At 40.9% G+C, this 72089-nt stretch overlaps 1 long non-coding RNA gene across 1 annotated transcript; it reads left to right on the top strand.

Annotated features, from left to right (window-relative positions):
• Nucleotides 1–29880: 29880 nt before the first annotated feature.
• On the top strand, nucleotides 29881–67768 carry LOC125482888. The gene is made up of 3 exons (XR_007261865.1): nucleotides 29881–30022; nucleotides 62852–63045; nucleotides 67718–67768. It is a non-coding gene; the product is annotated as an uncharacterized LOC125482888 (long non-coding RNA).
• The last annotated feature ends 4321 nt before the right edge of the window (nucleotides 67769–72089 follow it).

Genomic DNA, 72089 nt, shown 5'->3' with positions numbered 1-72089 from the left:
TTTGAGGCATAGCTAGCTGTTGAACTATAGAGTGGGAAGTTTCACGCAGAAGCTGAAGAAAGTGCAGGCTAAGGTCCATGGCCAAGCACACAGTTAGTATCACAAAGAAATCAATCAACCACTGTGAGTAATAAAGTTACATGAATCAGAAGTCTATAGAAAAGAATAAATATACATGAAAGGAAATTCACAACATTATGGAAAAGGCAGGAAAGAAGAATAATTCAGTTACTACACACCTGACTGGAAATACATCAATGATGGGAAAAGCCCTGTCTTTATTGGAGCCATTAGAAAATGTAGAATGTTTTGACTAGTCTGCATGTTGGGTAAACTGGCATTGATGGTTCCACAGATATCGTATTATAGCAGAAAGTGAAAAATAGCCAGGATTACATATGGCTGTATGAGATCGGTGCTGATGCCATTCTCGCCTCACAAGGTAGTGTAGAAGAAACAGCAGAATTTTACAATGTAATTAAAGCTTTTGACTCTTATTTCAATTTAAACCAATTTTCGACTGGACAAAGTTTAATCAATGTAACAAGGAGTGGGAAACCTTTGACTCATTTATAAATGGTTTTTACCTCCTGGCACATAATTTCCAATATGGAAACTTGAAAGATGAGCTCAATAGGATGCATTGTAGTCAGATTTCAGGCTGAAGAAGCACTGCTAGAGATTTTATAATCTAAGGATAATCTTACATTATAAAAAACAGTGCAGACTATCAGGCAGGATCAACTTTCCAAGCAAGACAGGCTTTTCATCACGAGGCCAGGGAATCTCTTTGGTGTCAGACTATCAACGGTCTGACTCCAATTCAATACAGTTTGTTAATCAGAAAGTTACTAATGAGCTGAAAACTCAGAAACGACAATAGGAAGACATCGCTGTTTCTGCCATTACTTACTTCCATGCATGGTTGGGAAAACTCACATCAACACTCCTGCCAAGACACAAAGATGCAGAATTTCACAAATGGCATAGGATAAGCCTTTTTCAGACAGTTTGCCAAAGCAGCAATAGGAGATTTCAACCTACAGGAAGTTGGGGGTAAAGATTCATTCTTTTTGGGTGAAATGATAAATCCTCAAGATGATTTTTAGTAAGTAGACATAAAAATAAAGATGCCAGGGAGAGGTTTTGATACTTTTTAGATGATATGCCAGGGTTGAGGCTAGGAATCTTTAGTCCCTTAAATGTTGGGATTCAGGAAATATTAGGGAAGGAAGAGATACGTGCTGCACTTTGCTACCATCTAAAAGAGTTTACACAGACCTTGTCTGTAATTTCTAATCATTACAATTTGTTATTAAGTATAGATACTTGTACAGCTTTAGATATTTCAGTCCTAACATTGCAAGACCGTTGGACAAACCATCTAATTTTCTTCACCATCAACATACTGGCATAATAGGCACAAACTAAGGGTTTTGTTGAACACAAGTGGCATGGCACTTCCCTGCACATATTGCTCCATATTCCTACACCTATTGCTTTTTAAACATCAGGCCACACAGCTTGCCTGTCCTTAGCCACATCTCATCCTGCAACTTTCTCTAAGTCACTGCAACTCTGTCCCTAATGCTGCTGTAGCCGAGCATCTTATCATTATTCAATAGAGGACCATCACATACAGGAAAGTCTTCAGTTGCCTAAGAAAAGAAACGCTTCTACTTACAGTCAGTGAAAGCAAACAGTAACAAATGACTCACATGCCAAGTGCCAACAGTTTTACAATAAATGAGTGACCATTGTACTCAGCTTTCATCGACTAGAATGAGGTGTCAGTTAAATCCTGGCCGCCTTGTAGTCCCTGATGCAGCTGTGCTTTATTATGTGCAAGGTAATGTTCCTCCTACTCCACTCTGGACTGCTCCCAATCTTACAGTTTGTCAGCATCCATCACAACCCACCTGTCTGCTCCAGTGATGCAGAGTGAAGCATATAAAGATTAAGGGGAACACTCTGTCTGAAGTATATTGCAAGGCACCACCAGAAGGGTCTAAGCAGAAAAACCTATTTTTCAGGTTTCCCATCTGCTCCATCATGGCCCTGGTTGAAGAATGGGAGGCAATGTATCTATTCTCTGCCTCAGTTAGGGGATTGCAAAGTGGAATGATCAGCCATGGTCACAGTAGATAACCTTTGTCTCTCTGTAATCATCATTTCAAGGCATCTGGATCCTCAAATGCTGCAGATACATAAGAGTTCTCAAGTTTATAGGCCAATATGGAAATACAGTGAGCCTTTAAAATGTAGCTAACAGGGAAAGCACTAAAAGACAAAGTAAGGCTGGCATGCAGTGAGCATTTATGTAGGCTCTAAGTGAGGAGGCACTAAGAGAGCAGGTGAGCAGCATGAGATCCATCTTGGTTCAGTCTTTGAGTGGAATGTTTGTCCCAGTGTACATAGCGACCTTACAGCAGCTTTCCAATGATAGTGCCCATCTGCCCAAAGTACAGCATGGCAGTGCGGAAGCACACTGTAAAGTTGATCAGAGATGCGTCATGATTGTGTAGGGAGGCTGGCACACACCAGATACCATGTCTGTGGATGTGTTGTGTGCCCATGGAATTTCCTCTAAGATGCCGGTAATGAGTATCTGGAAGAGCAAGCATTGAGCTGGACTGTCTGGGTACCCACTCGAACTTTTACATTGGGGATTCTTGACGTCTAGTTTCTATTGGGTGGGTAGCAGATTAGGAGATTGCATATTATAAAGCAAGATTAAGCAATAATGCAGGTGATACTGAACAATAATCCAAGTTAATAGGCCTCTTGCCATTCGCTAACAAGAATCTCATCTCAACATCTGGAACTAGGTTTGAAAATGTGGCTTGTCTCAGCTGACAGTCAGAAAAGCTTACCTCAACATCTCACACAATTCTCCCAAATTTCTCAGCACAGACAACATCTTCCAAGGCCTGGAGAGGTCCACCTACAGGTACAGAGAAGGACACCAACATAAAAATTGTTTATTTATTCGAATCTGAAAGTTCAGGATCTTCCTGTAGATTTGGATCCAGGTGAAACTAATCCTGAAGGGCCAACTATCTCTTTTGGGGAGAATCTGTCTTTTCTGGAAAAAGATAAAGAAGTAAAGTTGTCTACATTTTGTACAGAAACTGCCAAAGAGATACAACAACCGCAGTCACAATTAGATGAAGAAGTTGCTCTCAGATTACATGTTCAGATCACCTCTGGGAAGCAAGAAATAACCCTATGTTCAATCAATAAAGCAAACAAGTGAACTTTCAACATTTCTACAGCCTGTAAAGTGACCGCAGAATCTAAAATGTTAAGAATTAAGGAGTTAGGAAGAGATCTTCAATTATGCAAGGAAGGGGTTTCGGAGTTTCAAAACAAATTTGGGATCACTGTAGCTTCAGTGAGAGCTGATGGTGCCTCAGTTGTACAGGCAGAAACTAATTATGTTTTACCAAATCTTTTCAATTCTGCACAGACAACATAGAAGCTGTAGGTTGCAAGAAAACCCCATTATTAAGCCATAGAAGCGTGAAGCTGATATTTTTAGCACAAGGACTGGTCTTGGCAAGACCAGACACTGTCAAGCCAATCCAACAATGTGTTAGCTTTCCAAGGAGATGGCAAATGAGTAGATATCTTCTCAGAGAACCAGGAATAGTGAGTCCAGTACAAGGCCTTGTAAGTAGGGGTATTTTAAGTAAAAGTGTTTAATTTTCATGGTTAAAGGTTGGTGGTAAAAAGGGGGTACCACAGAAGATCATGGTAGTGAGTGATGTAGAGTAAAGGGAATTCTAATGTTACTCTAAATATAGCTACAGAACATCCACAAAAGGAGCTACAGTGACATAGAGACATGGCACTAGAGTCTGGCTCCCAAGTAAGATGTACTCTCTTACCATGCTCTTTTTATAGTCCTGTTCCTTACAGAAGGTTGCTCTTCCTTCATGAGTCTAGCTCTCCCATCACAACAATCAGCTGAATATTACATTCTTTTCGGCCAAGTGCCAGGTAAGTCAAAAAGCTTTGCCATGAAGCCTAATGAGTCTTCTTGCTGTATTTTACCAAATCTGCCTCATTAACTGTGTACGCCTATAGCATTCCTCTTGTCAGATTATGGTCCCATTTTACCATGCACCATTCTTGGAACAGTTCATCACCTGCTGAGATATCCTGGAGAGGACAGTCATCACTGACACGGGCACAATCTTTAAAAGGCCATTCAGCAACTCGACCAGTATTGTCAGGCTGTCCTTCATGGTCCCTGACATTTGTCCCAGACATGGCACTTGAGCAGAAATTGGTGCGTCCCTTCCACCCCTCTTTTGCAGGAAGAGACCTGGAGACCGAGTGGATGGGGTAGTGCACAGACAATATGTTCTCTTCCCTCAGGACGCCATGACACTGGACCATGCCAGCCTGCTTTGAGATTGCCGCCAGGGTCAGTGTAGTCTCAGCATCTACAAGAATGCACAGCACTGTTGGAACAAGATAAATGACATTCTTCATTCCACCAGTATTAATGACACCGTCTTCTCTCTGATACCTCATCCTTATTCTATCTCTGCTACTGGACCCACCTCCTACCAAGCCTCATGCTCTACTGTGTCAATACTGCTGCAACACCTTCCCCCACAGTCCCTGACACCACTAAGTCTACATGCCCTCTGCGCTGCCAGCTCAGTTACTCGGGACACATTCCTATCTGCACCAATAATAACAGTTGTGCCACCCACATTCATCTCCCTTAACAACTCCATCTCTCTTGTTCTAGGAGGAAAGCAGCCCACAATAGGTCAGAAAGAGTTCAGGCTGCCTGACATTCAAAACTTCACCTCTTGTGAAGAGAGGACCTCGACTCTCACCACATTGAGTCAGTGAGTGACTGTGTCCAAGCCTGTACTGTTGCTCTTGAGCAACTGTGCTGGAACTCCTAGAGCATTCTCCCTTGACTTGATGGATGTCAGCTAAGAACTATGACAAATTTCCAGACTTTGAGTCTGTACTAAACATCATGACAATACACCAGTACTACGAGACTGGTACTTGTGGCTGAGCAGGAAAGGCAAGGCAATGCAGGGCAGGGCAGGAATGTTGACAGCAACAAGGTAGGCTCAGAGTGAGTGAGCACTATGACAGCAAACCAGAACAGGCCAGTGATACTGCTTGGTCAAGTCCATGAGCTCAGTGCATGCTCCTAAGTGCATAGTATCCTTGCTGCAGCATGACAATATTAGTTACTTTTGCAGAAGCATTCTGTGAGTGGATCAGGTGTGTGTCGTGGGGCTTCTTGGAGGCAAACACATGTTGGATGATAATGCCCACGGATGTGGAGTTTACCTGGATGGTGCCCATGGAGGGGGGGATGCTCTGAGATATCGTGTCCAACAGAGAGCAAACAGCAAGGTACCACTCTGATTTTCACGTTGCCAACTCTCAACATCTGGCTTGTTTGGTGCATTTGTTAAGATGGAAAGCTGAATAAGGACAGTTGTGGCGTTAATAAGTTATGGTTCTCCCTCAATTGGCAACTCACCATTTCTAGTGAGAAATTCACCTAAATGTTCAGCAGATGCATAAAAGCTGCAGTGAGAGTCTCCACACAACAATATGGACTTTACTGGATTTCTCCCATGTCACACATTCAGTCACAAATCTCAGCACGGCCACAAACCTGTAAGATTCCACCTTAAGTCTCAGCAGAGAAATCCACAGACAGATATTAGCTGAGTGCACATGCAGTCTGAGCCACTCAGATCATTGAGCAGACCCTTGGGAAACTCAGGTTGGTGTTTCCTTGCCTTGTGCAGTCAGTAGTTGCTCCAAATTTATGGTGATGTGCTGCAGGCTCCAAAATCTGGCAATGATTAGAGAACAGAAGTGAAAACCAAACTTTGGATCAAACTCAGGAGCCACACCAGCAAGAGGAGGAAGGAGAAAAGGAGGGTGAACATGGTGCAGCATGAAAGGGGCTTCAGGTGAAAGGCCCAGTGCTGGATGCAAGTTACCAGCTAATTGAAGTGCCTTTTGATGTGACAAGTTCCACCATTGATAGTGGAGCACTGTTGCTGCATGCTTTTTCTTCTATACATCATTCAAAGGTCCAACCTCTGCACTCAATCTTTTTAATCCCTTCCCCCAAATAAAATCATAATATTAATGACAATTGATTCTATCGCTATTGATATGATTCATCTTCACCTCCAGCAAAACCAATCTATGGAAACAGTATGCCCAACAAACATTAAATTATTCACCACAATGTTTACTCTGAGTGTCTATTTCACACATGCTCTTCAAAACTCTCCAACTTTAATGAAATACTACCCCAAGGAGCACTAACAGCTGAGTTGGATGGTTACCTAAATTCAAACAGGGGTATTTTAATTGTATTCCTGCAATGCCTTCAAGATGCTGGTCTGTGATGGCTCTGTATCAGACAGCACCAGCTTGGCATTGGCTTCAACAATCCAGGTCTCCTAGCTGGCAGAACCACAGTCGAATAGCAGGGAAGAAGCAGTATTGCTGACAAAGTTTCATCGGTTAACACTGCTGCCTCACAGTACCAGGGACCTGGGTTCAATCTCAGCCTGAGGCGATGTCTGTGTGGAGTTTGCACATTCTCCCAGCGTCTGCGAGAATTTCCTCTGGGTGCTCTGGTTTCCTCCCACAGTCCAAAGATGTGATTATCTGCAGAAGGGTCCAGACCCGAAACGTTGGCTTTCCTGATCCTCTGATGCTGCCTGGCCTGCTGTGTTCCTCCAGCTCCACACCTTGTTATCTCAGACTCCAGCATCGGCAGTTCCTACTATCTCAAAGATGTGCAGGTTAGGTGGATTGACCATGCTAAATTACCCATTGCAAGTTGGGCCAAAAATCCCCATCAATTTTTGGACACACCCTGGACTTAAAAACCTCCTGAAGGGAGAAGTTATGGGTATCGGATTAAAGTCACTGGGACTTCAGGAACCATGGGCTGCAACTGAGCCAGGAAAAGGCTGGCTGGGACAGACTGGGGAACATACAAGCCCAGGGGCAGATGTCTGGGACACGGGTTAGCTAAGTAAAGCAAAGGAAAACCTCCCATGCTTGCCTCAGCTGAAATAATGCAAGCCAGTCTACAGGAAATAAACAACCTCAACAATTTCAGACCCTTTGGAGCCTACACAGGTATCAACCCATTCAATTCCAAATCAATGCTCAGGCACAAAGTTACTGAACATTCCACACCATTGTGTTATATGCAAACCTGTTTCACCTTGGAACCTTCATACCACTATGCAAACTGCACAGATACCCGTCCAAAGGGAATGCCAGACATTTCAAACCCATCAAAACCATTCTTTTCAATCGAAAAACGATTACCACTCACTCCAGAACTCAGGAAACCTTTTCATCCCCGAGAGGAGGAACAATAGCTCACAGATCTGGTGGGAGATAAGGGGAGGGGCCTGTAGTGGGGTATAACTGGAGACCCCGAGCCCAGCACAGGGGAGAGAGTGAAGTGGAAGGTGCAGCAAAAACGAAGGAAAAAGGAGAGAGAAGCAAGGAAAGAGAGCAACAATCCTGCACTATTTCTGAGGCACCGCAAAACCAGCACAGCGTGACCAACTACTGAAAATTAACTACAAACATCCACCCGACGCCCGGAGGTGACCGAAGGCATCCCGAGATACGACACACTCCCCGGGGCAGCACCAGCAACATTCTCCACCAGCTGCAACAACAACCCGCTCGCAAAACCACCAGGAGGAGGTGAAAAACCGGGGGAACTCACCAGGCCGGTCCCACGCGTCCAACCGCATCAACAGACACCTCCTGACTGACTATTATCGGTACCTGTGGCCCTTTGCAGAGTCCCAGCTACAACAAGCGACTACAGACACAGCCAGTCAAAATGGCGGTTTTCACACCAGCGGTGAGCCTAAGGTCATTGAGACCCTCTAACCCAGCTTGGCTAGTCATAAACAGGGAAGGGGGGATTTGGGGTCAACAGTGTAGGGCACCTCTGAGGGAGTGAAGTGGATTAGAACAGGTAACTCTCTCTCTCTTTTCCCTATTAGTATAGTAACAATCACCCATTGTATTTATTTTACCCACTGTATTAATTAACTGGGAGACAGTCTCAGTTCGAGACAGGGGTGGAGGCACAGGGGGGTTTCAATTTGATATTCACTTTCTTGCATTGTAAATATATTAATTTTGCTTGTTTGTTTAATAAAATCTGAGTTTTCTTGGCGTCTGAAACATCTGCCTCCAATGTTTTTCCACCACACCACATCACACACATAAGCCCAGTGTCAGAACCAGGGAGCTGGTAAACAGCGAACTAGGCAGCACTCCCTACACCATAGTGTTCAAGGATGTGCAGGTTAAATGTGTTAGCCATGGGCAAGGCAGGCTTGCAGGGATGGGGGAGGGAGGTGGGTCAGGGCGGGATGCTCTTCTGAGGATCAGTGTGGACTTGTTGGACCAAATGGCCTGTTTCCACACTGCAGAGATTCTATGGAGATAGGCCAGTACATTCCTGCCACCTACAACACTATCTCCAGCCTTCTGTTCAGCCAGGCCAAGGGTCTTGTTGAGGATAGATCTCTCACCATCAGATGTACTGTGCAAGCCCCTTTCTATTGAGGATCCTAGAGCTACATCAAGAGCAATTTATATTCATAAAGCACCTTTATCATAATCAAAAGTCCCAACGCACTTCACAGGAGTTCTTTATGAGATAAAATTTGATACCAAGCCACAGCAGGAGAAATTGTGAGAAAACCAAAAACTTGACCAAATGGTTATGTTTCAAGGATTGCTTTAAAGAGTGGGAATGTGAGTCAGATGGGCAGAAAGGTTTAGGGAGGGTATTTTAGAACGTGAGGCTGAAGCAACTGAAGTTATGGCTGCCATTAGTGGGCAATTATGGATTGCAGTTGTGCAAATTGAGGCTGGAATTAGAAAGTAGCAAATATGTCAGATAGTTTTGGGGCTGAAGGAGATTACAGAGATGAGGATGGTTGAGGCCATGGAGGGATTTGAAACAAGGATGAAAAGTTTAAAATGAATTTGTTGCTCAGCCAGGAGCCAATGTAGAGCAGCCAGCTGAGAGGTAACTGGGGAATAGGACTTGGTCCAAGTTAAGAGATGTGCATCAGAGTTATGAATGACCTTAAGTTTAGTGTTTAAGTTAAGGTAGAATGTGGGAAAACAACCAGAAGTACATTTGAATATTCATCTAGAGATAACACAGGCATGAATGATTGTATTAGCAGCTGCCTGATTTTCCATCACAGCACTTTGTTCCATGGAAAGTTCTTGATATTCTTTGGTATTACTCTGCAACACTTTGCATTCTGTGGAAATTGTAATGACAGCATTGGAAACTGTGACATCATAGTATTATGTGAGGCTCTGCAGGTGACTGGCTAGAATTGCTAAGCCTCTCCGTGCTGAGGATTTGTGCTACATTCTACAACAAACCATAGATCAATACCAACTGAAGGCAGTCCCTTTTGACCCCACAGTCACTGTAAGCTTTGAGGCAGGTTGTCCATTGCACCAAATATTTGGTTTGTTGTATAATTCAGTTTTGGTTTTGGAAACATGGGCCTGCAAAACCCTCGTCAGATTCCCCTACAATAGAACTCATACATAACGTTGTTCTCTGCAAGATGGTTCCTGTTGTGCCCATGCTACACTGTGTGGTTGCTACCCATTAGGACCTGTCTCACTGTGATAATCTTGTTTCTAATCTAGCCTTCAAGTTACATGCTTTACCTCTCCACTGGTGCCCGCAACAGTGTTGACAATTTATACAATGTCGCCTTCCTCATTTTCCATCTCATCATTCAGGAAGGATGGTGAATTTTGCTTCTGTGAACCTGTTGTGATAATGTTTGAATGGTGTATGGTGCATTGCATGTGGCTATGCTAGGAGGCTGTGCGTGACAAGATCCTGTGGAGATTGTGACATTCACTCATATTCATTGCTATTTTACCACTCAATGATAGCCACTCCACAGCCTCCACTCATCACCGTATGTGACAGGAAAGACCCCATGCCATGTGGTGAGGTGAACAAGTTCACCCTGAGGACATAGCTGCAGGCTCTGAGTGGTGGGCAGTGGGTCCCCCTGTTTGGATACCTATCCCACATTTAGGAAAACTGGAATATTCTGGCAAACCCATCTACTAGCACCCCTCCCATGGCCTTTAGCAATCTAGCCATCTGGACCATATGACTTATCCACTGTAAGCACTGCTAGCCTTTCCATTATCAGCTACCTGCCAATTTTTCATTATCTCTACCACCACTGCAGTTACCAATGTTTTGTCAGCATCCCCTTCCTTAGTAAACACCTATTATTTTAGATGCCAGTAAAAAATTCAGAGGTTCACTCCCAATTAACTGCCATTTTATTCTCATTCTACCTTTGTGAGTTTTATTTTCCTTTCCACTTCCATTCTGAACATTTGCATTTGGCCCAGTTCTCACATAAAGATTTCACCTGGCTTCCATTGTATTCTGCTTGTTCAGTTCTCTGCTGAAAAGTAAGTGCTAACCATTGCTCCATGATCTGCAATACATAAAGGGCAAAGTGGCAGATTCCTACTTTACCCTTATCGTATTTGGAAATGAACTTCCATGAATTGATAACAATCTGATTCATAACAAGTGTTGATTTTAGGAGGTTCATGATCACAGTTAGGTAATATCGGTAGTCAAAGAGTTTTAGCAATTTTTCTGATAGTTTATTAAGAAGCAACAGTTTAGATATGGTACATTAGTTAATTAGACAAAAAATGGAAATATATTACCTGTGACAGATGAGAATGCTTTACTGATCCTGGAGGCATTCTGTAGAATGGATGAGTAGAGGCAACACACTCCCATATCCCAGTGGTCCTATGCCCTTTTGTGGGAGTCTCTAGTAGTTTTAGTGGTCTTGGTACCAATGGTCTTTATTCTTTTTTTGAGCTGATGGCAGAGAATTCCTGGTCTTCCCCTATCAAGATGGTTTGGCTCATGTCCTGGATCTTCTTGACCCTTCCTCCACTTCTGTCTCTGTTAATATACTTTATTTTGGGGACTGGCCCTCAATCAATCATCTGTCTAACCCCTATTGGCCAATGGCCATAGGACAACTACTTATGAGTCAGATGACCATTGTTCCTTTGTCCACTTCCATTTGAAACTAAGTTACTTTTGATATTATTATTTTGATTCACTGCATTGATAATGAAGTAGGGTGGCACATGAATCAATACTTTTATGGTTCTTATGATCCCACCTCTGTTTTCATGCAGAGAGTTGCTGACACTAATGTGACACAGTTAGTTGAGATCTCATTCTACACAGGAAATACCAAATATGGAATGCTGAGTTAATACATGTTTAAGAAGGCTCACAATTCTGAACACAAGCCATTCAAGTCACCGGAGATAATTGGCTCCCCAAAGAGTCTGCATTGCTATGGTAACACACATATGTATGTGCATTTTTAGCCTGAAGCTATGCATAATGATGGTAGAGGTTGACCAGGAATCTCACCTGCTCTTACTGTCTACCTTTGGCATATATTGGAACGGTTTACAAGTTGATAATCAACCTATTTGGTTGGATTATGAATGTATCTTTATTGGCCATCAAACCCTGGAGTGGGACTTGAAAACAGATCTTCGGGCTCAGAGGTAGGGACTTTACCACTGCACTGCAAGACATCCATACAACGTGCATGCACCTTTTTTTTTGGTCCCATCACAATTACTGTTTTCTTTGTTGTCCAAGGAACCCTGGCATTCATTTTCCTGTTTTTCTCTGTTGTCGGAATGGAGCCTGTACCTGAAATATTTCCTCCTCAATATCCACCCATTGATCTGCTACAATTTTCCTGTCAATCTTTGGTGCCGTGTTAATTTCGCGGGATCCACTCACATAAAACTGTTTATGGACATTGCCACTGGCATTTATCATCCACCCTAAATTGGCTTTGATGTGGTAGTGGTGAGCTGTCATCCTCAACATCTGCAGTCCATGGAGGTTAGGTGTATCCATAGTGCTGTTAGGAGGGGAGTTACAGACCCAGTGACAATGGTATAATGGTGCTGTAGTTTGTAAGTGATGGCGCTTATAAACATTTGTTACCCTTGTCCATCTGAGTGACAGAGCTTGTGAGCTTGAAAGGTGCTACTGAAGTTGCTGCAGCCCCCTGCATTATTTGAGACTACATACTCCTGCAACTGTGCATTAGAGATGGAGGATGTAAATGTTGAAGATGGTGGACAGGCTGTTAGTCAAGTGGACTGCCTTACCCTAAATGGTGCTGAGCGTCTTGAATGTTATTGGAACTGCACTCATCCAGGCAAGTGACACATATTCCACCACACTCCTGAATTGTGCCTTGAAGATGGAAGACAGATATTGGGGAATTTAGGAAGTTAAGTCACTCACCACAGAATTCTCAGCCTCTGATCTTTACGTGTGGGCATAGTATTTGTGTGGTGGGTCCAGTTCAATGGCAACCTGCAGGATGTTGATAGTGGAGGATCCAACAATGGCGATGCCATTGAATATCACGTGGTGATGGTTGGCATCTCTCATGTTGGTGATGGTCATTGCCTTGCACTTGTGTGGCACAAACATTGATCAGCTATCACCCACATGGTGCTGAGCATTGTGCATTCATTAGTGAGCATCTCCACTTCTGATCTTGTTGTGAGGGAAGGGAGGTCATTGATGAAGCAGTTGAAGATGATTGACTCCCTAGGCTAACTTGAGTGACTCGAGCCGTGAAACCCTGGGACTGAGATGATTGACCTCCAACAACAACAAATGGATAGCCTTAGGAACACAGAACCATACCAGCTGGAGTAGACCATTAAGTCTCTCAAGTTTTCTCCACTTTTTTGGATCATGACTGAGCATTTATTCCCATGTTAACTTCATATCCATTGATATCATGAGTAACTACAAATCTATCAATTGCTGTCTTAAACTTACTCAATGTAGGCTCTGGAGTCGAGAATTCCAAAGATTTACCACCCTGTGATTGATGAGGTTCCTCCTCATCTCAGTCCTAAATGGCTTGGCTTTTATTCTGAGACTCTGTCCCTCTGTTCTAGACTCCAGAACAAAGGGAAATTTCCTTTCTCCTTCTACTCTGTTGATCCCTTTAAGAATTTTGTAAGTTTCTATGAGATTGCTTCTTATTCTTTTAACCTCCAGAGAACACAGGAACAGTGTAAGTGTGACCTGTACCTGTCCATACAAAGTGACCCATGCCTGCTTTACACCAAAAGCGGCCCATGTTTGAAAGATACGAAATGGCCAACAAGGGTCAAATCAAAATGGGACAGCCTGCTCACTGCTATTGACATTTGGAACTGGCTGGGGATTTTGCTGAGTCTGTTTTGGCCCCTTCTTGTGCTTACCTGCCCTGGGGCACCAACAATCTTCTTTTTTGTGTCCCAGTTTCCTGCAGTTCTCACATTTACTGGTCCTGTTGGGACAATTCTTGGCAACATGGCTTCTCAATGGACACAAAGCACGCTCCCTTTTTTTTGTGACCTACTGGCTCCCTGTTGGTGTGAGTTCCTCTTACTACCGCCTGCTAGTTTCTTAGCACTCCCTTGGTTACTTTCTGCTCGCATAGCCCAATTAAGTACTTTCTTAATTTGTGTTTTTTCTTAGTCCTCCAGTTCCCTATCCACTGATTATCTCACCCAATTGCAGTAAAATGTCATACGTGGACTCAAAACTTCTAAGAAAGTATCCATCTATCCATGTCAAGCAAAGGGGTTATTTAGTATTGAACCACCTCCTCTGTTAAGTTTGCCTTTTCTAATTCGCCTATCACCTTTCTCAGATTTTAGAACATACCATCAGAATTTTGATCAAAGAGAATTGCATTTCCAAGATTCCAAATTTCCTATTATTTGCACACTTTCACATCACAGTACTTTCACAATGAGCAAATCTTATCATCCAGAACTAAAGGTTCACTCATGTGTTAAAATAATATTTGGAAGTTCATTGCTGGCCAGTAATTGAAATTCTAAACATGGTAATTTCTGAAATTAAGATTTACCCAAGTCCAAACACAATACAGAGCCAATTCTAAAAGGGAAATTTTTACCAAACCTTACAAACCAACTTTTTAAATCAACATTTCGTTACAGATTTCTGGTTTGCATAACCACTGAGAGTTTTTTAAACGGATATCACATTAACCATACATGTCCCATACTTACACAGGTAAACCACACTTTTAAATCACCATACATTCCCAAAATGCAAACTAACTTCAAAGCATTCTCAGATCTCGAGCTCTAGGGAACAAAAACACACATAAATTGCACAAGGTGACATTTGGCACCCAACAAATTTAGGTGCATTCAAACCAGATCACAAAGAGTTAACACCTCTACAAGGTTCATTGAACTAGCATGGGGAGCCGCCTCCCTCTCTCTCTTTCTTACGTATGAACACTGTGGTTTATTTCAGCATGTTTCTGCACTTTATTTTGAACACAGTCTGCAGAATGGACTGGATTGGACCCTAGCCCATATTTCCACAATCCTTCCCTGCCATTTTCGCAGACTCTATCCAAACTGTGGCTGTTGCTTTTACTTTACAGTGTTATTATTTCCCAGACCCTTATTGTTTCCTACCTTGCACTTCTCTTGTTACAGAAATTTCTGGTTTTTGTGTTTTGCTTTTTTTAAAATTTTGCGTGTGCTAGTACCGGGATTTGCAACAACCCGGCCTCCCCCCGCCCCACATCTCTTATTTTGTGAGTGCCAGTGCTAGGATTTCCAACAATGTCATTGGTGTCTGTGTTGGTTACAACCTCTGGCTATTCACCCTCCCACAAAGGAATGTCCTGCAACCACACTGTGACATCTTTGGCACTGTCACCAGTGAGATAACGCATCATCCTGGACTTGTCTATGACCATAGAAATGCCTAACTGTTCCCCTACCTCATGTCAAATCAACTAACTCTCTGACCTCTCTCCTAGTCAAGTGTAGGCCCTGAGGCCCACTCTTTGTTTATATCGTCTGGCTCCCAGGCATTTCCTTGCAGATCCACTCCCTGTTCTCTCTTCTGAGTAAGTGTAGGCCCCTTAACCCCACACTTTATTTCTATCCAGTGTGTGTTCTTGTACATCCACAACCTGTTTGCTACCCTGTCATGTAGGCCATGAGCCCCGCTCTCTGTTCATATCCTCTCCTTGTCTCTGGTAGCTTTCCTTCCATGTTGTCCCCAGGTGAGGACCATCTCAACAAGAGAGGACCTAACCATTACCCCTTAATACTCAATGGCATTACAGTCACCAAATACCCTACTCTCAGAAACTGAACAGGACCATCCATACAAATAGAGTGGCTACAAGAACAGGTCAGAGGTTAGGAAATCTGTAACTCACTACCAGACTCCCCACAGCCTGACCGCCACCAACATTCAGTGCCAGCAGTGTGTACCATTTACAACATGCACAGTAGAATTTTACCAAGGCTCTTTCAACAGCACCCTCCAAACTCCCAACTTATGCCACCCTAATGAACAAGGGTAGTAGATACATAGAAATACCACCATCTGCAAGTTCCCCCCCAATCCATCCCCACCTGGACTGAAAGAAACATTGCCGTTCCTTCATTGTTGTGTGGTCAAAACCCTGGAATCCCTTCACCCAGCTCAGCCAGAGGTGATGCTCCCAAGCCACGTGTGTTGATGGAAATTTAAGCCCTCCACCCAGATTACATTCTGTGCCCTTGCAAACCTCTGAATTGTGCTCAATGTGGAAGAATATGAATTCGTCAGCAGAGGGAGGGCAGTGTGTGTAATCAGCAGATTTCTTTGCTCATGTTTAATCTGATGTCACGTAACTTCATTGAGTCCAGAGTCAGTTAGGGTTGGTCACTTCTGACTATACACTACTGTGTAAAGATGTACAATGGTGGGTCTGTTCTGCCAGTGGGATAGAACATATCCAGGAATGGTGATGGAACAGTCTAGGATATTGGTCACATGATGTGATTTAGTGAGTATGACCAATCTGTGGGACAGCTATCCCAATTTTGAGTCAAGTCTCCAAATGTTAGTGAGGAAGAGTCAAATAAGATTAAAGTTGCTGGTGAGGAGCAGTTTATAGAATTACCTGGACAGGATGTACTTTAACCATTTCTGGTTAATGCTGTCTGATCCATTCAATTTTAATCTTATTTAACTCTTCTATTCGAAACAAAAAAAGCATGTTAAGTCCTAGGAATCTACCAATATTGCTGTGGGTCTGGTGTAGGCCAGATTGGGTAAAGGTGATAGCTTTTTGTCCCCTTGAAGGATCTTAATGAGTTATATGTGTTTATAATGAGCAAGAGTTTCTTAATTATTTCAGTGAGTCTCACACATTATTCCAGACATATTAATTCATTGAATTTATATTTCACAAACCAGTCATGGCCCAACTCATAGTCCCTCTCCACTGTCCAACTCTCATTACTTTCTCCACATGGTGTGATTTCATCCCCTCCTCCTCCTCCGTGGGCCAGAGTGTCTGTAAAAACTTCCTACCCTCACACCCAGCCACAGGCTCACTTCCCCACCTCTAGATCTCAGGATGGTCCAGGACTCAGGCTGCTTTCAGTTTCTCCAATTACAGAATGGTTCACTTCATGTTTGCTGCTGACTGGCTGACCAGTAAGCTCCTTCCGAATTCTTCTACTTATCCTTACCTATATGTGGAACTCTGGCTCCAAAAAAAATTCAAGAAAAAGTGAATTTTCACTTTACAACATTGTTTTTCTTGACCTATGATTGTTCTTGTGTAAGGCAATATAATCAGTAATTCTGAGAAACCTATGAAGGAGCTGTAAATGTATCTCATTGTAAAGCAGACACCAGGCCATATGAAATGCTCTGGCAGACTGTATGTGGCCTGTATTCCATTGGTTGGACACCACCTACATCAAGCATTGTGTTTAACTTCAAAAAATGCAAGTCGACTTGGATTGGTCGAATTACATCTCCATACAGCATCCTTCAACATTTTGTTCAATTGAAAAGGAACAATGCCTACACTGATTTCTTCTTCCTGCAGAGGACCAGACCCTGTCTATTAATGCATGTAACTTCTAAAAGGTATCCATGAACTGCATTGTAAGCTTAACCAATAATCATAGGTTTTTTAAAATTGTTTCATGGGAAGTGAACATCGCTGGCTAAGCCAATGTTCGTCATTAATTTCCCTTAACAAGGTGGTGGTAAGCTTGAACCACTGCAGTTCTTGGTGTACAGGGTCACTGACAGTCCTGTTAGGGACGGACGTCTAGGATTTTGTCCCAGAGACAATGATATCATGGCAATATAGACCCAATTCAGGATGGCGTGTGGCTTGGACAGGAACTCATAGGTGGTAACATTTCCATGTATCTGAGATAGTAGGAACTGCAGATGCTGGAGAATCTGAGACAACAAGGTGCAGAGCTGGATGAGCACAGCAGGCCAAGCCTTCCTGCTCCTATGATGCTGCTTGGCCTGCTGTTTCCATGTATCTGCTGCTTTTGTCCTTTTATGTTTTAAAGGTTGCAGGTTTAAATGTTCCTGTCACAGGAGACTTGAGTGACTGCAGTGCACCTTATGGATGTTTCACATTGCTGCTACTGGTTGTAAAAGGAGTGACAATGATGGATAGAGTACCAATCCAACAGGCTGCTTTGTCCCAGATAGTATCAAGGTTCTTTGGTGTTTTTCAGGGAAGTGGAGAGTATTCCATCACAGTCCTGACATTTTGGTTCTTTGTAGATGATGGACAGACATTGGAGAGGCAGAAGGTGAGTTACTGCTGGAGAATTCCCAGCTTCTGACCTGCTATCGTGGTCAGAATATTTCTATCAATGGACAGCATCAGTTTCTGGTCAAAGGTTACCTTCAGGGTGTTGATAGTGGGGAAATTCAGCAATTTGATACTTTTGAAAATCAAGGGGCAATAGTTAAATTTTCTCATTTGCAATGGTCATCACTTGTCAATTGTTTGGCACGAAGACAGCCCAGACCTGGATATTGTCCAGGTTTTGTTGCACATGAATGAGTTGTTTCAGTTTCTGCTGATTCAGAAATGGTGCTTAGCTTTGTGCAATCATGAACAAATGTCCCTACTTCTGACTTTATGATGGAAGCAAGGTCATTGGTGAAGGAGTTGAAAATAGTTGGGCCTTGGATTCTACACTGAGGAACTAGAGCTTTTGTCATGCAGTTCTGGGTCCCAGCTGCTCCAGACATGCACCATAATGTGTCTGAACAAGTTGGTTAAAAATGTCAACACTGAGAAACTCCTGCAGGAATGCCCTTGAGCTGAGATGATTGAACTCCAGTCACCACAAACATCTTCCTTTGTGCCAGGTATAACTCCAACCAGCAGTAAGTTTCCCTCAAGTCCCACTGACTCCAGTTTTATTAGGGCTCCTTGATAACACACTCAATCAAATTTTGCCTTGATGTCAAGGGCAATCACTCTCACCTCACCTCTGGAATTCAGCTGTTTTGTCCATGTTTGGACCAAAACTGTAATGAGGCCAGGAACTGAGTGGTCCTGGCAAAATCCAAACTGAGCTACCAGTAAGCAGATTATCCCTGAATAAATGCCACTTGATCACACTGATGACTCCTCTCATCACTTTGTTGATGATTGCAAATAGACTGATAGGGCTTGAATTAAAAAAGTTGGCTTTATTCTGTATTTTGTGTACAGAATATCCTGATCAATTTTTTTCCACATCGCCAGATAGATGAGAGTGTTATAACTGTACTGGAAATGCTTAGCAAAGCACATGGCAAGTTTTGGATCACGTCTTCAGTATTATTGCCAAAATGTTGTCAGCGCCCATATCCTCTGCAGTATCCAGTAATTTCAGTGGTTTCTCAAATGTAGGAAATTTAGATCAAAACTGCAGGATAATGGTTACCCCAAAAAGATCATTGCTGGCTGTATATCACACAAATTTGTGAACAGGCATCAAATCACCACTTTTGGTCCTGTAATGTGCTCAGTTTACCTTAAATTATACTAAAAGGCAATCATTTGAACATTTGGTGAAGCTAAACATTTCACGCTGTTACTACGAAGTAGCAATAAAATAGTATTTTCCACTAACAGGATGCCACTGGCAAGCCAAAGTGATGTTTTACCTGTCACAAATGAGTAATGTGGTAAATGAAATTCATTGCCAGTGTGTTACCAGGTATAAAGGTCTTAAGTCCCAATGACTAATGGATTGTATCAAACAGAACATCATTTTGGCTGTTCATAAGTGACACAGCACTGACTGTATGGAACCAGACTATGCTTGTAAAATGCAAAACATAGTGTAAAATGCTTGCTATGTTTCTACAATGGAGCAGTGCTTACAATACCAAAAATTAAGGTGAGGTAGTGACATCAAGTCACCATAGTCTTACCAGACCATGGGGCTGTTCTCTCAGTGGAAAAAGACAGACAATGGTGATTTAATCTGAAGGCTATCCTGGCTCAGAGAGAGGAGAGGTTGAGATCTTCATAGTAACCTCTAGCAGTGATGGGAATTGAACTCATACTGTTTAACAAACCAACTGTTCAGTCAACTGAGCTAAACCCACCCCTGGTGGCAGCATAGTGATATTGTCACTGTGCTACAAGTCCAGAGCCCTCAGGCTTTTGCTGTGGGGAACATAAGTTCAACTCCACCTTGTCAGATGGCATGACAGATGGTGAAATTTGAATTCAAGCAAAAAATCTGGGATGAAAATTTGCTAGTCTAATGGCAACCATTGTTGATTGTTAGAAAAAAAAGATCTCATTCATTAATGTCGTTGAGGGAAGGAAATCTGTCAGGCCTGCACGTTACTTCAAAATCACAGTGATGTAATTGACTCTGAAATGGCCTAGCAATTCAATCAGTTATATATAAAAAAAACAACAGAATGTCTAAAGCAAGGAATAAATGTGGATCAACCACTCATCACCGATGTCAACACTGGTAATGATAACAGCAAATTGAGGTTTTGTTGACACTGTATAGTCCTCCTGGTGAGCTTCAGAGAGCCTGTGCCAAAATTTGGAATGCAGTAGCACAGGCTAGTGGGACAAAAACCTGGAATAGACTGAATCATAGAAGAAAGCCAATGTCCCAGACATCACTTTCACCATTCCAGCGCGTGTCCTGTCTTGCCGTCAGGGCGGACCCAGATTAGGTGACAGCACAGTGATACACAGGAAGGAGTTACCTCAGTATTGAGCACCATTTGGAAGAAACACTGAGCATAGCAAGCGTATGGGATGTACTTGGAGTGAGGGATTTCAATGTCCATCACCAAGAGAGGCTTGGTATCAGCACTACTGATGGAGCTGGCTGAATCCGAAAGGGAGTAGTGGCTAGATTGGGCCTGCAGTAAGTGAAAAATAATTGACAGGAGGGAAAGCCCTAAATGTCTTTGCCCTCACCAACCTATCTGTCACAGATGTATCAGTCCATGATAGGATTGGTAACTGTAACCACTTCACAGCCCTCGTGGAAACCATGTCCCATCTTCACATTGAAGATTCACTCAATTGTGTTGAGCAAAACTGCGACGATACTAAATGAGATAGATTTCAAACACATCTAGCAACTCAAGGCAGGTTATCCATGAAGCGCTGTCAGCCATCAATAGCAGATTTGTGCTCAGTTGCAATCTACAATCTCATGGTCCAGCATATCGCCCACTCTACTGAGATGGGAGCAGCACCAGGCATACATAAACGATGAGGTATAACACAGGACTATTTGCATGCAAAACATAAGAGGTGGCATGCAATAGATCGGGCAAAGAAATCGCACAACCCAATGGATCAGATCTAATATCTGCAGTCCTGCCACATCCTGCCATGAATCATGGTGGACTGGAGGCCCGATCCTCAATGATGAGGGAGCCCAGCACATCAGTGCAAGAGACATGGCTAGTACAATTGTATCCATCTTCTGTTCAAAGTGACAAGTGAATGATTATGCTCAGTCTCCTGTTGCATTGAAAAATGTTGAATTTGATATAAAACTTGAATAATGAGTAAATGGCTCAGGATCTATTAATGAGATTGTCAATAAGGTCAGTTGTATGGTGTGTGGAGCAAAACATATACTGCCCAGTCAAAGTACACTTGTGTTGGCCAGTGATAGAGCATCATTTACAGATTTCCCAACTTGCACATTGAAGAAAGAGAGTCTGTTAGACTGCTTCATTTCAAAGTTGCATTTAAACATGAGATGGAGCCCATTAAAGTGTGTAAGGAAATTCCAACATGCATTGCAGATTGAAATCTAACAGCAGCATCTTTTTTAAAAATTATTCTTTCATGAGATGTGTTGCTGCTTAGGCCAGGATTCATTGGCCAATCTTAATTGTCCATGGCCAGGTGATGGTGAGCTGCCTTTTTGAATCACTGGAGTCAACATGGCGAGTATTTGCACAACCACATTGCTGGTGATAAGGAGAATCCAGGATTGTAACTCAGAAACTTTGAAGGAATGGGACAATAGTTTCAGGTCAGAATGATCGTATGGCTCTCTGTGGCCTTGCAGCTGATATTATTACCACATAACTGCAGCCTGTCCTCCTAGGCGATAGATGTTGTGGCTTTGGAAGGTGCTGCCCAAAGAGTCTTGGTAAGTTATTATCCATGTACTAGAAATATGCAAGGTATAAGAGCTGAAGTGTCATTCCAGTGAAATCATGACACTCATAGAAACTGACCAAAACAGAACTGGATCTAGAGGAAAGTTTTAGTTTATTCATTCAGAGGATGAGAATGTCACTGCTAGGCCAGAACTTTTTCTCCATCCCTACTTACCCAGAAGGCAGGTAAGAATCAAACACATTGCAGTGGGTCTGGAGTCACATGTAGGCCAGACCAGATGAGAATGGAAGACTTTCTTTCCTAAAGGACATCAGCTCCCATGGCAGGTCCATCTATATGAGATTGCATAGTGTCTTTAAAACTGACCTCAACTGCACAGATTGCTGACGTTACATGTTCAACTGTACTCTGGCACAATCTGTAACCTCATGGCCCAGTATATCCCCAACTCAACTATTACAATCAAGCCAGGGGAACAATCCTGGTTCAATACAAAGTGCAAGAGGACATGCCAGGAGCAGCACCAGGCATATCTGAAGTTGAGGTGGCAACCAATTGAATTTACCAAACAGGACTACTTGCATGCCAAACAGCATAAGCAGCAAGTGATAGAGCCAAGTGATCCCACCACAAACAGATTAGATCTAACCTCTGCAGTCCTACCACATGGTGAATGGTGGTAGACAATTAAACAACTCACTGGAGGAGGAGGGTCCACAAATATCCCCATCTTCAATGATGGAAGAGTCCAGCACATCAGTGCAAAAGATAAGGCTGAAGCTTTCACAGCAATCTTCAGCCAGAAGTGCCGAGTGGATGGTCCATCTTGGCCTCCTCCAGTGGTCCCCAGCATTACCAATGCCAGTCTTCAGCCAATTCGATTCACTCCACATGATATCAAGAAATGGTTGGAGACACAGGATATTGCAAAGACTATGGGTCCTGACAACATTCCAACAATAGTACTGAAGACCTGCGCTCCAGAACTTGCCGCTTCCTTAGTCAAGCTGTTCCAATCCAGCTACAACACCAGTATCTACCCAACAATGTGGAAAATTGCCCAAGTATGTCCTGTACATAAAAAGCAGGACAAATCCAACCCGGCAATTTATTACTCATTAATCTACTGTCAATCAGCAATAATGTGGTAGAAGCTGTCAGTAACAGTGCTATCAAGCAGCACCTGCTCAGCAATAACCTGCTCAGTGACGCCCAGTTTGAGCTCTTGACCTCATTACAGCCTTGGTTCAAACATGGACAAAAGATTGAATTGCAGAGTTGAGGTGAGAGTGACAGCTTTTGACATCAAGGCTGCATTTGACTGAGTGTGGCATCAAGGAGCCCGAGCAAAACTGGAATCAACAGGTATCGGGGGCAATCTCTCTACTGTTTAGAGTCGCACCTGACACATCGGAAGATGGTGATGTTATTGGAGGTCAGTCATCTCAGCTCCAGGGCATCTCTGCAGGAGTTCCTCAGGGTAGTGTCCTAGGCCCAACCATCTTCAGCTGCTCCATCAATGATCTACCCTCAATCATAAGGTCAGAAGTGGGCATGTTATCCGATGATTGCACAATGTCCAGCACCATTGGTGACTCCTCAGACACTCAAGCAGTCCGTGTCCAAATATAGTGAGATCTGGACAATATCCAGGCTTGAGCTGACAAGTGGTAGTAACATTTATGCCACACAAATGCCAGGCTATGACCATCACCAATAAGAGACAATCTAAACACTCCCTTTTTGCATTCAATGGTGTTACCATCACTGAATCCCCCACTATCGACATCCTGGCAGTTATTATTGATCAGAAACTCAACTGAACTCACCAGATAAACATAGCGGCTACAAGAGCAGGCCAGAAGCTGGGAATACTGCGGCGAGTAACTCAGCTCCTGACTCCTCAAAACCTGTCCACCATCTACAAGGCACAAGTCAGGAATGTGATGGAATACTCCCCACTTGCCTGGATGAGTGCAGCCCCAACAACACTCAAGAAGCTTGACACCGTCCAGGACAAAGCAGCCGCTTGATTGGCACTACATCCACAAGCACCCACTCCCTCCACCACCGACGCTCAGTAGCAGCAGTGTGTACTATCTACAAGATGCACTGCAGAAATTCACCAAAGATCCTCAGACACCACCTTCCAAACCCACGGCCACTTCCATCTAGAGGGACAAGGGCAACAGATACATGGGAACACCACCACCTCCAAGTTCCCCTCCAAGCCACTCACCATCCTGACTTGGAAATATATTGCCGTCCCTTCACTGTCCCTGGGTCAAAATCCCGGAATTCCCTTCCTAATAGCATTGTGGGTCACCCTACAGCAGGAGGACTGCAGCAGTTCAAGAAGGCAGCTCACCACCACGTTCTCAAGGGCAACTAGGGATGGGCAAGAAATGCTGGCTCAGCCAGCAATGCCCACATCCCACAAAATAAAAAAAAGAATACATATTCAGAAAAAGCAGTGAATCTGGATCAAAATGAGACTGTGACATGGGAGAAATGTTTGTGGCATATTTGAGCAGCATATGAGTGAATGGTCAGTCAATGCTGAATAAATAGTTAGGGCAGCATGATGGCTCAGTGGATAGCACTGCTGCCTAACAGCACCAAGGACCCAGGTTTGATTCCACCCTCAAGTGACTGTCTGTGTGGAGTTTGCACATTCTCCCCGTGTCTGCATGGGTTTCCTCTGGGTACTCCGGTTTTCTCCCATAGCCCAAAAACGTGCAGGCTAGGTGGATTGGTCATGAAAAATTGCCCATAGTGTTGAGGGATGTGTAGATTAGGTGGGTTACAGGGGGATGGGTCTGGGTGGGATGCTCTGAGGGTCAGTGTGGACTTGTTGGGCTGAAGGGTCTCTTCCCACATTGTAGGGATGCTATGAATCACATAAACACAGCTATCAATATGTAGGTTCTGTAAAGTTTAGAAGATGAAGGACTCCCTCAACTGCTTGAAAAAAAATTGCTCAGAACTGGTAGCACCTCGCTCAGCCACTGGTCAAATTCAAGTTGTACAGAACCAAACATAGATTAGATAGGACATAAAAAAACATCACTTTTGTGTATCTTGGGCAGCCCATAATTATGAAGATGCACTGAAGCAATAGAATAAATCCTGTCATGCACATCACCAGGCTGGTCATATCTCTTACTCAAGCCTAACAAATATTTTAGTAACTTGTTTTTAAACAAGACTGTGCAGTTCTGCTTAGCAGTGTGTCAAATGGATATGAATTTGGACCTTGCATGAAATCCTCATTGAGATGGTAGTCTCCATACACAGCAACAAAATGCCAGCAAGTCCTCTCGAACACCACTAACTGGGGCTTTAATCACTTCAATTAGCTACCCACCTCCAAACAGGAGACAGTTGATTCTACTCTTTGCCCCATGAGAAAGTTTCCTAGGGATGAGAATGGATTGAAAACTGTGGCAACACAGCTCTCCCCTATTTTCCCGTTTCCTCTGACTCCATCCAAATTTGACATAGTATTTTCATGTTTTAAAGTTTATCTGTATACATCAACGAGATCCTCTTTGAAGAGGATGAAATCACAGAGGTAAAACTGAGAATGTGCACTTCAGCTGCAGTCCATACATCCCAAGTTCCTTCAATAAAGGGTATAGAAATCCAAATAAACCAGAAATATTTTTGTGCTTCCCATACAGAAGTTATATATTATTGCAAAAGGATAAAAGTCGGAGAAGGAAATTGCACTCATATGTTTCACAAAATGTTTCCCCTTAAAAGCGGATTCCATATTTGAAATTTCTATCTCTATTTCAAGTTATCGCTCCACCATGTTAAAATTGAGATCCATTTAGCAGAGAGTTGGATAATCATGTTTTATTTTTGTTGTAGCGGTAAACATAAGCACAGGAACTTGATTGCTAATGAAAATTGTTATTTTTGGAAGGCAGCCATTTAATTAAAGGAAATGTTTGCCTTATGTCAAAGGATGTATCAGTGTGCATCAGTATTTGCAAAATGGCAAAACAAGCTTGAGGTCATAGCTCCAGATTATCATCTGCCATCTGGCCATACAATGAACTGAGTAGGAAATAATGAAAGCTACTTAGGTCTGCATAAGTAATTGAGTAACTTACGCCTCCTATGCAAATAATAATAAAGAGTTGTTGAAGATCCTTGGTTACAAGCCAGCGTTGCTGTTTGGAGTGCTATAAATAGAGAATTATGTAAAAAGCCACAAAGAACAGATTTCATAACAGAGGTTCTGTCATAAATTCAAATGCCACAACCACAAATACTTGTAATATGAAGCTTTAGAATTTTATACACATGTTTATCATTTAACAGCAATTATCACTCAATGATATCCTGCTTATTTAATCAAATATCACTTCTCTGCAGCTAAATGATTGTCAAACTAGAGCAGTGAGAAATGTTTACCATCAAACACAGGCATATATTGTTTTATATTCTGTCTTTATGTAGACTGTTCATGTCAATATTGCTGCATGCAACATTTTTGACTGGGGTGAAAGCTTACATCCGGTGCTTTGTCCATGACTTTGTGCAGATGTTCATACCTAAGATAAGTTATAGCCATGTATAGTTTGGGAGATGGTTCATAGTGTACCATTATACTTGGAAAAGGATTCTAAGTTTATAACAGATCAATATGTGAGACCATTGCAATCAACTGAAGCACCCTACATAGCTGACAATGAATGACCATGATTTTTGTTGTTTAGGGTATCAAGGGATATGAGGCAAAGCAGCTAAATGGAATTGATGTCTAAATTAGCAATAATTTATCTGAGTCAAAGAGTAGACCTGAGGAAATGGAGAGCCAACCCTTGTTCCTGTGTGGCTAAGAGAAGTGGGAATTAATTTTAACTTTGGCTAAGTGTGCAAAATGGGCAATATCTCATATTGGGCCCATTCCACACCTGCATGACTTTCTTGCTACTTGAAATCAAATGCATAGTGTGCAGCCAATCCAATTTCAATAATGTTTACACCTTCGCTCCATGTTAATTGTATACCCCTTTACTGATTTTAAAATCACTTGTTTCATAATTTCTTTACGAGATTTGAATCTCACATCAGAGGCTCAGACGTGAGAGTAATTGTGAAGCTAACAGACATAATGGAATAATGACCCTTTTTCTGATGAAGGGTCTAGGCCCGAAACGTCAGCCTTTCTGCTCCTATGATGTTGCTTGGCCTGCTGTGTTCATCCAGCCCTGCACCTTGTTGTCTCTATAATGGAATAATCATTGTTTTGTGCATTTGGATAGTTTTGCTAGAGCAGTTTAAGGGAATCGCCAATCAGATCAGTGCAATCTGAGTCCATGCATTAATGCATTTTATTCTTCAAGGACATTGAATACTTCAAGAATGAATCTTATTTCCGTGTCCCACACACCCTGTATGCTTCCCTGGTATGTGAAAACCATTTTGAAAACTTGCAACTCCTCAATCAAAGGCAGCTTGAGTTGGGTAAACAGAAAAAGAAAATGACAGCAAGCATAAGAGAGAGAATGAGAAAAGGGGGTGAGAGAGCTAGAGAGAGAGCTAAGACCAGAATCAGAGCCACAGAAAGCCAGAGCTCAGCGTATGCCCTCAATCTTTCACAGGCTTTGTGACCCCTTTCTGCAGAGATAATGAGTGAATGATCAGTTTCTCCTGGTGGGTCAACTCTGCACTTTCTGTACTGCAGAGAATGTCTCCTCCTACAGGCTAACCATCACATTCTGAACCTTGCCAAGCCAAGCACAGTGCAAGATTCTGCCACTTGGCAATTGTGGTTGTGGAGACCACTCACCCACTCTTCTGTCAGTCGACCCCCATGTCCATCAAGTCCCTACTCTCCCAAAGTAGAGTACACACACCGACAGTTCAGATTCTCATTCACCTTCACAGCATGTAAAAGGTCATTTATTATTTTTTGAGATAACAAGGTGTAGAGCTGGATGAACACAGCAGGCCAAGCAGCATCAGAGGAGCAGGAAAGCTGACGTTTTGGATCTGGACCCTTTATTGTTTTTTTTCCAATGATGTGACCAAGTCCTCCAAACAGGCTTCTGTTTGTCAGATGAGGATTATACCTTTCACTATGCTGCCAGAGGAGAACCTCGATACCTTTTGGTGACAGGCTAGAGGACAGAATGAAGGAGCGAGTCATGAAACTGCTGGGCCTACCTGTTATTACTGATGTTTGGATGATATCACTGCCTTTCCTTGCAATGTGTGAACATTTGCACACAGTTACCATTGAGTTTGAGTGCTCCTGAGTCACCGGCTCTGTCAGGTTTATCCTCCTGTCTGTCTCAGGGATACAACGTATGTCTGTGGATTGCACTTTGTCCTTCACTACCCTGCGCTGCAGATAGCTGCTATCATTTTAACCCTGCCCTCCCACATTGGCAGCTGCTTCTGCTCTTGTGCCCACCCTACAGCTTCTTTCCAATTGCTTAGTGAGGACCTTCCATGTGGTGTTCAGCTGCCAATTGGCCAGCCAGCACATGATTGTTGTGGGACCATGGTATTGGACATATACAGACAAATAGCCAATTCTGCACACAACACCCACACCCCCACCATAAAGCTCAACCCATAAATCTACCCCAGCAATGGAAGATGGAAACTGCTGCTGGCACAAGGAAGATATGGACAGACATTACCCAGGAGAAAAGCAAAAGATGCTGCTGGACCAATTCAGAGAGCTGGTAGCTCTGAAGCCCCAGCAATGCCATTATGAGAGGGTGTCACGAGACTTTGAGCCTGATGAAACTTACAATTAAGATTAAAGGGAAAAATGCAGGACAGCTGAACCTCCTCCAGAGCTAGGGAATGGGGGTGTGGGAAAGGGATGATTGCCACTGCTATCTCCAGCCTCTCTCTTTGGAAGCAGGCCATTTGGCCCATCGAGTCCACACCAACCCTCCAAAGACCCACCCCTACACCATATTCCCCACCATGGGCAATTTAGCATGGCCAATCCACCCTACCTACACATCTTTGGACTGTAGGAGGAAACCCACGCAGACATGAGAAGAATGTGCAAACTCCACACAGACAGTCTGCACCTGAGGCTGGAATTGAACCCAGGTCCCTGGCACTGTGAGGCAGCCGTGCGAACCACTGAGCCACCATGTCGCCAGTTGGCTCCCTGAAGCTGGCAACCTCTAATGTGGTCATGTACCATTAGCAAAATGTCAGTGATCCCATTAAGTGTGCAAATTGGCAATTTACCTCCTTGTTTTGGGCTGCTGTTATGCATATGGTTCCACTTCTGGGAAAATAACCAGGATTGAGCCATTCTGGGGTGGATTCCCACTTTTTTCCTGAGGTCCCTTTCCCAGTCTGTCAGTTGCATGTCGATGAAAGACTGATGGGTTTACTAACCTCCTAAATGGTTCTATCATCCTTTGGTCAGTCAGTCCTTTGAGCTATTGGTAGGAGGTTACTCTGTGAGATTCTGACTTGGAGGTGTTGCATTGAGGGCACCTAAAGTTATCACTGCTGTAAGCATGATACCGACTTGACTGAGCATTTTTAGAATGCATGTTTTGAAGCAATTAAACCATTTAGGGAGGTAATGGGCTAAGTGGTATTATCACTAGTCTATTCATTCAGAGACTCCAAGTAAATTTCTGGGGACCTGGGTTTGAATTCTGCCATGGCAGATGGTGGAATTTGAATTCTGTTAATATCTGGAATTAAGTGTCTAATGATAACCATGAAACCAGTGTTGATAGTCAGGAAAAACACATCTGCTTCACTAATATCCTTTTGGGAGCTGTCCTTACCTGGTCTGGTCTACACATGACTCCAGACCCACAGCAATGTGGTCAACACTTAACTGCCCTCTGGGCAATTGGGGATGGGTAACAATAATTGGTGTGGATTAGTGATGGCCATATCCCATGAATGAATAAAAGTTAGAAGAACTTGTAATAAGGTAAGTCAAGCTTACTGACTCCAGTTAGCACACTTCAGATGATATAACATGCTGAGTGTCGCAATCAACCTTAGAAATGTTTAATAAACAGTTCTCAGTGCACTCCCCTTCAGAACAAGTTTGATTTCCCTGAATTTAAATAAAGTAAGTAGGCTGAGCTAGAAGAGCTATCCAATAGGATTTGTGGACTTGTGCAAGCAAGGTAAAAACAGGAAGAAGTCCAATGAATTCCTTGCAAGCTCTGAAGCAGTTGTGAAATTTTTGGCATGCAGTGCCGTGGGTGATATTTTACAACTTTACCTGCCTCATTTCACCACAAGAACAGCACAGACCTGTTTGACCACCCCATGTAAATTTATTGTTGCTGCACTTCTTTCAAAACTGCATGAGACTAAGTCATGGTTTTAGTTCCAAGAAATGAGTGTTTATGTCAAACTTCAGAACGGTAAGTTTTAATTATGTTATCTTTAAAATATTCAATGACTCTTGTTAAAAGTAATTTAGAATACTTTCAGTTTATTGGAAGAGTAAAATCTTTTTAAGAACTGTCAAACATATCCTGCAGCTACAGATTCCACCATAGCTACAAAGTGACAATTGCTTTAAGTGGTTGAAAACAAAAAGGAGATCAATTTTGATCCTTACTTCCTTGGTAATGTACAAACAATCCCCTCACTGCTTTAAATGACTCCAGTTTAGGTACTTTGAGAGATTCAAAGAATAGGGGCAATTCGGGAGGAAACAATAAATGTTCAGAGACAACTTAAGTAACAGATGGTGAAATAAAATCACAAAAAACAAAGTGCTTCTTTCCGAATAACCCAGTGTATGGATAATTATGATTCGCCATTTTAGAATACTTCACCAACTTGTTACTTCAAGAGTATCCTTACTGGCTCTAATTTCTGGCTATGTACTAATAATGAAATGAACAGGAAACTTTTCTCATATTTCTTCAATACTGAATCCATGTCTCTGTAGTATTCTCCACCTGATATGTGAGAAGCTGCAGAATATCACATCAAATCTCATTTTAGGTTCTAACTTGTTAATTAATAGATTACAAAGCAAATAAATGATAGTATTTCAATTAACATTAAATGAAGCCTGCTCGTCGAAATAAGGCAAACAATAATGGTTCATGACCTCCAAATTAAGCTCAAATGTTGTAACTAACCTCTGTGCTTACATAGTTGTTCTTTTCCCATAATTTAGTTAATTTTTGTCGATGGATTTGACATGAAGATGACCGTGTTTATCATCTGGAATGTTTCATAGAGTTCCAGTGGATATGTGAGTGGCTGATCTGTGGCCGGAAGGCTATGCTGCAAAATAGGAAAAGATAATGCAAATATTTTAGTTGTAGAGGAGTTGCTGGCTCAGGGCTTCCTCTCTTGTGTTTTCTCTCTGCCTCTAATGTGCATTTTGAAGGACCCTGCATTTTTTAAATTTGGTTGTGTCAGGTCAAAGTCATGCTGCGTGAGCTTCTCATAGTCCCAGAGTCAATATCAAAACTCCTAACTGAAGCTTTCTGAATGCCATGTAGTTTTTTTCTTTTGAGTACTGTCTGTGTAAATGAGTCAAGCTCTTTGTGGAAGATTCATTTTAATAAGTGAGTGTCTGGCATTCTGACCACATGACCAGCCCAACTCAGTTGAGGCTGCCTCAATATGGTGTGGATGCCAAGAATGCCAGGTTGGGTGAGCATCTCACTGGTTGGTATTTTGTGCTGTCATCTGATCTTTAGAAGTTTCTAAAGGAAGCTGAAGCATTTGTGCTTCATGGCATGATGCTGCTACACAGTCCAAATTTCACACTTTTGGGGCAGAGTGGGAAGAATTTATTGCTCTATAGACTTTCAGCGAGATAGCAGGCTTACACCTCTTCTCTCCCAGCTTGATTTTCAAAGTCTGTTGAAGGCCATACTCACTTTGGCAATTCTTAAAGGTGTCTCGTTGTTCATACAGGCAGCTCAAAAAAGTGTGCTGCTGTGATAATTGCCTTATCCACTGTTTACAGGTTCTAGTCATGGATTGAGACCTTAGGCTCAAGATAGCGCTTTCCTGGAGCAGTTGATACATTGCCCCAATTCTCTTCATGCTAACGGTAAGGCTGTGGTAGTTGTCTGTATTACAGAACAAGTCTATGCTTCATTGCACATCCAGCTCCGAGGTAGCAGCAGGTATTCTGTTTTATTCAGTCATGGGACATGGGTGCTACTGGCTGGCCAGTTTTTATTTCCTATTCTTAGTTGTCGTAGAGAAGATGGTGTTGAACAGTTTTCTTGAACTGCTAAGTGCACATGAAAGTTTGTAGCAATTGGTACAACTGAGTATCAGGGAGCAGTTAAGAGTCAACTGCACGTTGCTGTGGCTCTGGAGTCATACGTTGGCCAGATCAGGTAAGGATGGCTGATTTCCTTCTCTGAAAGACATTAGTGAGCCAGATGAGTTTTTCCAACAATCAACAATGGTTTCATGGTCAGCCGTAGATTCTTAATTCCAGATTTTTAAATATTGAATTAAAATTCTAACATCTACCAAGGCAGGATTCAAACCCGGATCCCTGGAACATTTACCTGAGTTTCTGGATTAATAATCTAGCAATCACACCACTAGGCCATCACCTCCCCAAGCACTGTCATCAACAAATAGGAAATTGCAACATGTACTTAAAAACCTTGGTCCAGTCTTCCTGTGTTGTCTTCTGTTGGAGAGAGACTGTGATGTTTGTCTTTTTAACTTTGCTTCATGTTTTTTTCTGACCTGTGGTCATACTGTGTATAACTGTCATGTTACTTTTTGTTTCTTCATTTCTCTATTCTGTAACTAAGAATTGTACCTAGTTACTCCGTACTTCAGATGGTGCTGTAAGTGGCATTTGAGTACATGTGACAATAAAGCTAATTCAATTCAGTTCAATTCAATTCTTTACCCGGAGTTACCTAAAACTGAGTAGCATCTCATCTCTGCAATATCTGATTTTGATGCCACAATCACTGTAATTGAAGGCATCAGACAGCATAGGGAGAAGAGCATGCTATTGAGGGTTGGTGCTGGCCTGAAGTCCTACTAATTTCTATTAGTGGCTGGAAATGGGTCAAGAAAATTCACTATCAGCTGGGACTCCATCATGGGACTATCATACCATTTTGATCAATCTCTGAAGACAGCTGAATTTCTCCATTACCTTTCAACGGCTCACATGGCTGACCATGTGAAATGCCTTGTTCAGTTCAATAAACATGGTGTAGAGATCCATGTTCTCTTCTTTGTGTTTCATCTGGAGTTGTCTAATGGCAAAATCCATATCAGTGGTTCCTCCGCCTGTTTTATTCTGAAACTGCATTGACTCTTTGGCAGCAGATCCTGAAAGACGAAATGAACTAAGTGGTTCAGAAGGATCCTACTAAAGATTTTACCAATGTGGAGAGTAATGGGATTCCTGAATGAATGTTGCTCGGTGAACCCCTTTCCACCTGAGAATGAGAAAGGGGCATCTTTACATTCTAACAGGATGGTTCCTTGTTCTCACATAGACTGAAAAAATTCAGAGAGTTTCCTGTCCAGACATTGACCTCCAGCCTTGTAGATCTTAGATGGGGTAGAATCAGCTTGTGGAGCTTTGTGCTAGACAAGACATTTGAAAGTTTTTACCATTTCTAACACCTTGGAAAGGCCACGAAGAGAGCAGTTCATGATAACCTGTGCAGTTGTTTCTTTATTTAATTGAATGAAGATTGATTGAGGATGTACTCAAAATGCTCTTTCACTGACTTGGGGTCTTTCTCTGAGCAGTGTTGACCTGTCAGCACTGAGGATTGGTACTGATCCAGTACACTGGGGTTCACAGATTTCAGAGCATTGTAGAATCCTTTCCGATCTCTGTGGTCTGCATGTAACAGAGGTTGACCCGCTTTCTGACACAGCTAAGCATCTTGCAGTTCTCAGAGTTTGTATTGGATAATCGTGCAGATAATTTGGTAAGCAAAATGAAATAAACTATTACAGCTAATTGGCAGGTTTCAATTCACTGGGGCAAGTTCTCATCTGTAGAAAAGGAGCTTATGCAAATCTTTTCTGAAAGGTCAAGTTAATTTTTCCAGTATAGTTTAATTTACATAATTATTCATTGAAACATAAATTATGTTGGATGCTTTTAAGTAAGACAAGGGTATTTGTTAGGGTAAATTGCAGCTAAGCCAAAATGAAAGAGTTTGAGAAAAATGGAAGGATCACAAAAGAGAGAGAAACAGAAATCCCTGGTAAAACATTTAAAAACATGTCGACCTTTCAGCACTTATACACTTCCTGACCCATAAGCAGTGTTCAAATGGCATTTCAAAGGCACCCCAATCCAAGTGTTTGCGTCTCATTTCAGCTGCCATTTTTCTCAACCTTGGGGAAATCTGAAATACATCAGTTAAACCTGAAACTATCATAAGCTTCATTACTTTATTTAAATAAATTATTTGTCCCTTGAGAACAAGTTAGTTCACCTCTCACAACCAACCAAGTAAAATGACAAGATGGCACATCGGGTGCAGTTTGGAATCTAGTTCCTGATTTTAAACATTCTAACTTCCCACCACTCTTCTGCTGGATCCGTGACTCGAGTATTCTTTTAGATCGGTGTCCTAGCCCTAAGTTCTGCACTTGGTATTCATGCAGGAAGCTCTTACAAAGTTAAAATTTTAATTTCCATATGTGTTTTTCTGAATTGCACTCTTTTCAAATTGATCTAATCTTGGTCAACTTCTGAAGAAAAGTCAAGTGGTGATGGATTGTATATAAAGCCTGTTCTTATTTTTGAGCATTCAGCATGTGCTAATTTTTCTGACCAGAATGTGTACTTTGTTATTTAAATGATGCAAACATTCCCGAATACATTTAATGGACTAATGAATGCTCTTGCAAATCTCTGTACATATGAAAAGAAAAATGTATTGCAAACAACAAAATATTTGAAAGCATTGTTTAAGTGTTTGAACGTTACACATGTTGCCCCTCTTTTTTTCTCCTTCGTGGTTTTCTCAACTCTCAATTTTAATGTAATTCTCACTTAAAGATAATAGTAAGCAAAAGTCACCATAGTTCCACACTCATTACAGAGTGAAAGACTACTAGAAATGAGTTTAATTTGAGGTCACCACAACTCAGGTGAAGGGAAAGGCTTCTCTTTTTGAGAAGGCGAAATATTCATGGTGATCTCAGCCAGTACGGAATTGAACCCGAGCTGTTGGAGTTACTCGGCATTGCAAACCAGCCATTGTGTCAACTGAGCTAACTGACCTCTGATAACAATAGGCAGTGGCACATACTAAGTGTTAAAATCTAGTGCATCCAACCAGTCTATGGGTCATTGTTTCTCTGTAACTAGCAAACATGAACTAAGTATCTATTCATGGAATGCATCACTTAACAATGAACAAAACCCATCTTTATTGCGCAAGGGTTGGAAATACAGAGGACATATACCAGGATGATACCAGAGGTGGAAGATTTCAGTTTCCTGGTTAGATTGCAGAAGCTGGCATTCCTTGCTTTAAAGCAGAGAAGGTGATGGATGGCCTAACAGAGGTTTTCAGTAACATGAGGAATTTCAGTTGAGCAAATAAGGAGAAATTGTTTTCTCTAGCCAGTGGGTCAGTAAGTAGAGGTAATAGATTTAAAGTAATTGGGACCAGAATTAGAAAGGAAATGGGGAGGATTTTATTCTTCACACAGAAGGTTGGCAAGATTCAGCCTTGAAAAATGGAATGAAGGAATTCCAAAGAAATTTGCAAAAGGCAATTGGTAATGTTCTTGTAAACGGCTGCTTTGTGTGGTCTGGTGAAAAGCTAGAGTGTGGGACTAAAGTGGTTAGCTTGTTAAAAGAGGTGGCAAAGACACAATGTGTTCTAAGTTTCTCTGAGGATAATTTTAACCTCACTGCTGAGAAGAAGACAGTGTGATTGGATTTTCCAATTATACTCTTGATTGAATTAGATGTTAAATAATTGGTGGAACCCATTTCTTTCAAAATTATCTTCTATGCTTAGCTGCCCGTTAGCGTGTTCTTGAGAAACTACCCCAGCAATGGTGTCAACATCTGAAAGTAGAAAACAAATAGTCTAATGGAGAGCTCTTGACATGAAACCATTTTATTCCCCTTCCTGATACCAACTGAAGTGTTGTGTGTTTCGAGAACACTTTCAAATATTTCAGAAGTTCGTTGTTTGCAATGTATTTTTCTTTTCATATGTACAGAAATTTGCAAGAGCATTCATTACTCCACTAAATGTATTCAGGAGTGTCTACATCATTGACTTACTGAGTATAGAGATGTATTAGGTGGATTAGATGATACAGCTCACATAAGAGCAGTGTGGCCGTAGTCTGTGGGTGAAAATGACTCACGTTTAATAGCCTCTGAAGAGTGGTTAGTAGTAGTAAGTGTGCAATACATATTCATGTTTTATACCCAACAGCCCCTCAAGTAAACATTTCACAGAATGCACAATTTATTGCTTGCAGAAGCTTTACGCTAGTATTTCTATCTCCTATAATACTGCCTTTGGCATCAACATAAAGTTTAGGAGAAGCAATGAACACAAAACACTGTTTAGAAACTGCTGTATTGTTTGGAATAGGGACGTGACAAGAAATGTATTTGCTAGGCAAATGTGATCAGCTGACAATCTTTATGGTTTAGGATTAGATTGTCCTCTGTGTTTGAGTCTTTGCCAAAGTAACAACTGTTCTGCGTAAGCCAGCTTTCTGGTTTGCAGAAACAAAGTACTGTGGCAAAAAAAACAAAAGAACTGCAGATGCTGGAAATCAAAAACAGAAATAGAAGTGGCTTGAAAAGCTCAGCAGGTCTGGCAGCATCCATGGAGAGAAATCAGAGTTAATGTTTCAGGTCCAGTGACCCTTCCTCAGATCTGTGGATGCTGGAAATCTGAAATAAAAAGAAAGTGTTGCAGCACTGGTAGCATATGTTCAGAGAGAAACAGTTAAAGTTTCAATTGATGACCCCTCAGCCTGAAATGTAAACTTTGTTTCTCCATCTACAGAAGTTGCTAGATCGCTGAATATTTCTAGTATTTTAGTTCAGTTTCCTGACCTGTGAGCTTTATGATTGTTTCTATGTTTAGTTTTAGTTATTTAATAATAACGGGCTTTATTTTTAACATTGTGAAATCAATGATACAATTTGTACATTATGTAATTGCAAAGTATGTTTCATAAAAGATTCTCAGAATTATTTATTGTAATATTAATACAATATTATGGTTATACAGACAGAAGACACGAAAGCAGAGACTGGCATATTAGCTTTTCAAGCCTGTTCCAATGTTCAGTAAGATCAGGATTAATCTTCTACTTCAGCTACATCTTCCTGCACTATCCCCATATTTCCGAATTCCCTTAGCATCCAAAAGTCCATTTATCCCTGTATTAAATACACTTATTGACTATGGATTCACCGCCTTCTGGGGATAGCGAATTACAATGGTTCATAAACTTCTGAATTAGGAGTTTCATCTCACTCTAAAATAGCTGCTCCCCTATTCTGGGATGGTGATTCCTACCCCCCACCTCCCCCCACCCCCGTAGTTGAGGACTCCCAGCTAGGGAAGTCCTTCCAGCATCTACTCTGTCAAGCCCTTTAAGAATTTTGCAGGATACCATATTCCCCACCACTTGGCTAAAAGTCAATGGGGAGCCAGCTCTCAATCCTGACATCTACCGTAAAGCAAGTTAAGGCAAAATTTCTCCCCCTGTCTCAGTAGGTAGTACAGCCTTCAGGACCTGCCAGGTAAACAGATGACTAGCAGCTCTGCAGTGCCACTGTGAGTGGTGACCACTGGTGGGATTACAATCAGCCCCATAGGATCCCAGAGTGAGTTCACAGTTGGGCAATTTCACTGGTGTCTGCCAACCTGTTGCAGCATGGAAGTGGGACGGGGATTGGGAGTAGGTGCGGTGGGGTGGGGTAGGGATTTGGGGTTTGGGGGTGTCACTAAATAGGAGTATTTCCAAAGGGCTCATAAAGCCTGCAAAAGTACTTCTTTCCTATGTGTGATACCAGCCTATGCAGCTAAAGGCTTCCTGCATGGCATGGGCCTCACCCTGCCACAGGAATATCCATGCTAGCAGAATGAGGCTTTTGGGTGCCCATCCATTAATTTACCCCTTAAGGACCCTGTTTACTAATGCCACACACAAATTCTCAATTCCTTTGTTTCAAATCAATCTCAAAAACAGCCCAAACTTTGTTACATATCACTTGAGTAGTGTGCTGGAAATCAGGTTGTGCTATTTCCAAAGTCATCTCAAAAGTTAACGATTTTATAAAAGTACACAATTCTCCAAATTACTTGTTTTCTTTTAGATCCAGGTTGACAGAAAGCATGGCCAGGTATCTCTACTTAACAAGAATAATCATCTGTTACAACTAAATTGATTATAGCTGCAGGTAAAAAAAAATAAACTGTCAACATATAACTCTAGTGGTTAGAACTCCACCTCAGCACAAATACAGATAGATACAGAAAAAGCAAGGGTGTCACAGGCAGAGGGGAAAGCTGAGAAGGCAGTCCAATAGTCCTGTCTATGGTATTCACTGAGATGGTCCTTTTTTACTTGTCAGGGCTTGCTGTTCCTCAACCTTCCTGCTCCAAGAAACTTAATTTGCTTGCAGGAAGAAAAGATTGTCTGGTTTACCTTCTAAAGTCTCTGAAATATTGATTAAAAGCCACAGCTCACAGCATCTGTTGAGGGAAATAAATTGGCTTTCTTCAGGTTTAAGGTGGTTTTTACTGCAGTAAATGGATAACCATGGAGGGATATGAATCAAATGCAGGCAAATGGGACTAGTTTAATTGTGAAAACTGGGTGACATGGACAGGTTGGGCCAAAGGGCCTGTTTCCATGCTGTAGACCTTTATGACTCTTTATGACCCAGTGGGCCCAAGAGTGGGCTGTCACCCCAATGGTTGCACTGCAAACAACCACCCCAGAAAATTTCTAATAGGCTGGGGACAGTTGGGTAAGAGGCAGGAAACACTCTCAATATATTGTGCCCCCTCTATATGCATCAATCCAATCACTTCTCATTCATCTAAATTCTAGGGAGTTATAGATATGGTTTGGGCAAGATTTACCAATCAGAAAATGCCCTCCTCCCAATAATTATTTTGCTGAATCTTTGCGCCCCTCTAAGGTAAGTATATTCTTCCTGTGAACAAGACCAGCACTTTGGGTATGGTCTCATTAAAGCTCTGCAGAATTAGTCAGACTTCTTTATTCATAGTCTTAATTCTAATGGATTGGAATATCACAGTTTTGTATTCATTCAGTGGAATGGATATTGTTGATTCTATTGATTGTCCATCCCTAGTTGCCTCTGAGAAGGTCATGTTGAGCAACCTTCTTGAACTGCTGCAATGCATTTGCTGCAGGTGAACCTCAATGCCATTAGGGAGGGAGTTCCAGAAGTTTGACCCAGCTACACTGAAATAATGGCAATACATTTCCAGTTCAAATGGTGAGTGACTTGGAGGAGAATTTACAGGTGATGATGTTTGCATGTACCTTCTGGTCTTGTACTTCTACATGAAAGTAGTCGTGGATTTGGAAGGAGTCTTGGTGAAATTCTGTAGTGCATCTTGTAGATGGTACACAGTGCTGCTACTGTGCATCAGTGGTGGAGGGAATGGATGTTGGTGGACATGGTGCCAATCAAGTAGACTGCTTTGTCCTGGATGGTGTCAAACTTCTTGTGTGTTGTTGAAGCTGCAGTCAACCCACCATGTGGGGTACATTCCATTGTGGTCCTGACTTGTGCCTTGTTGACAGTGGACAGCCTTTAGCAAATTAAGGTGAGTTATTTGCAGCAAGATTCCGAGCCTCTGATCTGTTCCTGTCACCATAGTATTTGCATGGCTAGTCCAGTTCTGTTTTAGGGCAGTGGTAACCCTAAGAATATTATAGCTTTCTTATCTGCTGTCCCTGCATGTTAACATATGTACAAGGCACTAAAATCTCACCGATGGCTTCATTTCGCAAACTCTTTCCATTTCAAAGATGGGCTACAATTAGTCAATACAATGGGAATCTTGGCTACTAGTTGGGGAACCAGCAGGGAATCCCTGTCAGTTCTAGTTTGAGAGGGTTTTGGTACCCTGGAGCAACATTATGATAATATCAAGGAGCAGGTCTTCATTGGGTACACATAGCACAATGTGGGTGGACTTATGAGAATGAAGAGTGAAACACATGCAGAGAAGAAAGTGGAATAGACCAGTGAGCATGTGGTGGTCATGGTGTGGTCTTTCAATAATGCCTCGGTAAGATTAGAGCCAGGTAAATCTCTGAAAACCATGTATAATTGTATTTAGTCCTAGCATATAATAAATAAGTGACCTTGTTTTCTCTTGGACCAGTCTGTCTTCAACACAGTCCCCGTGGATATGGGCATAAAAACACAAAAACAAAATAAATTCTATGGGGGGGTGCCCAAAATATTAAATACCCTTCAGGTACTTAAGTGGAGATTGTTGGGCCTTCCCTAGGACTCAGAAACATTGTAGAGGTCCTACAGACCAGTCAGAGACCAGCAGATCCTTACTCTTGCCTGGTAGGAGCGTGTCTGATTGTCACTAACGTCAGTGCCAGAGGGAGCAAGGTCAACTTCCAGTAATGCATCCAGGGGGCTAGGATTACCAAAATATCCCTGACCAATGGTAAATGAGGTTGGGATGGGGACTGCAGTGTACGTGTTACCAAAGAGGAAATATGGTGTAACGTTTTTAACCCCACTGCGAAGCCTCTTCTAAGGATGCCTAGCCTGAAGAAGTTACCCTCCTCCCTCCAGACAAACCTCAGGGGATCTCTCTCCCACTGCAATTATCCATCTTCTATCTGCTTCCCCCTCTCTCCCTATTTATTTCAGAACCCCCTTCCCCTCCCCCATTTCTGAAGAAGGGTCTAGGCCCAAAACATCAGCCTTCCTGCTTCTATGATGCTGCTGAGCCTGCTGTGTTTATCCAGCTCTACACCTTGTTATCTCAGATTCTCCAGCATCTGCAGTTCCTACTATCTCTGGTGTAACGTATGTTGGGTTAGAAGCAAGGTCACTGTGATGGCTTCCAGTGGTCTCCCATTGTGTGACTGCTTACCATGATCAGGTACATAGTTCTCAGGAAGAGTAACTCTCCCCCACCTCCAATACCCGTGAGGCTGTTGGCACACCTGACAGAGTTTTACATGGCAGCATTTGGGAAGTATAGGAAAGTGACACAGCTCTTTCTTCACCCTTGAACCACTGCTGAATACAATGAGGCTCAGCATAATGATTGTCAATTGGTTTATTAATGAGCCTAATAGACATCCCAGAGGCAGGAACCATTCACCAGCTCCTTCCAGGTTTTGACTTAAATCAGGAAAGTTATGCTGCTGCAGGAAAGTGATGCAAAGTCTCTCCCATGACTGAGTGAACCCTTTAATCACGGCGTCATGGTTCCTATCACATGATATGCAGCCAATTATTTTACTTTTATATTTTTCTTACCAAAGTGGACAACTTCACATTATTCCACATAATACTCCATCTGTCATGTTTTTGCCAATTCATTTAGCCTATGTAATATGATATTGTCAGCAACCTCAGTAATATTAGTCTTAGTCTCCTTAGCAAAGACACTGGCATTGATTATTACTTGCGCCTAAGTTATGATCCTTAAAGTACACAGTCTGCCTACATGAAAGTGAACTATTTATTCCTATTCTCTACTTTCTTTATATGAAATAAACCTTTAATTGTATAAACCTTTAAGCATTTAAATTACAAGAATCTTCACCTAACAAGTCGTCTATTTGAACTCATAGATGAATTTGGCCAAAGTGTGGAAGAGGCATTAAGAGGCTGTTAACACAGCTAATATATTTTAAAATTTAGTTTCAGACCCTTTAGCTTTAGCATTTGGGTGTTGATTAAATGCTATTTTCATGGAAGAGGCCCCTTCCTGCTTCTTACTCCGAAATGTAGGTGCTCTGGCTAGTACACAGCTGCACATTGCAGAATGTTCAAAAAGACAGGATGCTTAGGTTCTTGAATTATGTACTAGAAATTTTGGAGGATGCGCTTTTGGTGAAAGATGCACAATCTGTTGCCCAACTCTCCTGTAACAGCTTGTGCTACTCTGCTTGGCTTCAAGATATCCATGAATATTATGGATGAAGTCAGATGGCACTTGTTCAATTTTGGTGAAATATTCACTGAAGATACCAGAACTGGGACAGCAGTCTCACAGATTAGCCAAGCAACAGCAAAATCATACTTTACACACAGTGTCCCAGACAACACAATCACCATTTCTGGATGGGTATTTCCTATCCCACTGGCAGAAGAAATTCAGCAAAATAGTCGTAGACAATTAAACAATTTTATGAAGTTCGAGGTTCAACAAATATCTCCATTCTCAACAATGGAGGAGCCCAGCATATCTAGGCAAAAGACAAGGCTGAAGTATTTGTAGCAATCTTCAGCTAGTAGTGCTCAATGGATAATTTGCCTCAGCTCCTGCTGAGGTTCCCATCATTACAGATGGGCATCTTCAGCCAATTCAATTCACTCCACAGGACGTCAAGAAATGGCTGGAGCCAATGAATGCCCGAAAAAGAAAACAATCTGGCAATAGTACTGAAGACTTGTGCCCCAAAACTTGCTGCTCCCCTGGCCAAGCTATTATCACACTGGCATCTACCCAGCAATGTGGAAAGTTGCCCAGATATGTCCTGTACACAAAAAAGCAGGACAAATCCAACCCGGCCAATCACTGCCCCATCAGCCTATTCTCAATCATCAGTAAAGTGATGGAAGGTGTCATCAAAAGTGTTATCAAGCATCAGCTGCTTTGCGATAACCTGCTCACTGATGCCCAGTTAAGGTTCTCAGGGCCACTCAGCTCCTGACCTCATTTCAGCTTTTGTTTAAGCATCGACTAAAGAGTTGAATTCCTGAGGTGAACGGACAGTAAGTCCCAGTGAAATCAAGGCTATATTTGATTGAATTGGCACTAAACGCTCTGGCAAAACTAGAACCAATGGGAATCAGGGAGAAACTTGCTGCTGGTTAGAGTCATATCATGCACAATAGAGGATGCTTGTGAACAAAAACAAAGTTGCTGGAAAAGCTCAGCAGGTCTGGCAGCATCTGTGGAGGAGAAAACAGAGTTAACGTTTCGGGTCCGGTGACCCTTCCTCAGAACTGCTTGTGGTTATTGGAAATCAGTCACCTCAGGTGCAGCACATCATTGCAGGAGTTTCCCAGATGATGCACCAGGCCCAAACATCTTCAGTTGCTTCATCAATAACCTTCCTTCCATTATAAGGTCAGAAGTGGGGACATTCACCGATGATTAGAACATAGAACAGTACAGCACAGTACAGGCTCTTCGACCCACAATGTTGTGCCATAATTTTACCCTAATCCTAAGGTCTATCTAACCTCCACCGCTACCTTATACTAGCATCCATGTGCCTATCTAATAGTCGCTTAAATGCCCCTAATGAGGCCGATTCCACTACCCTCTCCGGCAATGCATTCCACGCCCCTACCACTCTCTGAGTAAAGAACCTACCTCTGACGTCTCCCCTATATCTACCTCCACTCAGTTTAAAACTATGCCCCCTCGTAATAGCTACCTCCACCCTATGAAAAAGTCTCTGGCTATCTCTGGATTGAAACAATGCTCAGCACCATTTGCAACTCCTCAGGCACTAAATAGTCCATGCACAAATGCAGCAAGACCTGGAGAATACGCAGCTTTAAGCTGAGAGGTGGCAAGTCACATTCGTATCACAAAAATGCCAGGCAAGCATCATTGCCAACAAGATACAATCTAGCCATTGCCTCTTTATATTCAATAGCTTCACTATCACTGAATCCCCCACTATCAACATGCTGGGAGTTTGCATTGGCTAGAAACTGAGCTGGACTAACCATAAAAATGCTGTAGCTGCAACTGCAGGGCAATGACACCATAGGAGACAAAGCAGATCATTGGATTGGCAATACATTCACAAACATTTCCACCCCTGATGCTTCACAGAAGCTGGTTGAGAACAACCATTAAACTTACCTGCACTATAGATAACGAAAGGAAAAAAGACACTCTCACACTCTGAATACTGTCAGCCAGGTACCATCAAAAGGAGCCAGGGCAAAAGAATTTCAATCAACCAGCAAAGCCAAAAATCTCAGTCAACTATTCAAATACCAACGACAACACAACCAGTACCATCCAATGTAGTGGCTGCAATATTCTGTCGTTTACTCTTCACAAATGACAAGCTGATCAGTACATTTTTTCTGTGTTTTTCTTTGGGCATATTCGTTATTCCTAATCTTTGTTCATATACGGTGCGTTACTATTTCTTCTTGCGCTCAGTAACTGACAAAATCACACTTTTTTGTTATTTCAAAAAACCTGTTAAATTAGCTGCTTTCGAAGCATAAATTCATTTGGTCTGAAGAAAGGTGTCCACAAAGGAAGAGACCATATTTACATTAACCTTTCTTGCAATCAACTAGAGGGGCTGGGTGAATAAACAGGGATATCCTTCCTCACACTAGAGCTTAACAAATTCAGTATCCTGTCTGGAACTGTACCAAATTTGGAGACTTCACTATAAACTGGTTATAACAAGGATTAAACCATATTTCACATCAACACCCCATCTTGGCCACCTTAGCCCCCAAAATATTTGGCAAAACTTACCTTCTTTATAGGTATCAATGCTGGTATAAGTCAGAAGATGTTCCAACTTTGCTGGAGCTATCTTTTCCTGGGACTATTCAACAAAACTGAAAATTATCTCTCTTCTGTGTTTGAAGCCTAAAATATACAGGCTAAAACCTTCTCACAATTAGATGTGTTTTATTCACTAATTGAAGATACAAATCATGAACTTGATTGTCACATATCCTTAAGAATTAATTTACTCTGTTACATAGAATTTACAGGAATCTGACCATGAGAGAAATGTTACAGATTCTTGTTGCCCTGCTCAGCTGGGAAGACAAACAGCCCTAAAGGTGCAATTGAATCTCTCTGCACATAGTGCTCAAACTAATCTCATTCTAAGATTATTTGTTTCAAAGGATAATTGCCAATAAGATCAATTGCAATAAAGGAGTTTACTAGCCATAGCATTTTACTTTAGAATCTGCAAGTTTCTGTATTAAAGGGACACGTAAATGAAACTAAACAGACCTCCCTTACTTTCATGCTAAATCATGTTTATTTATATATTCCACATATTTAAAATTTAATATTACCACTAATTTCCCTAGGCTCCAAGCTCTGAATACCCTTTCTACAATTCTCTGTCTCTCCACTTTTCTTTCTTTTAAGGGTCCCCCCCTCCATCCCGCCTCCTTGACGTGACACAACCTATCCATCTTCTCTCCCACCTATCTGCCTCACCCATCCCCACCACTCCCAACCTACGCTCATCTATCACCATCCCACCTACCTCCCCCAGCCCCACCCTTCCTCTCTCTATATATTTCAGAGCTCCCTTCCCCCTCCCCATTTCTGAAGAAGGGTCCTGACCCGAAATGCCTCTGATGCTGCCTGGCCTGCTGTGTTCCTCCAGCTCCACGCTGTGATTTCCTTTTAAAATCTATCTCCTTATCCACATAGGGTCCAAACATTATTAATGTAAACAAGATCAAACAAGCCTGTTACGTCATTTTAAAAAAATATGACTGTAACCTCAAATCCACATATACCTGATAAACTTTTTAGGCTCTTTGTTTACCAAAAATCTATTCATCTTTGTCTTAAATACATTCAAGGACTCTGCTGCAATCACCTTTTTCAGAAAGAGAACACCAAATATCCAAGCACTGAGGAAGAGAAAAAAAGCTGCCTCATCTATTTTAAATGAGTGAGCCCCAATATTTAAACAGAATCTCCCATAAAAGGAAGCATCCTTTCCCCAGCTACCATGTCAGGATTAAGTCACCTCTTAATCTTCTAAACTCCAGTGAATACAAATCTAGCCTGTCCAACTTTTTCTCATTCCAAGTTTAGATAGGTGAAGCTTCTCTGAACTGCATTACATCCCTCCTTAAATGAAACCAACACTGTACACAATACTCCAGATGTGGTCTCATCAGTGTCCTATTTAACTGAAGCATTATCTCCTGACTTTTGTATTCAGTTCTCCTTGGAATAAATTATAATATTCTGTTAGCTTCCCCTCTATTTTATGATGTAACCCACGTAGTCTTTTGTAGGTTGAACGACATGAATTATTCTATTAAGTAGTCATGAAGTTTTCCAAGACACATGAGCTACAGTATTTGCATTGCCTTTTATAGTAATTGTGAGACAAAGATGAATGATTTAGTCAAATCCTTAAGTGTTTTCTGTTCTGTTTCGATGCTTATATATTTTTCTTTGTGAATCATATTCTCATGGGACAAATGGAAAACAAAGAGGCATTACTTTCTGTATTGTTAATTTATTATTTACACAGATAATGTTGAAATGGTGTTAGAAAGTAATGTTTAGTTGATAAATGGTTATTAACATTGAATCTCACCCATTATTGAATTTCCAACCTGATGTCATGTACAAATAAAATCAGCTACCTTGTCCAAGAGTTTAAAGGTATGCTTCCAATATTTTATTGAAAAGAAAAGCATTTTAAGGATTTGCTATCCAATTGCAGGTCCCCAGCACTGCCTTGCTTGCTGGGAATGCATATTGGAAAACTGCTTAATTAGCTCAGGATTGACTCATTAATTAATTACCAAATAGCTTGCAATCCTATTATTAAGAGATGTGCTCGAGTGCCTATCTCATTCAATGCCTTCCAACTCCCACATATAGCAGGAATTCTCACTTGTTGCTTACTTAATAGAAGGCAAAAAAAGTGATTGCAAGACTGAGGACTTAGCTGTTGTCTAAAATTAATTATAGCAATCATTGTGTTATGTTTTTAAACCTATTAGGGCAACTGGCTATCTGAAATGAGAAAAAAAAAATTAACAAAACATGTTTCACTTAGGACAGATGGTGAAAATCAAGTAAATTAGATTAAAAATATGCTACAACATTAATTAACAGATATTTCCATAAATATATGAACAGATGTGTATTCACTGAGAGCACTGACTTTCAACATACATGTTGTCATGGGAAACTTAGCTAAAAGCTTCCAATGCACAATTTGTACTAGCAGCAGGTGACGTTCTTATTGACCAGAGTCTTACAATGTGTGTGTTTACATCTGTCTCTTTAACTATTTTCCAATAGCCATGATTTTGTTACCTTCAAACTTGTCTATTCCTATGCATTCCTGACCAATCAAGAATTTTTACATTTTACCCTCCATAAATTTGACATCTTCCAACAATCTGCTGTCTTTTTATTTATTTGCACCAAGCCTTTCATCTATTACTCCCAAGTTGCTGTGTTTAAACTTAAAATAAAATTAATAAGACAATACAATGATAGGAAATGTAGAAATAGGAAGAACATGCTGCCTGCATGTTTATATCTTATGGTTCACAGAGAAAATGGAACAGGAATATGCTACCTTACCAGCCTGGTATAAATCAAAGTCAAACACTGGAAGATCATGCTCCAATCAAAATCTTTAACTGTTATAAATGCAACTTTCCACAATGCAACTATAATCTGGATGATTCTAAAGTAAATAAAACTTAGTTTTTTAAGACACTCCTTTAAAACCAATTTCCTTGACCACAACTGGCTTAATGTCTTCTTACATACTTGGTATAGTGTTTGTCTTAGAAAGCATTTTTACATTAATGGCTCTATATACATATAACTTGTTGTTGTACTTGTTTCTATCAAGTGCCAAAGGATGTTTCTAACTTTTAAAGAGCCACAGATATCTCTTGATATTGGTGTTGCGGGTAATAGTTCTTTGCACACAGAATTAAAAATCCTTCCATAAAAGAGAATTTGAAGCAATATTTACAATTAACATCCAAAGGAATTAGAATTAATAATAAAAATTGACAGAATAATAAAAAGTAGAAAGTTCTTCAGTTCTCATCAGGTGGATACTTGTAGTTGCATTGAGTCTATTGACAGCAGGACTAGAACTGTATGGAGACGGGGTGGCTGACTCCACACTATTATGTGGTAGCCAATGTATCTGATATTCAGAGTCAAGAGGGCTGTCCCTGTTGTGCAGCAGGGATGGGAAGGTGATTGTCATTTCTTCGAGGAGGTGGAGGTCCAGGTGCCATGGTGATAAACACAGCCAGGCAGGCGCACACACCCTGCAATTGAGCTGTATCAGTCAGGCTGTGGGAATGGACATGCTGGAAGGTCAACTGCTGCTGCAAACTGCTTCTGATCTGACCAGCCTTGGAATATTAGAACCAGCTGCTGTTTTTGACCAATGTCCATTGTTTCAGCGCAGAGAATGTGCGGCTGAAAGTCAGGGAGAGAAATCACAGGCACTGGTCCTTTCTTTGTTTCTGGGCTTCTTAATGCCTATGCTCAAGAGTCTTCACCATGCATTTTGTGATCTAAAATAGAGCAGCACATGCACTAATGGAAACCATTCAGCTATTGAATCTATGCCTGTTCTTTTGAAGACAACTCCAGTCAGTTGTAATCCCACCCTTTCTTTCCCTATATTTCTTTCTCCAAGTATTTATTCAATTTCCTTTTAACCTGCATCCATCACAATATCAGGGAGAAAGTACATTTCAAATCCAAACCACTCTTTGCGATAATTTTTTACATCACGGTTCCTCTGGTTCTTCAGCCAATCGGCTTAAATGAAGTTAAATCTGAGCAAAAACAAAAACATTGTTGGAAAAACTCAAACAGATCTGGCAGCATCTGTGGGGAGAAAGCAGAGTTCACATCTTTGTCCAATGACCTTTCTTCAGGAACTGGACCTGAAACATCAATTCTGATTCGTCTCCACAGATGCTGCCAGCCCTGCTGAATTTTTCCAGCGATTTCTGGGTTTGTTTCTGATTCCCAGCATCCACAGCTCTTTTTTTAAAAAATCTGGGCCAGTTGATTATTGATCCTTCAGACATTGGAAACAATTATTCTGTTTGATCTTTCCTTAATGTGCCAATCACTATCTAATTTCCTCGGCCTACTTGACTTGAAGGACACAGCCCCAGCTTCTTTGTAATCTCTCACCTCTGGAGCCATTCTAATTAGTCTCTTCTGAACACTTGTCAGAGCCTTCATCTCCCTCTAGCTGCTAGAAATTGCATTCACAGTAATGTTGAACTGTTTTTTATATAGGTTCAGCAAAACATCTTCACTTCTGTACTCTATGCTTCTTCATAAAGGCCATTAAAAGCATAGGTTTCAGTATGTGCATGTATGGCTCTGCAACACAACTGAACAGCTTCTATCAAGAGCAATGCACTTTATGATCTAACATTGCTAACATTAATGTTACCAAAAATATACAGCCAGTTCTGATTCTTTGAACCTGGCCACATTGCCAGGAATCTAAATAATTTTTAAGGGATCTTCTTGCGACTTTCTTCAGGTCTACTTTTTGGTTTTCAGGGGCTATTTTTTCATTCTCAGTAGATCAATTATGAAGTGATGCAGTAATATCATAACAAGGCATTCGGTACTTGTGTTGTGGTGTATTTGGTTCACACAAAAGCAGAATTAGAAATATTCATTAATATTCTCAATTATCGACACTCCATCAGACTTAAAGCCACAATGCACGAGGAAGACATTTAATTTCCTAGACATGACAGTATTTATATTGACACAAGATAACTGGCAGAGGCAAAACTCGACAAAATATTGATTTTTTTTTTCAAAATAACTGACACACTTCTACACAATAAAAATCCATCATTCTAAACACATGTCCAGTAGAATTGGTGATGTCACAACTGATATGTTTTATTGCATATGCACAAAGGTGGAAGATTTTAAGCAAGCAATTACTACCCCATTTACTAAATCTTAAATGTCAGATCTAGATCTAAATTTGGTATTGACACAGTGTTCATTCACAATAGCATCACTTACATTTTCTCCAGATTGTAGGTCCTGAAGTTAGACAGTCTTGAGCTGGAGATTCCACATTTTTCATCACCTCAGTAATTTTAAGTTTTCTTGTCTCCCAGTTAGATAATTATTCATTTCGTGATGAAAATAAAACTGTCCATTTTCCTTGTAACATCCTTCTCCCTGCCATGTAGCTTCCTTATTTCTTCCCAAAACCCTCTTCTCCAGTTCCCTTTTAATCTCCTTCTCTTTTACAACCTTCCCCTTGCAGCCTCCTTCTTTCTTCTACTCCTCTCCACAATCCCCAACCTCACAACAGGTCACTGCATGCAGATTGAACCGATTATAAGCTCAGAGCTGGCCCAAGGTGACAGCCAAGCGATAGTGACGCCCTTTGAATGCAGCTGACTGAAGAGGTGTGCAAGGCAGATGTTTGTGTTCCAATCTTCAGCACCAAATGGAAGGTGTAGACTGAATGTGTGGGTTTCAGTTCATACTGTGAAGTTATACAACCAGTTGCAGGACATTTTGGAATATCGTCCGCAGTTGACATAATTGATGATTTGTAGGTAAACACAAAGTTCTAAGCTAGGTCTTGTCAGGATTAGAGTGTGTTTGGCTGAATCATGAGTAATCTCCTACCAAGGCAGAAACGGGTGAGTCAGAAATGAGATAATGATGCAATGTTGCAACTGGACCTGTATATATTTCAGGGCCTGGAGACTTTCTGGATGCCAGAGACTGTGGGCCTGTAGGTTGGTTAGGAGGGTGTATGCCAGGTTCGGTGGCAGTTACACAACCAAATTTCATGAGGTGGAAATCTAGAGATCCTGAAGGAACCTCATTCTGTCTCCAATCAGTACACATTGAGGGTCCTATAGGCCTGGTTACCCGCAAACCACTCCATTACCCAGCCAATTGCGGCTGGTGTCACAATATCCATAAATTCATTTTCCTGTTTATCCTTGTTGATGGATGAATCTGGCTCTTGCAGCTCTGTGCACAGCAATTTCTCACCTATTTGATGCATAATGTTATGCAGCAGAACACAATGAACTGAAATTGCTCCGCTTGAGCTCTCAAGCAACAGAATCTCATCTTCAGCAGTCTGATGGTGTGTTGTATTTTTTGCCCAAGTGAGGCAGTATACCTCCTTTCTGTTTTATTTTATGAGTCCTTCACAGGTGTCATAAGCTAACTGCTCTGATGCTACACCCTGCTGCTGAAGAGTCACCTCTCCATCCCATAGGGAAAGCAAACAGTGTAGCATCTGAGAGTGACCCAGAATGTACAAATCAGAAGTGTCTCCGGGAATTTAGCTCAGATCAAGGTACAAAGGGTTCAAAGTTGAATCTGCAATGCTGCTGAAGGGCAGAATATTAAGGTGTCTTGAGTGGTTTTGGAGAGAAGCAGGGTGGAGTTCTTTCATTCTATCCCTTGTCCACACTTTGAAAATGTGTCCCTAACAAATTTTTCTCCCCTTTATCTAATTCTGTCATAATCTTGTACACTTCTGTCAGATTTCCTGTCAACATCCTTCATTCCAGACAGAGTCATAAAGTTTTTACACATGAAACGAGGCCCTTCAGCCCATCCTGTCAGCTGTGGTCATCAAACATTGATTGAAACTAAACTCATTTTCCAGCACATGGCCTCTAGCCTTATAAGCTATGGCATTTCAAGTGTTCAACTAAATAGTTCTTAAATGTCTGTGGGATCCTGCCTCAATCACCCATTTAGTTTTTCCAAGCTATACTTGTAGCTAAATGGTCTTCTGTTTGAAATCATTTTGGTAATATTTATGGTGTTTTATTTCAGACCTTTGTATTCTTTTGAAACTGTGTGGCTAGTACTCTAGGTGTGGTCTAACTGGAGTATTATAAAAGTTCAATATAACTTTTGTGATTTGCCTTTATTTATTTAAGATCCCAAATACTTGCCGGTTAATCTCTCAATATGTCCTGCCCCATCAAAAATCTGTGCAAATTAAGCCCTAGATCCCCCTGTTCCTATAAACTTTTTATGATCAGACCATTTAAGTTTACATTGTCTGCCCATAGTCTTTCCACCAAAATGCATCACCCCACACTTCTCTGTATTAAGTTCCATTGTCACTTGTCTGACCATGCTGTTTGCCTATCCATTTGTGACTGCGGTTGATTGATATCATCTTCACCGTTAACTACACCTCTGATTCTATGAGCCCCAATTTCATTAAACAGCCTTTCATGTGGTAGTTTACTTAAATTTAGGTAGACAGCATCCATTACATTTATTCCATTCACCTACTTTGTTCCGTCATCAGAAAATACGATCAGATTTGTGAAGCATAATCTTCCTTTTACAAATTCTTGCTGATTTTCAAATTGACTCAAACCTCTTTAAATGTTGAGTTTCTATTTGTTAATCATTTTCCTTGATTATAGTTTCTGAAAACTAAGATATCATTGAGGTTAAGCTGACCAGTATATAGTTACTACAGTTGCCTTTACACATTCTTGAACAAGGGTTTCACATTTGCTAATTTTCAATTATCTGACATCTTCCATTGTACCTCCTATAATCAGAGATTTATGGCAAGATCTTCTGCCACTTTCATTCCCATATCCTTTAACGACTTTGGATGTAGGTTATCAGGACCACATCCCTAACCCACTCTAAGCATAACAAGACTCCCTGGTTCATGCTGCCTATCAATTTTCAACCCATTCAAAATCACTATCATCTCCTCTGTTACATTTGACAGCTTCTTTCTAATTTTCAAATACAAATACAAATTCACGACATATTCAACTTGCTTTCCACCTCTAAGTATATATCATTCTCTTTATCCTCAAATAGGTCCTATCCTGCCTCATACTCCCCACTTACCATTTACAAATGGCAGAAAATGTTGTGATTACCTTTTGTGTTAACTGTTGACAGGAAGAGATTATTAGGTGAGATTGTTGTCCATAAAGAAGAGAAGCTTAAGAGGACATTTAGCAGATCTGTTCAAATTATTGAGGGATTTTGTAAGAAGGTTGATAATGTTATAAGAACTAGAATATTGTAGAAGTTTTGCTACAACAAAACAAAGTTCCTGTTAGACTGTGTGTGGAATACAGAGAAAAGCATAATGTCATTGACTTGTGTTCAAGAACTGGCAGGAAACCTGCATTTGTTTCTAAGCAGTGAGGGTAATTAAATGGTCAGTGTTGGCCTTCCTTTGGATTCTGGACCTTCGAGGTAGAAATCATAGACACGAAAATCTGCCATACAATCACACACTGGTGTTGATAATCTTGACAAACCTTGCCTGGCTGACATCTAGAGGTATGGGAAAACCTTACTGCTTCCATATAATCCCTGAATCACCACATCATTCCAATGTCAATTGGCTCACTGATAAGAACAAATGTGGATAATAGGGAAATACAGAATAGATTTGATAAAGCCCTCTCCAACTCCATTTTGATTTAGCCCTTCCCCTCTCTCCCTACATCCCACTGACTTGCCCTCACTTTTGATGGTTTGCATTGACCATAATGGGCTTTGCTTGTAAACATTTAATTGACTTGACTGGTGATGATAGTTAGTAGTTAAGAAAGGAAAGAAAACACAAAAAAGTCAGTGTTTTTGGTGGTAGGAACTTTGCTCGGTTTTGTGTAACTGCACTTCTGGATATAAAATAAGAAAAAAGAATAGATTTGATAAAGCAAACTGTGTTTAACTTGATTGAGTATATTTGCGGTAACAGAAATGGTTCGTAAAATTGATGTGATTGGTGTAATGTATACGGACTTTGAAAAGACATGTATAAAGTCTCACACAACAGGCTTGCTGGCAAAGTTAAATCACATGGAATAAAGATATAATAGTAACATGGATCTTAAATTGTCTGATAGTAAATAGACAGGAAGGGTAAACAGTTGTTTTCTAAACTAGGCCGATAGTGGGGTCCCTCAGAGGTTGTTATGGATAAGGATCTTTCCATAAAGCCCAGCTGCACTCCACTCCAGGGGGACTGCAAGCCAGGAACTTCTCCTCATACTGTGGTGCTTGACAAATGTGGGACAGTGAAAAGGAAAACTCTTACCCCACTTCTCAGATAGGGGCCTGGAGATACTTTTTGGAAGGAGAGGACTGCTGTCCTTTTCCCTGCAGACTGCCACGTGAAGCCACACCACCAGAGCAATCCAGTCTAGCCCAGGTCCGAACTGTGTCCCAAGTTAGAAGGGACATCCAACATTGCAGGAGCCAGTTAATAATCTTCAGCATTCTGTTAAGTACCACTATCCTCTCTGTACACAGTATGCACACTGTAACGCCACTCACTCTAACTCTGTCACTGCACACACAAGTCAGATGAAATATATCTCCCACCTTTGCACGCAACCATCTCCTCAATGGCTCTCACCCCCCTCAATATCTCAAACTGCTTCCCTTCCTTCCCTCATCAATATAAACAATGCAAGCCGCAGAGGTTAGAAGCCTGAAACAGTGCCTTGATGTTGGAGTTTTTTTGAGGATTTTACTAAAAATAGATAAAGAGAAGATGATGGAAAAAGTATCCTTAGATTTTCAGAGGCTTTTGATAAAGTTCTCCACTGGAGGTTGGTCAGCAAAACTAAAGCCCATGGGACAGAAAGTAATGTGCTGATATGGATTAACGTCTGACAAAAAAACATTTTGTTTTTTAATTTAGATCTACAGCACAGAAAAAAAAAGGCCCTTTGACCGATCATGTCTGTGCCAGTCAAAAACAACCACCTTACAATTCTAATTTCATTTTCCAGAACTTGGCCCTGAACCTTGTATGCCTTGTTTGTCCGAATACTTTTTAAATGTTATGAGGGTTTCTGTCTGTACCACACTTAGATCTGTGAGTTCCAGATACCCACCACCCTCTGGGTGAAAATGTTTTTCCTCATGTTTCCTCTAAATCTTCTGCTCCTTGCCTTATACACATATGCCCCCAGTCATTGATCCTTCCAGGAAGTGGAAAAGTTTCTTCTTTTCTACCCTGTCAATGCCCCTCATAATTTTATGAATCTCAATCACGCCCCCTCTAAATCTCCTCCTTCTGTCAGAAAAACTTAGAACACTGTGAGGTTATCCACTTTGGCAGGAAGAAGAGACATGCAAAGTATATCTTTAATGGTGAGAAGTTGGAAAGTGGGGAAATACCATGGTGTCCTTTCAATGAGTCACCGAAGGCTGATATGCAGATATAACAAGCTCCTATAACCTCCTGGTATCTGGTACAGCTGGGGTATTTGGTGTGGGGTGGTGGAGCTAGTGGCTGCCTGTTAGTTGAATCATCTGTTTGCGTGAGAAATGCCAGTGGCAGCTGGGAGAACTCAACTTATCGCTGCCACAAGATGATTGTGTGTTTTGAACAACAGTGGCCAGGATCACTCACTAGTACCAGTATACTTGGCCATGATAGGTGATTCTGTCTTCATGGATTAAGATGAGTTTGAACCAGCTTTAAGAAAGAATCTGATCCATTATTCCCTTCCAAGAACTAATACCAGTAAAGTCTGTGTTAGCTGGATCCCAAGCATTTGGAATTTCCCTTTCAAATCTTGGATCCTGATTGTATGAGAATTCTGAATGCTTGTGATTGGGTAATGGGGACTGTGTCAGAAAGACTTATAAAATTGAGACTTTAACAGAAGCGGATTTGAGTATAGGAGTAGTGAAGACATGCTTCATTTCTATAAGAGCTTGATTAGACTTCACCTGGAGTTCTGTGTGCAGTTTTGGTCTCCTTAAGACTTTAGATGACCTTCAAACTTTTGTTTGAGCACATGGTCCAGGAAATTAGGAGCAGAAGTAGGCCATTTGAGCCACATTATTCAGTGAGATCATGGATGATCAGATAACCTTCCACTCCATTTTCCTGCCTTATTCCTTATGAGCTTTGATTCCCCTGATGATTAGAACTCTATCTCAGTCCAGTGCATACTTAATCACAGAAAAGATATTATTTCCATAAAGAAAGTGCAACAAACATTCACCAGTCTTGATGGTAGGATGGCAGGAGGTCCTGAGAAGAGAGATTGGGCATACTGGTCTTTTATTCTTTGAAATTTCATTGAAACCTAAAAAATGCTTGAAGGGATAGACAAGGTAGATGTAGGTAAGATGTTTCTCCTTGGTGGACAGCCTAGAGCTAGACGGCACAATTTCAAAATTAGGGGGATTGACATTTAAGACCGAGATGTGGAGACCAGTTTTACTCCGAGAGTTTTGAATCTTTGGAATTTTCCACCCAGGGGGCTCTCAAAGCTCAGCATTTGAGTATGCTTCAGGTAGAGCTGATAGGTTTCTGATTCCCCATTCCTTTATTGGTATAGTGTGGGTAAAAGGAATTGAAGAGTTCAATCAGCCACGACCGTATTAAATGGTAGAGCAACTTGATGGGCTGGATGGCCTACTCCTGTTCTAAATTCCTAGACCTTAGTACTCAAACAAAGCAATGTAGCCACAGAAGGCTGGCATCCCATAACTCTGCTGAGTGTGTGAGTATGCGCTAAGAGAGCAATCTGAAGTATGCAGAGAGTTACAACCCCCAGGTAAGTGTAGAGTTATTGAGTGCTAAGAAAGCAGGCTAAGAGCTATAAGGTGCATCCTGTGAATGTTCCTCTGGGTAGGGCAGAAGTTGTAGATGACCCCTCAGCTCCAAAGCAAAAGTGTTGAAAGGTTGAACTGGTGTGTGAGTTAGTGCAATAACGGGGAGGAGGCTGGTGATTTGCCTATGCTGACTTACATGGATGAATGATGGTGGAGGGTGGTGGCCATGGAGAATGTTGTCATGAAGAAGCAGTTACATGATGGTCAGGACTAGCATTTAGCAAGCTGCAGCCACCAGGTACCTACACTGATTTACATGTTGGGAATATGGGCTAAATAGTTTCTTGGAAAGGAGAATAAAATTGATGCATAGATAAAGCAAGTTAAGGTGTTAATGATATGTAAATATATGAACATGAAGTAGTCACACTCAATGGCGAGATTCTGAAGTTGTTATTTAAGGCTTGAGGGAAAAATCACAACATGGTTTCTCAAAGTAAAGAATTTGATGTTTTTCAATCTCTCCATATTCTCCTATCCTTTCAAGCTACCACAACAGGGTAGGGAAGCTTCAGCTCATAGTTTCAATATTTGCAGTTGGCTCAGAACTCATATAGGATCCAACCAGTAAGACAGGCCATTCGGCCCAACCAGTTCATACCAGTGTTTACACTTTATTCAAAACTCTTCCCATCCTACTTTGTCTAAATCAACCGTCATAATTCTCTGTTCCCTTTTCATTCATACGTTTGTCGAGTTGCCCTTTATGTACTGTTCACTGTAGCCTGTGGCAGCAAATTCAATCCTCTCGCCATTCTCTCCATTAAGCTTCTTTGAGATTTAATACTTAATTTCTTGTTGGCTGTCTTAGAATGATACTTGCAAATACTTGGAGGTATTGAACTGTGAGGAGAGTAATAGATTTCAAAAAGACATACATTCCGGCAGTGTGATATTGACAGGAGCAGACTCAATTTACATACAAGATGATCAGAGGATTAGATAGGGTGGACAGTGGGAGCCTTTTTCCTCGGATGGTGATGGCTAGCACGAGGGGACATAGCTTTAAATTGAGGGGTGATAGATATAAGACAGATGTCAGAGGTAGGTTCTTTACTCAGAGAGTAGTAAGGGCGTGGAATGCCCTGCCTGCAAAAATAGTAGACTCGTCCACTTTAACGGCATTTAAATGGTCATTGGATAAACATATGGATGATAATGGAATAGTTTAGGTTAGATGGGCTTCAGATTGGTTTCACAGGTCGGCACAACATCGAGGGCCGAAGGGCCTGTACTGCGCTGTAATGTTCTATGTTCTATGTAATTATGATTTTCAAAAGGGAGTTGGATGATTATTGGAGGAAAAATACATAGGCTATACAGAAAAGGCAAGGAATGGGGCTAGCCCTCAGAGAAAACCATGTGGTCTCCTATGCTGTCGTCATGCGGTGATTCTATGATGAATAGCACTAGCTAAATGCAAACCGTTATTAAAAAAGAGCATTTGTCATCTTGCTCATAACATAGTTTGAATACAATATTATGTCCGTATACTTTTTGGGATTTCTAACAACTGAAATGTCTCCCTGTGTTTAAAAGCTTAGGCATCTTCAAAATTTCATTGTATATTCAGTGACACTAAAAATAACTCAGTGCTAATAAATGTGAAAATAAATGCTCCAAAATGCAAATTAGGTGAGTAGGAAGTGTGCTCATCAAATGCACCAAACACTTAGCATGCTCTCAGTAGTACAGCATGTTCAGCATTGGCCATGGACTAATTTCACTGTCATATGAGAAGAATTCACTCCCAATCACTGTTCTCATCACGCAAAACTAATAATCAGAAGGGTTTCCTCTGTCTTTCTTGGAAGCATCAAGTAAGTACACTGTACTAGTGCCTCCTTGCTGAAACAAGTCTTATTTTTATTTAGCACATTAATGACTATTTTAACTAAAGCTGCTTAATTTCATATTTGTCCACAAACGAGTTATCAATGTTAAACAGAGGAAGTCTAAAGCATTTTAATATCTCAGCACTGACTTAACATGATGAATTACAGTGCACTCTTATTTTAGATTTTGCAGGAACTGATTAGAAGGAGAAGTAACTTATTTTTTAAAGCACTTAAGGTTCTCAAAATTAGTAAGAGCATTTAGACTACTTCTTATTTTTATAAATGTATGAATTTGGAGCAGAGATAGGCAGCTTGATTCCTTGTGTCTGTTCTGCATTCAATAAAATCATGGCTGATCTGGTTGCTACACATTCCCATTTACCCCCAATAACCTTCATAGAAACATAGAAACTTTGTTTATCAAGAATCTATCTATCTCTGCTTAAAATATTCAAAGGCCCTGTTTTTATTGACTTTTGAGGAAGAGAGTTTCAGAGATTCACAACGTTCTGTGGGGAAGACAATTCTCCTTTATCTCTGTCTGAAGAGGGTGACCCCTTATTTTTAAACAATGTTCCCAAGTTTCTAGATTCCACAACAAAAGGAAGCACTCAATCCACATCACCCTGTCAAGACCAGTCAGGATCTTGTAAGTTTGAATCAAGCTGCCTCTTACTCTTCTAAAATCCAGTGGACTTTAGCCATTTCCTCATAAGAAATTTCCAGGTATCAGTCTGGTTTCACTGCACATCTCTCACTGCTGTTGTTACCAGGGATGATTTTCTGCGAATAATATAGTTCTACAACATTCAAAGGTCCTGAGATCTCCCAGAGCCATTCAACATTTCAGATTTCACTGAATGTGGATGCCTCAGTGTAATGAAACAAAATATTGCTGATGCTGGTAAACCAAAACAAACACAGAGAATGTTGGAGATACTGAACATGTCTGGTGGCAGCTGTGGAGAAAGAAATAGAGTTAACATTCAAGTCCAGCATGACTCCTCTTCAGAACAGAAGCTTGCTGAGTTTCACCAGCATTTCTGTGCCTGTACCACTGCAATAACTCAGCAGCACCACCAACACCACTAGGTGTTCTGGTCATTGAAAAATTGAATTAATATAGATTTCAAACCACTGGATGATATAACTGGAATAACATTCAGCTTCCAGTCTGGAAAATAAAACATTTTCGATTCATGCGTTGAGGGATTGTAGCTAAACAAATTCTGAGTTGCCATTTGGCGTGACTGCAGAACTTTGCTGAATTGTGAAGAAAATCTCCGTTAGTTTGATAAGACTGGCAGCCTGTAACAGCTACAGTATAAATATATCACCTACAAAATTTGCAAAAGCTAGACTGACTCACAGCCACTCAGTTATACACAGCTGCTCCACACTGCTTTCAGTTAACAAATTCAAGGATATTAACTCAGTGATGATGAAGACATTGTAATATGTATTCAACTTAGGATGCTGTAATTTGCGGGTAGGAACTGTGGTTGTGGTATTTCCATCTATTTGTTTGTCTTATGCTTCTGAGTTGTGGAAGTCAAAGAACTGGAAGTTAGCATTTGTGAATCCTTAGCAAGTTGCTGCAGTACATCACGTAGTTTGTGTACACTGTAACCACTGTGCAGGGTTGAGTGGAAGATTAAAGAGTTCAAGTGAATAAGGTGTTGTACAACTGTGCAGTTTTGTGTCAGATGGTATTGAGGTTAAGGATATCGCTGATGCAGGCAAATGAAGAGTACTCCATCACACTTCCACTCTGTGCCTCATAGGTGGTGGGCTAGAGATGGATTAGCCATCATTATTGCCCCTATCACTGTTATTGAAGCTGGCCATTTCTTGTGTCTGTGTAGGGTCATTTATTGTGGCTGGTTTCTGATAAAAAGTGATGTCAATACCGTGGGTTTAATTCCTGAATGAGTCGAGGTTATCATGAAGGACCCTCCTTCTCAATCTCTCCCTTTGCCTGAGGCGTAGTAACCCTTAGGTGAAACCATCACCAATTATCTGTAATGACAGAGCAACTCCATGATCTGGCAGGACTTTAGTGACTTTACTGCACCTTTTACCATTTATTGTGCATTCTAATATGGATGTAGAATAAGATCATAGACCAATATGTCTTTCAGTAGTGCTGGCATGAGTAAATTGTCTGATTTTCCTCAGACTGCCTAGCCTTTCTATCTTGCCTTTAGTCCTTTGTTGTTCAAAGGAAGCAACAGCACTGTTTAAGAATGCTTTCTATCTTGTTCTTTCGTTAGTATTCCTTTCTCTGGTGGACGTCCATATTATCTGAGATTCACCTTCAAGGAATCCATGAAACTTAATCTTGACCTGCTTCACAAGTGTTGTCCAAGTCTATGTTGTCAATGCATGTTCATAGAGTCATAGAGGGATTTTATCATCAGTCATATGTTCTGCACGCCCCTTCATCTGAGAGGATGATTGGTGATAGCTCTTCCCTTGAACTATTGGGTATTTCAACCAAAGCCATCAAATGTGGAACCTGTCCAATTGCTTATTATGGCATAGAACATGTCATAGAATCCCTACAGTGTGGAAACAGGCCCTTCGGCCCAACAAGCCCACACCGACCCATCCCCCGATAGCCCACCTAATCTCCACATCCCTGAACACTATGGGCAATTTAGCATGGCCAATCCACCTAGCCTGCACATCTTTGGACTGTGGGAGGAAATCAGAGCACCCAGAGGAAACCTATGCAGACTCCGGGAGAATATGCAAACTCTACACTGTCGCCCAACGGTAGAATCGAACCTGGGTCCCTGGCGCTATGAGGGACCAGTGCTAACCACTGAGCCACCACGCTGCCCTGTGTCTGGAGTAGATTATCCACGTATCCCAGGAATATTGGAATGTATGTATCACCATAACTTTGTAGACAGGAAGTTTTATTCTAAGTTAATGCCCTATTTCCAGTCTCTTGTGTAAATGGACAAACACTCAGCTTGATCAGACAATTCTATTTGCCACCCCACTGTTGAGCAATTATTCAATTACCTTTTGAAAACCCATGAATACCTCTACCACCCTCTCCGACCCTAATAAGTCATCAGGGAAAAAGGCTTTCGTCATTTGGTTCTTTTGGTAACTAAACCTGTCCATGAGTGACTCATCAGATTCCAGTACCCCTGAAAACTTCTTCAGGAATCATGACTTCTTCTTAGCCACAATCCTTCAATTGATGCCACCAACAAATAGCCTCAAAACAATTTGGTTCAACAATACTTCAAGTAATACATGCAAAGCTTATGCTTTCTATCATTATCTGTCTTGTAAATGCCTTTGCTGATTTAGTGTCTGAATGATAAAGTATAAGATGGGTACTTGATGGATGGTTAGTTAACTGTACCTCAACAACCTTTAACCAAGAGAACTTCTACATTATCATGACCAAGGGAGCAATGAGAGAATCCATTGGTTAGGATTCAGAAGGAAGAAAGGTATTATGCTACTGATCCATCTATTGTCTTCCAAATAATAAGAGAGCTAAACCGAGGTATTGAGCATGTAAACTAATAGCTTATTCTGAACCTTTATAAAACTCTCAAATAAAAACAGAAAGTGAGACAGAAATTCAACAGGTCTGGCAGCATCTGTGGAGAGAAAAATGGAGTTCAAAGACTCATAATGAGAGGCCCCATTAAAGTACAGCATTTAGTTCTGGTCATTTAACTTTAGGTAAACACAAGCATTCTTGAGGTGGTGCACAAGAGTGATTGTGAATGATTCCAGTGATGAGTCACTTTAACCACAAGGCCAACCTGTAGAAGGTTTGTTCTTCCTGAAACAGAGGAGATTGAGGAAAAGTTTGATTGTACAAGATTACAAGAGGTTTAGATAAGGTAGTCAATGAGAACCTATTTCTGTTAGTTGTAGAATAAGGACGAGGATCCAACAGTAACATTCAGGTAAATACAGAGTTATGTAAGGAAGAATGTCTTAGGTACAGATTGGCAGTGACTGACCTGGAACTCAATGCCTAAAGTAGTGGAAGGGAAGATGATAATGATTCCTAACGGTAACTGGATGGGCACTTGGGAGAAATAAAGTTATTGTGTGTGGGTGTAGAGCAAGGCAATGGGACTGACTGGATTGCTGGTGAGCTAGCACAGTCTCGATGGACCAATTGGCTTCCTTTTGTACCATTATGACTCAAGAACATCCTTAAGCCAACCAGAAATTATCATGATTACAGCCAGAGAAGAATAGAACAGAATTGATACCTGAAATTTGACCTCATTGGATTTATTCAAATTTTAATATTAAGATAACAAAATGACACCAACTTTATTTGCCTTCAAAAATTTAATCTCATTTGTTTACGGATAAACATTGTGATAGTATAATTCTCAGTGAAATACATCACTGTGTCTGAATCAAAGGATATTTGGCACTTGCCTTGTCTGGAGACTAAAGGACAACTTGATTGTGGAATGTGCTAAAATTTCACATACATCTCCCATGATTTGTCATCCATGAGAAATTTGTGTTGGTGGAGAAGGCTATGGGCAACATGTGTTGGAGAGGGATTTCTTTTCTATCTGGCTGTACATACATGGTTAATTCTCTTCCACAGAGCCAGTGCCACTTAAACAAAATGCAAACCAAATGTAAATATCTGAGCTGATTAAAAATGTCATCCAACATCTGGCTAAGGTGATCCCTGAAACTGGATTTGGGGCTGCTTTTTTATGGTAGCAAAAATTAAATAAGATCTTTTTGTCATATTTTGCAGCCTAAATGCTGCTTGAAGATTCCAAGCTATCAAGAAAATGGCTTCAATCTCAGTTCATCCATCAGTGCTCAGCGACCTTGACAAGTCAAAGAGGATAACTCAAGCATCAATGAAGGATACGTGGACAGTCATGGATGGAAATTCATCAGGAACTGTAGTGGATGATATGTCTACCTCTCTCCATACAAAGGGTGGTAAGAGATTTAGGGTGTTCCTGTTAATAAATGTCAGGGAATAATGTGGGAGCAAGTTCTTCATCTAATGTACCAAGTCTTGACGGATAAATTACTGTTATGGGTGTATTAGTAATATAGGTAATTCATAGAGTTAAATCATCCACAGACAGCAGATCTCTTCAAAGCTCTCTAACTCTGCCACATCCAACCACAAATGGCAGTGGACAACTAAACAACAAACCAGGGGAGAAAATTCCTTCACCATTCCTGTCCTTAAATAGGGGGAACCCCGCACATCAGTGAAAAATAGAAGGCTGTAGTATTTGCAATTACCTTCAGTCGGAAATGTTGAGTCAAAAATCCATCCTGGCCTCCACCAGATGCCCACATCACTACAGAGGCAAGTCTTCCATTAATTTGATTTGCTCCATCTGATATCAAGAAATGGCCAAATGCACAGCAAAGGTCATGGGACCTGATACCATGCCAGGAGTAGGTCTGAAGACCTCTGTCCTAGAACCAGCTGTGCCTTTAGCCAAGCTGTTCCAATATAGCTACAAAAATTTGCATTTATGCAAAAATATTGGAGATTTCCCTCGGTATGACTGTCCTCAAAATATATAACAAATGATCAAGCCATCAACCTACTCTCAATCATTCGTAAAGTGGGGGAAGCTAAGAAATACAATCACGATAGCACTTGCTCATCAATGTTCAGTTTAGATTCTGCTAGGGACACTTGGCTCCTGATGTCAGTATACCCTTTATTCATACATAGATAAAAGAGCTGAATTCAAGTTATGAGATGATTAGTGACATTATTTACCCTTGACGTCAGGATAGCAACAAACAGTCCAAATAAAATTGTATTAAATGGAAATCAGCAGGCAAATCCTCCACTGGCTGGAGTCCTACATAGTGATAAAGTCACAGAGATCTACAAGGCAGAAAATGGCCCTTTGGCCCATCATGTCCACTCCAACCAAAAACAACCATCCAAATCTTCTAATCTTATTTTTCAACACTTGGCCCATAACCTTGTTCTTGACATCGCAAGTGCATATCAAAATACTATATAAATGTTATGAGAGTTTCTGCCTCTGCCATCCTTACAAGCAGTGAGTTCTGGACTCCCATCACCATCTGAGTGAAAAAGATTTTCCTCACAAATCCTCTAAACCCTCTACCCTTTAACTTAAATCTATGCTCCCTGGTCATTGATCCCTCCATTAAGGGGAACAGTCTCTTCATGTATATCTTATCTATACCTGTCATAATTTTATACATCTCAATCATGTCCCATCTAAATCTCCATTGCGCTAAGGGAAACAACCCCAGTCTGTCCATTCTATCTTCAGAACTGAGCCCAGGTAACATCCTGGTACATATCCTCTGGACCCTGACCAGTGCTGTCACATCACTCCTATAATGTGGATTCCAGAACTGCACACAATACTCTAGCTCTGGCTTGACCAATATTTCATACAATTCCAGCATCACCTTCCTAGTTACCCAGCAGAAAGGTAGATGATTGCGGTTGTTGGAGGTCAATCATTCGTGCCTCAGGGCATCTTTGCCAGATTTGCTTAGAGTAGTGTCCCACATCCAACCATCTTCAACTACTTCATTAATTACCTTTTCACCCACGTAAACAACAATAAGAGTGAATGAACCGTAGGAATATCCATGTAAAAGGTGCTTTAGTTTTGACTCTAAGTGTCATTATGTGATTTGTTGTCCAGAGCAAAAGAGACAGAGTCTCTGAAATGACACATCAAAAAGATACCTCTAAGGAAGGAGATAACAATAATAATAACAATGAATCTGCACTTATACGTGTTAAAATGAGCTTTAATCTGATGATGAATGTTTTCATCATAGATTTTCTTAATTGTGTGGTATTAATGTACGTAGTGCAATTGAGTGGAAACTTTATCTTGAGTCACTATATACTGGTGATTCTTACAAGATTGTACAATTATTCTTTGCTTTTTTGACAATGCTGGCTCTTTGGCATGTTGGGGTACAAGTAAGGCAGGTGTCCAAGAGCTAGGTCAGAAGGATAGGTTTAAAAAAGTAGCTTCCTGAAGGAGGAAGGAGAGCCAAAAAGGTTAAGTGGTTTATTGAAAGAACAAATAACATATTGTGATGTAGTACAATGCTCGCCCCTTTTTGGGGCTACAATAGATTAAGTCTACCTCCTGATTGACTACCCTCAACATCAGGTACAGGGAATCCGAATTCCAGGACATGTAATTGGATCTGATCAATCTTTATCCAAAGGATAAGAGCCAGTAGAGATTGTTATCTTCTTCCTGATAATCTCTTATTTTTAATCAGTCAGATTGTAATTTTCCCAGACATTGTATGTGTTCAAATTAAACTCCTCAGTAATTACTCCCTGACCAAAAGGGAAGAGCGTTAGATTTTTTGAGTTATTGATACAGAAGACACGGTGAGACAGTGTGAACTTTAAAACATACAAAAGTTTTCAAACTAACAAATGTGCGATTTAGTGTCTACATGAAAAGCATAAACCATGAATCTGAATCAATCTGGAAAAGGAAAAGATAGCTGTTTTTATTTCTAATAAAGAATGTGAGTATTAAAATTTACATGTTACAGTGATTTTTAGAAAGGAGTGGATATTGATTAAATACTATAGTTATATTGCTTTAATCCCTGGCTATGTTATACTCTACATTCAAAATGAAAGTCCAATTGTTTCAAAGTATGTTCACATACTTACATTAAATACTTGGGGTTATATAATGAATTGTGGAACTTTTTTTTATTCATGCTAAACCTTCCTTTTTTGATTTCTCATATTTGGTGAAAGATCTACCTATTGTAATGAAGAAAAGATGGATCTTCGGTCACAATTATTTTTGCTAAATCAAATACATCTTCAAAGGAGATAACAAGAATTGTGGTCTAATATTCTTCTATCTGAATGGTATCAGAACTGGCAATGTATGTTTGCATGCTAATATAAGACAAAAAAAGTCATAGAATGTAAATTTTAAGTTTGTGTATTTTCTTATCAATCAATTCACATTGTGGTGAAGGCAATCAACCATTATGCGCTTAGAAGCTATCTCTTGTAAGCAATGTGTTTTATTTTCTGTGAGCATAGCAAAAAGTAAATTTTTAATGTAAATTTCTTTATTTTTAAGATATCATTTGACCCTTATTCCTTTGCAATACGGCCTTGGCAGCTGAAAGTATAGCAGCTAATGATAAAACAATTACAATCGTGAGGCCAGGATTAGAGAAGCAAAGATTTCTCACAGGATTGTAGTTTGGAGTATGTTTATGTAGATCACAAAGGACCAGACCATTGAGAGATTTGAAAATGAGGAGAATTTTTAAAAAACCTGTTGTTGCTTAACAGCAAGTTTATGTTGGCTATTGAGCACAAAAGCCAAGGTTGTACGTTAGAATATGGATATCATAGATTTAGATGAACACAATTTAATGAAGGATAGAATTTGAGATGCCTCCAGGAGTGCTTTCAAGTTGACAAATCCAGAGGTAACAGAAGCATGAGTTAGGGTTTTAGCAGCAGATGCGCTGAGACACTGCAGTGTCTAGTGTGATGAGACTATGGCTTTAACAGGGTCTATTTTGTCCTTTTTTTAAAAAAAATGGTTTTAAGACAGAGGTGTAGAGATGACTATTGAAAACTTGTAAACAGCTTGTCAGGCCTTCAGTTGTTTTTTTTTAAAGTTGGAACAATAGAAGCAGCCTGAATGGAGGTGGTCAAGCTCTCACAGAATCAGGATTTTGAGTTTCTTAGTTTATCAGTTGCAGTTGTTGCTGGGTCTGTTTCTGTAGTATATATCTCCCTGCTACACTCTCCTCTCTCGGTTGCAGCTAAAAGCTGGGAGTTTTCTTCTTGCTGCTGGAGTTGCATGTGAGACAATCTATTTTCTGATTTTGCATTTTGCCAAGGGTATGTTTATGGGCTGTTACTATATTGTAAATAGTAGTTAATTAGTAATAGTTACTGTATCTATTATTTTGTTAAGCATTTCAATTGAGTTACAGCTAAACCAATTCTTTTACTTTATTTTTTCTTTTGTTGTATTTTAACTAGAACATATGAATGAATTGTGTATTGCTTAACAACGAATAGTTTGACCAATCACATTGCATCTGGAGCACAGCATCTTATACTTACCTTTAAAATAAGAAAAAGTTAGGGTCTAGACTAGGAGATAGTAGGAACAGCCGGTGCTGGAGAATCTAAGATAACAAGGTGTAGAGCTGAATGAACACAGCAGACCAGGCAGCATCAGAGGAGCAGGAAAGCTGATGTTTCGGGTCTAGACCCTTCTTCAGCTGACCAAAGACAATCAGTTTGACCTTCCTAATATTTGGTTGACAATGATGCAATTGATAATTGAAGAGAATTCCAAAAACTGGTAAAGACACAAGCTTAGCAAACGTGAAACCAATTTATTTTTCAATACTTTAATTCTTTACATTAATAAGTGAGTTTATCAGTTTTGTTTACCGTTTCTATAATTTGCCTTACACTCCAATACCTTATTTAAAATGTGTGGAAGGAAATTTGGGCAGGGTATTATCGTAGCAAACTTGATGCCACTATGGAGGGATGGATGAAGTGAATTGTATTGCTTAATCTTTCTGATCACTACTTATCTTCAATTTTGTGCTCCTTTAGGAAACTATAAGCAACAAAGTATTCAAGAATGGCTTAGTACTAGCTGCATGTAAGTAATCATTACTTACTCATTAGAACGCGTAAGATTTTTTTCTTTCAATTGATCCAAAGGAAAACCATTTTCTTCCTGATCTTTCTACAATCCTTATCTTTCCTGATAATAATGGTCCTGTGCTAACTGCTCCTCAGTCAATATGATGACAATTAGGACTAAGAGTCCATAGTCTGCTATCATTGTTATCAGCCTGTATTTTGTTTGCTTGTTGGATCATTTATTTGAGCATTTGTGAACTCCCTTAGCACACAAATGACTTTTCTTTTACAAAAAAAATACACACAATAAATAAAACACTTATAAATGTAAATTGTTCATTCGTAAAATTTGTCAAGTTACGTAACAGTACAATTGAAATATGACAATTTGCAGAGTATAATACAAATCAGTATGGTGAAGCATAGTACAAGACAGACTCAAGTCTGTCTATATCAATGACGATTTTATGTATATTTACAGCATATCATACATTTTCTGATAGACATGTTTCCAAAGGTTCCAAACCTTGGTGCATTATGCTGGGAGGGCCCTAAAATGTATTGGTTCCCATTTGTGATCATAGTCTCAGGCTACCTCAGTGCATCCTCAAAATGATGTTCTGGATTTTGAAATTTGCAAGGCTTTAACAATCATGGACCATCATGGACAATTCCTTTCTTTTGGGTAGATCAAAGAACATCTTTCACTGAGTTAATTGTCTTCTAGTCACAGCTGATGTTGATCTAAGTCTGCGCCCAGAAATAGCACAAAGAATGCAGACATAACCTGAAACATCAATTTCCCTGCTCCTCTGATGCTGCCTGGCCTGCTGTGTTCATCCAGCTTCACACTGTGCTATCTCTGACTCCAGCATCGGCAGTTCTTACTGTCTCTCATAAAGGATGCGGATTCCTTTCTTCTGGAGCTGCTGGAGATGAATCTCAACAGAACTACTGTACCTTTTCCCCAGATGTTCTTTGCAAATGCACATTCCCCACTGCTGCCATCTTGGAGGACAATTGATCTGGGTCTGAGACAGTTGGTAATGAATGAAGGACATCATGGGAAGAACCCTTTTCGCCATCTATCAATTTACACCTTGGTGTAGGTAGGACATTCTCCCAATGAGACATTTTGCCAAATAAATTTGGCAGTTAGCTGGGAACTATTCCTCACAATTCACAGGACTTTTGTTCCATAGAGACTAATTGCTGACCACTATCTAATGAAGTTATGATAAAAGATCTTTCTCTGCACAAAATTTTCCACAAGGGAAAGGTGTCACAGCACAGTTAAACTGAATGGAGCATTCATATGGCAATCTGATCAGACCCATCCTTTTCAGTACAGAAGACAGATAACACCATAACTTTGGGGTGGAATTTGAATCCCTAAAGATGAAGAGGTATGAATTGGAAGGGAGTTTAAAATATTAAGGCCTGAGATTTTTATCCTCAAGACAAGTAGAGGCATATAGCAAATTTCACCCCAACATGGCCCTTCATGTCCCTCATGCCAGGATATGGCACTTCTATACCCATTCACTTACTATAAATTATAGAGAATTAGTGGTATCTGCATCGGTTGATACAGATGAGCATAATTGATAGCCATCAGGATGAGGGTAACATTGTTTATACAGTCTCCTTCCTTTTGCCCCCACCAGATGTGACTCTGTCCAGATAGTTCATTCTCAATTTCACGATAAAATGGAAAAGGGGTCAGCTGACTATCTTGGTGCTGGCTAAGATATGGAATGCACTGGACTGTGTATAGCAGCCGTGAGTTTCTTTACCTTCGGATGACTAAATTCTTGTCCAGGATTGAGAGTGAATGTCATGTCGTCTTTCCCAATTTCCATTTTATTTTAGCTATGCAATTGTCCCAGTACTTGATGGATGCCATGACCTCTCTAGGCCATATTCCCAACATTTTCAAGGAAGCTGATCTGACTGTGAAGAAGACAGAGGACTTTTAAGCCCAGTTATGAAAAGTAATGGCTCATGTTGGTTCTGATTTATTTTGACTCCCGAATATAACACAAACTGGTTGTAGATGGTTATTTACCTGTGGAGAGCCAGTGAATCCAAATAGATTGTGGTGGCACTGTCCACTTTTAGATAGTTCTGAATTTGTGTGTGTCCACTAGCTGGATCGTCACCACAACTGGGGTTGGGCTACAAGAAACATTTCTTGTTCCACAACACGGTGTGCCAGTGAAAGATTTATCCATTACCAAGATGCAGCAATCTTGTGGCCTCATTTTTTGAAACGTTAGAATCAGGTTTGCAATGCCAGTCCTTGCCCAGCAGAAAAGGTATTGTCAGGAACCAATGTCACTTCAGCAAAGATTTTTACAGCTAACAGATAGAGAAGTGGTGCACTCTATCCATCTGTACTGGATTGAACTTGATCCAGATCCCAGAGATGAGGGGACAGCAACTAATCTGCTGCAGCACCTAGTGACTCCTGTTTCCCATTGCCCCCTCTCCACACTTTCATTCTAAAAGTAAAATGCCATTGCCTCATCTGTCAGATATTTTTCAATTCACCTTTTTGTATAAAGATGTATATTATTTCCATGAAAACAGTAGGAAGTGTGTTTTAATAATGGCACAGTGCAGGCAATGTCAACAATTTATTTTGTACAGCCAGTTATTTATAATATTGATTTTCCACATCACTGATATAATCACTGGCAACTTTATGGGGAAGCAATGGGAGAGATTTCTTGCCTGTGGTTCTGACTTAAGCTGAGAAATTAAGTAGCTGGAGATCTGTAACTTCCTGAAGCATGAAACCTCCAATACATTTTCAGTAACATAAATCAATCCATTTGTAAAAGGAAATATCCGAACAAGTTTGTCCATGTGTCAGCCACTTTCTGTTTAAAAAGCACTTTCACGCTGATGCAACAATTTCTTCTGATACCCATAGACAAGACTCTGAAAACTGATGGACAGTAATGGTGAGTTTCCAATGCCTCTCATTTGAGCCTATTACTAGTGTCTTTCCCAGAAAACAAGTGAAACTAGGTCATTACATTTATTCACGGCTTGCTTAAATTGATTTTTGATAAACCAGGTAGTCAAGGGTTAAGGGGTGCAGATAGAAAAGTAGAGTTGATCAGCTATGATCTTATTGGTGGGAGACCAGGTTTGAAGGGCTCAATGGGCTTATTCCTGCTGTAAAGTTCTGAGCTCCTACATGCTCAGCTATTGGATTTATAAGGGGAGGATGGCGCCATGACCTCTCAAAGAGGACCAGACAGATTCTAGATTTGGGCCGTGAATATGAATGACTCTCATCACAAGAACTTAGGAGTGGTAGTAAATGTTGTCAGAATCATGTTATTTACGTGATTCCTGGCATGAAACTCAACCTTGGAGGCTCAGAAAGAGAAAAAGTGTAACTGTGTTGATTCACCTCCATAGGTAGGTATAAATTATTCTGACAGATTCCTCAAATTTAATCATTTCAATTCATCTTATTTTCCTTTAGGTGTTATTTTACTATCCCTAATAAATTTGAAACTTAACTCATCTGAGTTATATGGAGACAATGGTCTGCTTGTATTCTTGGTAGACTATTAATTCAGAGATGCAAGTAATGTCGTAGGTTTGAATCCTGCTATGGCAGTTGATGGGATTTGAATTCAATAGAAATAAAAAATCTGAAATTATGAATTGTTCAGAAAAATCCATTTGTTTCACGATGTCCCTTGGGGAAGGAAACTGCTGTCCCTACCTGGTTTCTCAACATGTGACTCCAGATCCACAGCTAGGTGGTAGGTTCTTAACTGTCCTCTGGCCTAGCCTTTAACACACACATCCTGTCAATGAATAGAAGTTGATTTTGCTGTTTCTTTCTCTACACTTATCTTTCATTGATTTGTGAGATAGACGGTGGGACCTGCCATACAATTGGATCCAGATGCACAATTGTGGTTAAACAAGTCCTAAGCAATTTATGGTGCAAAAGTAAGACTGTTCAAAAGTTGAGGTTAAAACAAAATGATAAGACTTGCTGCAAGCTACACCACTCTAGCAACGTCTAGGTCAGGGTTTGTTTTGCGTTTGTCTTGATCTGGCAATGGCAGAGTGAGAAAAGCAGAATTCAGGTATAAATTTATTTTTCGAGAAATGTGTCACTCAGGTGAACACAGGAATCACCGGCATTGCCAGCATTGAATGTGTTAATGTTGCAATCCTCCCACTGCTACCTTCAAACTATTGCATTAAAATGTTTTGTGTTTAGTTCCTGGAATAAGCCCATTGACTCGGTGTGGAAGCTTTTGCATGAATTTAACGTGTCTGGTGCTTTACAGGTTACATGCAA

The sequence above is a fragment of the Rhincodon typus genome, chromosome 4, assembly GCF_021869965.1.
Source record: "Rhincodon typus isolate 14 chromosome 4, sRhiTyp1.1, whole genome shotgun sequence".
In the NCBI taxonomy this organism is placed as follows: domain Eukaryota; kingdom Metazoa; phylum Chordata; class Chondrichthyes; order Orectolobiformes; family Rhincodontidae; genus Rhincodon; species Rhincodon typus.
The sequence above is the reverse complement of the archived record's forward strand: the minus strand, read 5'-3'. Positions and strand labels throughout refer to the sequence as shown.